At 41.4% G+C, this 72089-nt stretch overlaps 1 protein-coding gene and 2 pseudogenes across 1 annotated transcript in view; 1 reads left to right on the top strand and 2 right to left on the bottom strand.

Moving 5' to 3' along the window:
- Nucleotides 1–8277, top strand: part of LOC131226135 (sm-like protein LSM2) — a 13099-nt gene extending 4822 nt beyond the window's left edge. Inside the window, exon 3 of the mRNA XM_058221845.1 lies at nucleotides 8004–8277. Coding sequence (XP_058077828.1) covers nucleotides 8004–8123 — 120 coding nt within the window. The 3' untranslated portion in view covers nucleotides 8124–8277. The remainder of the gene's footprint in view (nucleotides 1–8003) is intronic.
- Nucleotides 8278–16636: 8359 nt separating this feature from the next.
- LOC131226133 (endo-1,3;1,4-beta-D-glucanase-like) lies at nucleotides 16637–43982 on the bottom strand (annotated as a pseudogene).
- A 12859-nt stretch (nucleotides 43983–56841) lies between these two features.
- Nucleotides 56842–56942, bottom strand: LOC131226504 (small nucleolar RNA R71; annotated as a pseudogene).
- Nucleotides 56943–72089: the final 15147 nt, after the last annotated feature.

The following is a 72089-nucleotide window of genomic DNA, read 5'->3' as shown; positions in this document are numbered from 1 at the left end:
CAAGCTCTATGATTCTTTAAATGTTTTCATCTAACCATTCAATTCCCAACCCTCTAGAATCCTTGCAACATCTTCTCGTAAACCAATTACCCCTCAATTCTTTACAATTTACCCTCTAACCACCGAATCAACAACATAACTAGCCACTTATCACCCATCCGACAACTTGTTACCATTTGGGTCACCCATCCAATACCTTGCTACCCTTTAGTTCCTAGTGGAGTTTCCATTTTTTCAACAAAGTAACAAGATCTACCCAGGTGTTGTAGAGCCACACAATTTTGGCGTCACCACTAGCCAATTCAAATTACATTTCAAGGATGGCTATAGAGCCCCTTGTTTTGGACCCTTAAAATTAAGAGAGTGCTAATTCTCTCGATTTAGGGGATTTGACTCCAATTGATACTTGAAACCAAAGCTTCGGTAGGCACCTTGATTATGGAGTTAGCAAGGTTAGGCACCCTATTCATCTGTAAATATGGTCTCTTCTCTTTGGGAGTGTTTGATTTTTCATTTCCTGGTGTAAATACTTGTAAATGGATAATGATTATTTACATCCATAATTACAACAGCATTCCCCATGCGATGTTGACAGGCTAGCTTTTTGAACTCCAAAATCGAGGCAAAAAAGGTAAAAACTATGGGGCCCACCGTGATGCATGTGGCTTATCCACACTGTCCATCCATTCGACCAACTCATTTTAGGGCATGAACCGAAAAATGAGGTAGATCCAAAGCTCAAGTGGACTAGACCACAGGAAACATTCCACCATTGAAAATTGTTTCTGTCCACAGGGCCCACATTGATTTTTTTTTTTTTTTTTTAAAATCATTTAACCATTCATAAGGCCACATAGACATGGATAAAGGGACAACACCTATATCAGCTTGATCTAAAGCTTCAGGGGCCCTCCACAAATTTTCAACGGTTGGCATTCAATTCCCACTATTTCCTGTGGTGTGGTGCTTCAGATCTGCCCCATTTTTCAGCTCATGCCCTAAAATGTCCCGATGAAACGGATGAACGGCATGGATAAGTCACATACATCTAGGTGGGGCTCATAAATTTAAATAAGCCCTTTCTATATTGATTTTCAAGGAGGAAATACCACTGATTACCCTCTCTTGGCAAGCAGGCATTAGAAATCATAATTGCTTATTTAAGTGTATTTGCAAGGTGATTTGAAAAATCAAACACCCCCTTAGGGCCTGTTTGATTTTACAAATCCAATGTAAATGCTCTGTGAATAAGTAATTATTACTCTTCCACCTTGTTTGAAAATGCACTTGTATTTCTGTTTCGATAACCAGTCCAAAAAGACTAGTTTAAATTTGTGGGCCCCACCGTGATATATATGATGTATCTGCGCCGTCCATCCGTTTTAGTGTAACATTTTGAGGCATGAGCCAAAAAATGAGGCAGATCCAATACTCGAGTGGCTCGCACCAAAGGAAACAGTGGCCCCAAGAAGTTTTTAAAGGTAGATGTTTGATTCCCTAAATCCTGTGGTGTGGTCCACTTGAGCTTTAGATCTGCCTCATCTTTTTGGTCATGCCCTAAATTCAGCTGGGATAACGAATGTACAGTGTGGATAAGCCACATACATCACGGTGGGCCCCACATATATTTGACAGCATCCTCGGTTTTAGCGCTAAAAAAAGCGTCAAGTCAATCATTGGTATCACTGCTGTAATTACTCAAGGAAATAATTATTACCCATTCGCAATGTATTTACTGGGGGTTTGGAAAATCAAACATGCCCTTAGGAGAAGTGAAATTCCAAACTTTGGAATTTCTTCAAAAAAGAAAATATAAAATTTGAGAATTTAGTGGGAAGGAAAAGAAGCTAGAGATGGTGTATAGGGAGTGTGGAGAAGGTGCTGAAACATCTTCCTCGGGTCTCTTGAATGCCTCAATCTTCAAATTGGGTGGACTTGACTTCTATTTTGGGTCTCCTTGAATTTTTGCTCAATTCTTGTTGAAAGAGTAGAGCTATACTTCGTGGCCTTGGGGGAGAAGGGATTCCCTAGCTCAAAGTCTCCTTCTCCATAACTTTTGCAGATTTTTTTTCTACACAGGAAATTTCTCCACGGGAGTCTCTCACACTTATAATTTCAAGAGGGAAGACCCCTCTCTTGGAGAAAGGGGCCTCTTTTATAGAAGAGAGTAATAGTAGAATTGTAGTTTTAATGCAGGGGCATTTTCACACTGGGCTCGAGTTGGCTCAAGTGGGGTCGCCTGTGAGATGCAGGGGCACACTCGGGGTGGGTGTCCCATGTGATTTGGGACCCACGGGGGAGGTCTCGTGTTCGAGACTCCTTACTGGGGGTGATTAATGGGCATTTCACATCGGGCTCGAGCGGGGTAGCCTGTGGGATGCGGGGACACACTTGAGGTGGGTGACTCATGTGATTTGGAGCCCACGAAGGGGGTTCGGCCGAGGTCCTAAACCTATGAGATGTGGGACCTGGGCTATGAGATAAATGGATTAATTCGCCATATTCTAACAGTTCGAGCTTTTAGAGCAAGTGGTTAATTGTCCTGCATCAAGTTGGTATTAGAGTGGGAGGTCTTGTGTTCGAGACTCCTCACTGGGGGTGATTAATGCAGGGGCATTTTCACACTGGGCTTGAGTGGGGCACACTCGGGGTGGGTGGGGTCCACGGGGGAGGTCTCATGTTTGAGACTCCTCACCAGGGGTGATTAATGCGCATTTCACACCGGGCTCAAGTAGGGTAGCTCGTGGGATGCGGGGACACACTCGGGGTGGGGCGGCCCATGTGATTTGGGGCCCATGAAGAGGGTTTGGCCGAGGTCCTAAACCCATGAGATGTGGAGCCTGGGCTATGAGATAAAGGGATTAATTCGCCATACTCTAACAATTCAAGCTTTTAGAGCAAGTGGTTAATTGTCCTGCATCAAGTTTGGTATAAGAGGATGGGTTATCTAACAGGTAGCAAGGTATTAGATGCGTAATAAGATGGGTGGCAATATGGGTGATCTAAAGCATAGAAAAAGAAAGAAGAAGAAGGTGGATTCCCTTCCCATGTTCTTGAAGTTGGCTCTAATCTTTGCTTGAGTTGCTCGCAGATCGCCATCTTTGGAGGATTCTGTTTTTCTGTGCTTGAGTCACTCATCAGATTTGGAGCCCTTACACAGTTGAATGTAGACATCAATGGTTGCTCCAATAAGATGTTTAGGATGTGCGCACATTGAACGTACTTCTGATGACATTTATGATGTCCTCTTGGCCGTCAAGGTTTAATGTATTGTCCGAAACTAGCACGTATCGCCTGATATGTACTAGTATCGCCTATGAACGATACTGCTGTGTTGGTCTTGTATTGGCCCGAAACAGCCTGATACAGGGCAATACATACAATATCGGTGGTGAACGATACATTATGTAATTTCAAATCTTGGTGGCCGTTGTCATTGATGGTTGGGATGATCTCTGTGTTCCTTGTTGAAGATGGGTTCTTTGTTGAGATCTAGAGCATCACCATAGTTATCAGGCAGATCTTCAAGATTGAAGACTTATCTATTCATGGTTTGATGAATGGCTTAGATGGACCTGATGGTGAGGGGCAATGGATGATGATGGTATTGATAGCAAGTGGTGGTGGATGATGACAATGAGATGATGGAAGAATGAAGGCCAGATGGGTAGCTGGATCGGTCACATTAGGCATCACTCTTCTTTGATTCCTCTTGATGAAGACCGTTCATTTCGTTGAAGTGACACATACAGGCTGCTGTGATGATTACAAAAATTGACAACAACCCCAATGTTTTGCTTTGGTCTTTCCTGTGTTTCCTTGATACTTCACACCCATGTCTTGCGTCAATCTTTCCTGTTCTTTTAGGAATTCGAAGATGATATGGAAGTCCTCACTGTCATAGCTGCTGGAGGACACTCATTAACTCCCCCACGCTTTCCAACATCTCTCTAGTCCAATCTTTCTCATTCCCCTTTCTGTATTGCCTTGACCTTTGTTGGCTTTGCTCATGCTACTAGCACATCAAAACTCTTTTCCTTCCTCCACCTGATCAACCCAACACTTCCACTCATCCCTTCCAAAGAGTCATCGCTAGATTTTGGACTCTCATCAAGATGGCCAACAACAGAAGTAGGCTGGAATTTTCTATGGTTTCCTCCCTACAAGGAATTTGGAATGTCTCCATTCAAGCTTCCTTCATCCCAAAATTATGGTCCTGAACGATGCTTCTCTAGTCTACCTATCTTCACTATCCCCCAGCTCTCTCACTAAGGGCTTGTATTTGGAATGCGTTGGAAGCTGAATCACAATTACATTGGAATCACGGTGATTCCGAATTCTCAGTTGTGTTTGGCAGCTTGTAATTGGAATGCACTAGAATCTAAAATTCTTGTTTGGATGCCTGTAATTGGAATGCGTTGGAATTCTTTAATATATTCACAGGAACTTGAATTTGATTAACTAAATCAGCTTTAATATCCCGAATTAGTGTACATATGTGATATGTGATAGAATGATTGTAATAAGTCCATTGCAATATATACTTTGACCAAAAACAACGAAATTCTGATCCTTGGGTGAGCCACAAACGTGCAACTCAGTGATGTTTTCTATCTGTCCATTTGGATGGCCAAGTTTGGACAGTTCAGATTATTCTACTGATGTGATTTTAGTGTTGCAGCCAATAATTGGATTGTTTTGGGGTATTATCAGCATGCCGCATGTACAACGGATTAGTAGCCTAGCGACTCCTTTATTAAACATGTGACTCTCCGGCCTTTAGAAAGGGAGCTAAGAAAGCATTTAACTCCAATTACACCCAAATCATAGCAGAAAGGTGAGATTTCAAAACACACCAAAACTATGTATTTCAATTTACCTCTAAAAACGATGGTACCAAAAGCAAAAAGCAGCCATGAGGAATCCATTTACCCCCAAATAGCTCCAAAACTGAGCTGCCAAACAACCTGTAAGTTTCTAACTTACACCCACTTGTGACATCCATGCTTATCACCATCCATCTTTGTGTGAAACTGGCAAACCAATTCATTCTTCTATCGGGATGCTTGATCTCAGAAGAGTACCCTCCCCATGGTCGCTAAAGCTCTTAAATGCTCTTTTATTTTAGTTGCTGGATGAAACTACCCTTGGGAGTACTTAGAAATCCCCTCTCTAACTCACTCGACTTGGCTTGATGTAGTTTACAGATGGAAATTGCCAATGTATCCTCACATCATTATCATCGTGGAACTAGGATAATTAGGTCAACTGTCTCCCAACCCCCCATGTGCCATGTGCCGCATCATGTAGGCAAGACACAACTTCCCCATCCTGACCACTCCACTCCTTCCTCATTAGTTGCCCCTCCTCCCCCTACCACATTACTGTCCTCTGCCTTGCAAGGTGCTCTATTGTTTCTTCTAGTCTTTATTGTAGCATACCTCATCACCTCTTGCACTTAATATCAGACTCTCCTTCCCCATGACAGAGTGCAGAAGATGAATGCATTGTATTGCTCCACTCCTAGTCCTATCCACAACCACCTTCTTTGTAATGAACTCTGGCTTTCTACACCACAACTGTAATCTTGCGAACACAACAATATCTAGATTCACATACCTTTCATCGACGACCATCTTCATCCCCTAGCAAGACCCCACAACCCATAACACCTCTGAGCATCAGACATGAAGCAGGATCCAATACAACCTCACCCATAGTGGTTTGCAGCCTCATATGGCAAAGTCTTTCTATTGAAATAGATTGATGATAGAATTATCTGAGATGAAGCATCCTCCTAGTAGAACCTTTCTCAATTATTCATTGCGACCCCATCTCAGTCCTAATTCTGGTTAAGGCTCTTGATTCTGAGTTTAATGTTGGCTTCCCACATTTGTACCATCCACTTCAAGATTTCATCAGCTGAAGCTCTTTTTTCAACCATTCAGATCAATTGCTTTCCAACCTATGGCTTACCTCTCAGCTATTGACTTCTCAACTCTCTCTCCATCTTCTGCCTTTCCGCATCTTTGACCCAATGAACCTTTTCCCCCAAACCCTCTTTACCAACCACCTGAGCTAACACAAATCCCTTTGCCCGCACACCCGCTCCAGGTTCCTAGTTGTTTATACTTCATAACTTTTTAAAATAGACGCTTTATCCCCCACTCCTGCACCTAATCTTTTGCCGCTTCGCGTCATGCTTCTTGTGTAACCATAGACCATACTTGATAAGAATGTTGTATGTCTGCTTCACCTAGTAAGTCAACCTGCTACACCTACTGGAAGTCAACCAAATAGTACCTATTTGAACATTAGCCAAGCATGATTTGGTGGACTAGTGCCCAAGACATTGAAAAACAACAAAAAGAGAAAAACAACAAAAAGAAGAAAAATGAAAAAGAAAGTGATGGTATACCCTTATTCTAATTTTTTCCTTAAAGGATCCATTCCACTTCAATTAATCAAATCCCATTCAAATCTTCTGTTTTGATCCCCAAAACAGGCATAGATATAGTATAGAATGAAGTATCTAATCCTCCTTCATGGTTGAAATGGAGAAAGAAGTGGAAATAACAAGAGAAGAAGCCTGCATCAGCTCCTCCCTCCCACTTGTATATCAGAATTGTAACTCCTTCACCACATGTTCCGGCAGAAAATTGTCAGAATTTCCGCTGTCCACTATACTGTTAGACATCTCTCCTTGCACTGAGTATTCAAGCATTGGCTGATTTTTTTTGTTTGACGTTACAGCTATAAAAGCTAGGGGTTATGGCATGTGCAACACACGTGGAGAGAGTAGGGCAAGAAAACAGAGAGATTGAGGGAAAGGGTGCGGTTACACACAGAGAGAAGGATTTCAACGTGGGCTACCCATATACGCTTTTCATGTGCTAGGACCCACTCAAGCTTTCGATCTGCCTCACTTTTGGGCCCACATCCTAACATGAGCCTGCACAACAGATGTATGGTGTGGACGTTGCAGATTCATCACTGTGCAGCCCACAGAGCCTTTATCATATGTGCTTCCTAATGCTATGCCTTCTGTGTGACTACACGCTAGAAGAGAAGTGTGGGCTACTCCCAAGAAGAATTGAAAGGACAACTGCCCTCTGGTTGAAAGGCTACATGAAAGAAAAACTGAAGTTTGTTTTCCCTCCCCACGACTAATTGTAGGGGCAAAAATCTCCAAAAGCTGCTTCATATATATATATATATATATATATATAGCTAAGATCCTTAATGTGAAAAATAGATTATCAATGGTAAGGCCCTGTAGCCTTTCAAAAATGTCGCCCATGACTATATTCATGCCAGAACTGATCTTTTCTAGGATGGGGTGCTAATGTGAACCCTTTGCTAACGTTATGATTATGCGTAGTCTACAAAAAGCTTGAATGACCATTCGTTGCTCCTGCTCTTGTATTCCTTCACATCTATTCATTGGGCCCATCATTTAAGTAGTGGTATTGGCATGCGATTCGCCTGGGAACCTAAACCGATTGCTCCAACTTGTATCTTACTTGGTCACGTATCGATGTGGGGACCCGTTTAGTTTCAGACCAAAACCATAAGACCTGGATGATTCTGAATCGTACCAGACGATTTTTAAAACCATGGTCCATATCGTTTTCTCTTACTATATTATTGTGTAGATCCCTTCATTGGGTCCAGGTTATCCCACATATGATCAGCAGTGACCTTTGGATGGGGGTCTGCTACGGGTTGCACATGGCCCTTGATCATTTGCATCTTTGATTAATGGCCCACTAAAATCTGGTCACCATCCATTTTACAAGCCCTTAATCGGATGGATGTGATCTCATCCAATCAAAGCTAATTTTGAGGCGGCACCCTCCTACCCAAGGGTCCAACATGATCACAGGTGGGCCCAACTGAGCCCCCACTTGAATTTGCACCATATTACAGTAAGAAGAAATCTTACCTTTGTGAATACGAAGATTGATTTGATTTTTTTTTCCTGTTCATTGCTCCAATTGCAGATGTCAGTAAGGAACTGTTTCATCAGGGGGTCAGTAGTAAGGTATGTTCAGCTTCCCCCAGATGGCGTCGACATCGATATTCTTCATGATGCTACACGGAGAGAAGCTCGTGGTGGTTGATGTCCCATCGTCGCCCTTTTTCACCTTCCAAAAGAGAAGAAAAAGAAAGAAAAATCTCTGCCTTTGGATTCTTTTGTTGTATGAATGGTTAGATGACCATCTTTATCTATCATGGTTCTTCATTGTGGCTTTTGTGGCCCATTTCATACTGAAATTTGTGAAAGAATCTAGATTCGCCCATTTCAAACTGAAATTTGTGAAAGAATCTAGATCATTGATTTTCTACTCGAATCATTCGGTCAGTGAAAGCTCCATTCATTACTGATTGGATCGCTTTAGGATTTGTGCTCCACTGTAATGGGCCTCGAACCAAAAGACCGAACATGTCTTGAGGTCCCAACAATTTATCCTGATCCTTCAATCAAGGAATCCATGATGCTGAATGTCGTATGTCGGCAACTTGATTCAACCATCTATTTGATTCACAACAGCATGTACAAATCAGGTGCGTGGTCCAATCCGTCTGTCATGGGTACAAATGAGCCACAGCGGATCACCATCCGATCAAGATCAGACAGTTTTAGCATAATTGTACTAGAGCTGTCATCAGGTCCATTACGCTGGGCCAAGACTTACATCCTGAAGATGATTCGGCTAGCAGGGCTGGGAATGATTTCTCTTGTTTATCAGGCCTGGGTGGGTTGGACCTGCCTTGATCAAAACAATCCATTATCATTGGCAGAAATTAGGCTTGTTTTAGGATTGGGTGGGCCAGGCAATGTCATGGGCCGGCCATCGGTTATCAGGTGAGCTCATGCCTTATTTTTCAGAATTTTGCAGTGTACGGCATGGACGATCTAAAAGGGAACATGTAAATCTGTGTTGTGGTTTGTATCTTTTTTTCTTTTCTTTTTTATCTTTGGATCGTTATTGTTGTGTGTGGTCAAGAAGGAATCCTTCTCCCAACAAACCCCCAACTCAACTCAGGACCAAACAAGTCCATTTAACCATGGTCCCACTAATTTATTTATGGTACCTACCTACGAGTGGTTTAAGTTAACGGTCCTGCGGCAAATCCTACGTGGACACCTCAAGACATTGTTCTGATTAGACAGGACGTTACATCATTTTAAGAGATGCAACAAAAAGTGATGTGGATCTAGAACTTAAGTGGATCACATGAGAAGGAAATTTATGAAATAAATACTTATTATTAAAATTTTTATGGGCTCCACTTTGATATTTATATACCATCCAAACCATTTATAAGGTCATTCCCATTGGGCTGAAGTGAAAAATAAAAATAAAAATTAGTCTCATATAAAATTTTTATAGCCACGAGAATGTTTCAATGGTGCTTGCTCACATAATCCCCACTGTTTCTTCTCATATGGCTCACTTGAGTCTTGGATCCAACTCATTTTGTACTACATGTCCTAAAATAAGCTCGAAAAACGGATGAACAGGATGGATTCCTCACAAACAGCTCGGTGGGCCCCACAGAGCATCCTTGCCCATAAACTTCCTTGGAAAGTCTTTGGGAGGAAATCCGCGTCCCTGAGGTGGGTGGATTCCTGACTATGGGTCCTACTGTGATGTATGTACTTTATGTTCATTGACAACTCAGTTTTGGGCATGATCCTAAAAAAGAAATAAATCTGCATTTCAGGTGGACCACACCATGGGAAAAAATGATGATTGACCATTAAAATCTTCACGTGAGTCAAAAAGTTTTGGATTAGCCTTCAAAAAGTTTTTAATGGTCAATACTAAATCATTACTATTTCTTGTGGTGTGGTCTGCCTGAGACTTGAATCAACTTTATTTTTGAGATTATGCCCAAATGAGCTTTTTGAGACAGATGAACAGCACAGATATAAGGAATATGCATCACAACAGTCCCCACAGTCAAGGATCCACCTAAGCCGCGTCCCATGATCTGCTGTGGCCTGTTTTAAAAATCACAACGGTTGATTCTGGGCTATCCATTAGGCTAGGGCTGGCAGTGGGCCCGGCCCAGGTAATGTTATCCTAACCTGGCATGCTTGGCTTAAGGTGTCTATGAATATCTAGTGTATGGTTTGGTGGAACCCAAACTGTGGGGTCAACTGTGATATATGTGCCTTACATCCACACCGTCCATCCATCTTGAAAGCTCATTTTAGGGCATGATACCAAACATGAAGTAGATCTAAATCTTAGATGGACCATATCACAAGCAACAGTAGTGATTGAATCCCCATCATTAAAAACTTCATGGAGGCCACTATGGGCCACTGAAATGTTTATTTGTCATCCAACCTGTTGATAAGGTCACAAAGACCTAATGAAGAGACCACATAGATATCAGGTTGATTCAAAACTTTTGTAGCCTATGAGTGGTTGATTATCACTATTTCATGTATTATGGTCCACTTAAGATTTGGATCTGCTTCATTTTTGGAATCATAACTTAAAATGAATTTTCAAGACGAATGTACTGGCTTGCTCTCTTCATCCACCCCATAATGCATTGCACTGCTTGGCCTTGCTTGTATCTCAGAATTGCAACTTCTTCACCACTTGTTCCGGCACAAAATTGTCAGAATTTTCGCTGTCCACCATAATGTTAGACATCTCTCCTTGCACTGAGTATTCAAGCATTGGTTGATTTATTTCTTTGATGTTATAGCTATAAAAGTTAGGGGTTATGGCATGTGCAACACACGTGGAGAGAGTATGGCAAGAAAACAGAGAGAAGGATTTCAATGTAGGCTATCCATGTACGCTTTTCATGTGCGAGGACTCACTCGAGCTTTCAATCTCACTTTTGGACCCACATCCTAACATGACCCTGCACAACCAATGCATGGCGTGGACGTTGCAGATTCATTACTGTGCACCCCCACCGAGCCTTTATCATATGTGCTCCCTAATGCCATGCCCTCCACGTGGGCACGTGGCTACATGCTACAAGAGAAGTATGGGCTACTCCCAGGAAGGAATTGAAAAGACAAATGCCCTCTGGTTGAAGGGCTACATGAAAGAAAAACTGAAGCTTGTTTTCCCTCCCCACGACTAATTGTAAGGGGCAAAAGTGTCCAAAAGTTGCTGCATTATTCTATACGGTCCAGCTCATGGGAACTTTCCATGAGGTCGAGCAGTGTGGGCCCCACCATGATGTATGTTGAACATCTATCCCATCAGTTAGATGCACAATTCCATGGTGGTCATAGGGCTTAAAAATCAAGTCAATCCGTGACTTGTATGGGCCACACCACATACAAAAGTTGAGAGGGGTTACCCTCTATTAAAACATTCATAATCATTTTTTGGGCCAACCGAGATGTGGTTCACAAATCCAGCTCATCCATTATGTGTGTCCCACTTGGATGAGGGGTCAGACCAGGTTTCAATCGCATCCAAATTTCAGGTAGGCCCCGCCAAGTGCTTTTATATGTTTTAGGCATGTCTTCACATGATTTTATATGATATCGCCCACCGGTTCCGTATACAGCTGATTTTTGGGATATACCATAATTTAAAGGGGACCCATCAAATGCATGGTCTTGATGTTTGACATACATCATGGTGGGCCCCACATAGCTCGACCTCATGGGGAGTTCCCGTGAGCTCAGTAGCATAGAACTTTTTCCGAGCTGTGTGGGCCCCACCGTGATGTATGTCGAACATCAACACCGTGCATTTGATGGGTACCCTTTAAATTATGGGATATCCCAAAAATCACCCATATACGGAACTCAGGTGGGCCATACCATCTAAAATCATGTGAAGACATCCTAAAACATATAAAAGCACTTAGTGGGGCCCACCTGAAATTTTGATGCGTCTGAAACTTGGTTTGACCCCTCATCCAAGTGGGACACACATAATGGATGGGTTGGATTTGTGAACCACATCTCGGTGGGCCCAACAAATGATTACGAATGTTTTAATGGAGGGTAACCCCTCTCAAATTTTGCATGTGGTGTGGCCCACACAAGTCACGGATTTACTGGATTTTTAAGCCCTAGGTCCACCATGGAATGGTGCATCTGTCTAATGGGGTAGATGTTCGACACAAATCACGATGGGCCCACACAACTCGACTTCATGGGAAGTTCCCATGAGCTCGACCGCATGGAACCTTCACACACACACACACACACATATATATATATGTTGCCCACAGCTATATTCATGCCAAAACTGATATTTTCTAGGATGGGGTGCTACTGTGAACCTGTTGCTGACGTTATGATTATGCGTAGTCTACGAACAGCTTGAATGACCATTCGTTGCTCTTGCTCTTGTATTCCTTCACTTCTGTTCATTGGGCCTATGGATTTAAGTAGAGCTGGGCAACGGACCGAGTCGGATCAGATTTAGTCCAACTTGACTAGGTTCGAAATTTGTAGGTCCCGACCCGAACCCGGATTAGAGACCGGATCCGGGTCATTTAACTCGAACAGACCCGAACTCCTGCCGGCCTGAATCGATCCGAGTCCGACTCGGTCAGAAAAACCGAGTCGGATCGGATTAAGTAAGGTTCGGATAAAAACTAATGGACGGTGTGGATAAACCAAAAGAGGTCCAAGATGGGCCCACATAATTTACTCAGTATGAAAAAATCGGACGGTTAGCTTCCTGGAGAAGCTTGGTAGATAGCTTCTTGAAGAAGCTTTACACCACAGCAATAGCTTCTTGAAGAAGCTTTGTATGGCTAGTGGTCGGTGTTCTGTGGGGCCCACCATGATGTATGTGTGTCATCCATGCCGTCCATCTATTTTTATATATCATTTTATGATATGAGAAAAAGAATTAAGTATATCTCAATCTTAAGTGGACCACATTACAGGAAACAGTGTCGAATGAATTTTGACCATTAAAAACATTTCGGGGGCAATAAAAGTTTTGGATAAAGCTGATATTTATTGTTTTCCTTCATCTGGGTCTTTATGACCAAATCAACCGATTGGATTTCAAATAAACAGTACAGTGGGCCTTCTGAGGATTTTACTGGTGAATATCCATTCATTATTGTTTTTCCGTGGTGTGGCCCACCTAAGATTTATATCCCTATTTTTTTTATATTAAGCCCTATAATGATTTGTAAAAATGGATGAACGGAATGGATGAAACACCTACATCATGGTGGGGCCCACAGAGCACCGACCATCAGCCACGGGAGATGTCATTCTTGCTGTTTGTAGCTAGCAGCCTAGCACCAGCTATATAGGGAACATGTCGTGCGAAGACGAGCACCGACGGTCCTCGAGCTCCGAGTTGTACGAACGGTTCAAAGGAGATCCGCATTACATGGCCACATGGTGACGTATTTACTATATCTACATCGTTCATCTATTTTTAGAGATCATTTTAGAGCATTATTCAAAAAATGAATCATATCCAAAGATCATCTGGACCACACCATAAATAGCAGCGGAGATAATGATTTTCACTGTTAAAAAATTTGTAAGGCCCACCATAACGTTTATTTTACATCCAAACTGTCCATAAGGTTACAAGTACCTGGAAAAAAACATATTTCATAAGGTTAGAGGAAAAACAAATTTCATATTGATCCAAAACTTCTGTTACCCTAAAAAGGGTTTCAATGGTAGACGTTCAATCTCCTTCTTAGTTTTTGCAGTGTGGTCCAGTTGATGGTTAGATCTGTCTTATTTTTTGTGGCAAGCCTTAAAATGAGCTCGCCAACTGGATGGGCGGTTTGGATATAACACATACCTTGTGATCATACCCACAAAATATGCTAACGGTACCTGAGTCCATTCACTTCGTAACTCGATCAAAGCAGGGTCTCTCTTTCCCTCCTTCTCTGTATATCTCTCTCCAGCAGATAAATCCCAGCTCCAAAACCTTCTTCTCACCTTCTTCTTCAATAGTAATAGAGAAGCAGATATGCAGAAAGAATCACAAATATAGAAAGAAGGAGAGAGATAGAGAGATAGGGACGGGCCAAAGTGTAAATTGGGCGGGATTTTTTGGCGCTTGAACGTAAAGGTAAAAGTAAAAAGAAAAAAAATACACACACACACACACACACACTAATATATGCGGTCCGGATCGGGTCGGTCCGAATCGGATCCAATCGGATCGGGTTCCGGATCGGGTCGGTTCGGAACAAGGCCTATCCGGATTCGACCCGAAAATAATTCGGATCTGTTCGAATCGGGTCATATCGGGTCTGATCGGGCCGGATCCACCGGTTCGGGTATAAAATGCCCGGCTCTAGATTTAAGTAATGGTATTGGTGTGCGGTTCGCCTGGGAACGTAAACCGATGCAACTCGCTCAGACTCTTTATCTTATTTGGTCACGTATCAATGTGGTGACCCATTTAATTTCAGACCAAAACCATAAGACTTGGATGATTCTGATTTTTCAAACCATGGTCTATATCGTTTTCTTACTATAATATTGTGTATATCTCTTTGTTGGGCGCCCAGGTTATCCCAGCTGTGAATAGGACATGGAGATCTAGGGTTCGAATGACTTACCTAATTGAGACGCCATACGTGCTAGATTAGAATACCAGAATACCAATGCTGTAGTCTTCCTCTCCTTCACACCAATATACAAAATGATAGATAGGAGATGAGAGTTTGAATCCCATCGTAACTCTCTCCCACTGCTCCGCATTGCTGTGTCCTAGTTCAACTTAAACCGCCTTGTGCAGCCCTGCAAAAGGCTATAGCACTCCACCCCTAACGCAGAGTATCTGCGTAAATCACAAGAAGTGGGGTCCACTAGTTTACATAATCACACAGTCCAACATACAGATCAATCTAGACCGTTGATCAGTAAGGCCCACCACATAGAATTCTTACACGTTGATCATTTGCATCTTGATTAACGGCCTACTAAAATCTGGTCACCATCCATTTTACAAGCCCTTAATCGGATGGATGTCATCTCATCCAATCGAAGCTAATTTTGAGGCAGGACCCTCCTACCAAAGGGTCCGGCATGATCGATGGTGGGCCTCACGGAGCCCCACTTGAATTTGCTCCATATTAGAGTAAGAAGAAATCTTACCTTTGTGTGTATGCAGATGGATTTGATTTTTTATTTTATTTTTTCCTGTTCATTGCTCCAATTGCAGAGATGTCAGCAAGAAACTGTTTCATCAGGGGGGTCAGTAGTGAGGTATGTTCAGCTTCCCCCGGATGGGGACGACATCGATATACTTCATGATGCTACACGGAGAGAAGCTCGTGGTGGTCGATATCTGATCATCGCTCTTTTTCAGCTCCCAAAAGAGAAGAAAAACAAAGAAAAGTCCCTACCTTTGGATTCTTTCATTGTATGAATAGTTAGATGACCATCTTTATCTATAATGGTTCTTCATTGTTTCTTTTTGCAGCCCATTTCAAACTGAAATTTGTGAAAGAATCTTGATCATTGATTTGCTACTCAAATCATTCAGTTGGTGAAAGCTCCATTCATCTTTGCTTTTGGATTGTTTCCTACTAACCGTTGGGGCGGAAGCCCTGTTAGTCACAAAAGACCGAACATATCTTGCGGTCCCAGCGATTTATCCCAATCATTCAATCAAGGGACCCAGGATGCTTAATGTCATCTGTTAGCAACTTGATTAAACCATCCATTTGATTCGCAACAACATGTACAAATCAGATGCTTGGCCCAATCCATCCATCATGAGTCCAAATGAGTCATGACGGATGGCGATATTGATGGGCTAACAAACTATTGCCCTGGAAAGGGCTTGAGAGGTTACATAACAGAAGAGACCTCTGAGAGCATGGTCCATTCACAGAAAAGCCCATGAAATCAATGGTCTGGAAACCATACATCATTGTATTGAAAGGAGATGTTTCATTTTTGCCTTTGAGCATATAATAGATGGCATGAATCCGTAGACATGCCGAAAGGGAACCATGTAAATCTGTGTGATGGTTTGCATCTTTTTTCTTTTATTTATCTTTCGATTGTTATTGCTGTGTGTGGTGAAGAAGGAATCCTTCTCCCAACAAACCCCAAACTCAACTCAGGACGAAACAAGTCCATTTAACCATGGTCCCACCAATAAAATCAAGAAAACAGATCATACACAAAACTGCATTACAAGCCACATCCCATTTCAGGTTTTTCAGTTTGTACAAGTGGGACCCACTTGACACCCCCCATCAGCCGAGTTTTGATTCGAGTAACTGGGAGAAGACTTCGTACTTTAAGTGACTTGAAGCCAACTCATATAATGCAATCAAAGTTTTTTTTTTTTTTTTCCAAAAAGTTTACTACAAAAGCAAGAATCTCCATAAACAGAGCATATACTGTGCTCTGCGCAGATTGCTGTTATTATTATTATTATTATTATTATTATTATTATTACCTACCCCATACAAAACTATTTGAAATATTTATTACTCTTCCAAACATTTCTAATTTATAATAAATCAAATATCCATTCCATTGGAGTCCAAGTCCTCGACTCAATCGAACCCACCTGAACATCAAGTCAAGCCGAGTTTTTGGGTTCTTTGCTATGATATGATGGTGCGCATGCAGGAGTGTCCTAGTGATCGAACGACGTTTGTTAGGCCACGAACATATAAGAAGGCCCATCTACACACCATGGGTCCAACCGGCTTGATGTCCCTATCCGGACGGACCCAACCCAGAGAAACGTAAGACCCAATGGGTACTTGACAGGGTTTGGATCCAAGTCTACAAATATAGTACCTGGACCCAAACACAGCCTTCTTGAGGCAGGATCTGGGTATGGTATGCAAGGGACAGACCTGTGGACAGCTTTATGAGTTATGATTTATAATAGATATTTGTCAAGTAATATCCAAACCCGACAAACACCTTGACTACGGCGTCCAAAGACCCATCAGAATTACTCACCAAGTCCCACTAATAATACAGAGAAGCAGATTATACACACAACTCATACTTGAGCTATCATATCAAATGTTGTTCTTAATCATATGATGTGGAGTATCATCTCCTACTTGACATACTTTGTGAACCAGTCCAACATGTTCTGATGCGCTTCTTCCGCCTTCTTCACAGCTGGTTCATCGTCAACACCATACCTCACCGTCCATCCATGAGCCACCCCCGGGAAGATCTTCACAAAAGCATCCACCTATCGATAGACCAGCAGTTCTCAGCCGTTGATCGAAGTAAACACATTTGAATGCTATTTCTGAAAGTGGGAATGTTCATGAATGCAGTGATTGATATCAAGCTAATATTACATATGTAGATTCATTATTTCAAGATCAGGTCGGAACACTAGTCAGGTGGGCCACATTTAAATTAACAAATGCACAATTGTTAAAAACTGGAGGAAGTTTTCTAATCCATCTACTTATTTCTAATATCATGGCATGCCTACCGAGTGGACCGCCTCTATCCTCGGGCAGCAACATCTACACGGTGAGTTCCACCTGATGAATGGCTTGGATATATCATGTCTGCCGCACTAGCACATGTGGTGGCATGTGCATTAGCTGACTTGCACGCTCATGTGGACTTAGCAAAGCTCATATAAACTAATGGCATTTAAGAAAATTGAGATCCAAAAGAGGCAGATGGATTGATTTTGCACATTTGGAGCTGTTTTGTATGAGAAATCTTTGAAACTACTTCGAGGAAAGAAACCAGCATCCGAGGCTTAGATGTCAAAGCACATGTGGTACCGTTTAGAAGAGGGTACTGATCCTACAAACACGCAAATTTGTGCACATGGTGATGGATCTAAGGTGTTCATTCAGTGGCAATCTCTTGGATAGACCATTAGCTAAAAATCTGTCATTGGAAGTTCGATACTCTTATCCATGACCAGCCTTTTGGAAGATTAAAAAATGTTCAGAGCAAAGACCTGGAAAGAATATGTAGCCAGAATGGTTGAAAACTTTAAACCTGTGTCCCATCCGCTCGGACCAGTCGGGTCAGGTTGAGGGTCAAACCGAGCCCAAACCAACCTCAAGAAGACCCAACCCGAAACCTTACCTGACCCGAATTCCTCTCTACTTGACCTCAAATGATGTAGAGCGGGTCGTGGACAGTTACATGGCCAAGATGGATCAAAAAAGGCCCGGTCGACGACAGAAGTGATTCAGACCATCAGACCTTAAATCGGGCGTATCTCACAATCCGGAATGAGTTATCTGACGTAAAATATATGATTTTGGGGTAAAATGAACTACTTTAGCCAACCAACCCTGCTACGCAAGGTTGCGCAAGCCGGATTTGCGAAATACCCCTGGATCAATGGTCGTTTCCCTATTTTAATTTCATTTTTACTATAAATAGTAAGTTTTAGTTTGAGTATATAACTCTTCATCCGTTGGGCTTTAGGAGTTGTGTCCAACATGAAAATAGCTTAGAAAAATTAGGAGAATAGTTTGGTGAAGCCAAATAGGACACTTACTATTTTTGGCCGAAAACCTTGCGCACTAGTAGACATCATGACCGTCTATAAATAGAAACTTTACTACTTATAGTAAGTCGCGATTTTTAGGAGTTTTAGTTGTAGTTTGATTCTGATTTCTTTCCCATTGCTTGGTACCCTTATTCAAAGGGTTGTGAACTTGTTTTTATGGATTCATTAATCAATTTCGAATTTATTAGGAATTATTTCTATTTTCTGCTTTCTTTTCTCGTGGATTCGAATGTCTCTGTGAGGAGTCTAGAGAAGTTCCGTGGATTCGAAATAGTTTATTGTGAAAATTTTTAAAATTTTCTGAAATTTCTTGTGAATTCGAAGTGATTTTGAGGAATAGTTGTGATTTTATAATTGCAAGATACGTGGTTTTGGTAATTTATGACTCTTGGATTCAGTTATCTATTAGATTTCACAATACGTTCGAATAGTTAATCCATGATTAGAAGTTTTAAACATTGATTGAGTCATGAATTTACAGGACACATCTTGCTTGCACATTAAAGTTTTAGCTTGGTGATCATTAAGCATGGAAGGAACCAACCTAGGGAATTTGTCCATCTTGTTCAATACGAAGAATATAGAAAAAGAAAACGAAGTTTTTGAAAAAAAAAAGAAGAGAAAAAAGAAAGAATGAATGAAAGAAAAAGAATACCCAGCTAAGAAACAGTGATCATCAGGAAAGGGTTGGGTGTACAATTTTCACCACAAGTTTGCTCCCTATAGGTGCAGATTTGATTCCCCTCCCCCTCGATGGAAAAATCAAAAGCTAGAAGAATGAAAAAAAAAAAAAAAAAACTATAAAGCAAGTTCTAGTTTAGGTTTTGGTTGTCTTGAATGCTCATTTGATCATCAATAAATCATGGAAATTGACAATTAGATCTCTTAATGATGGTAAGCCGAGATTACACTATACACCTATAGAACTCAATGTTTAGAATTTTTCTGATTGATGGATTAATACTTTGAACTTGACTATGAAATTTACCGTGCGCTTGAGGCTAGGAGAAAATAATGCCCAACATTCATGAATCTTAGAATTCTAGGATCTGGATTGTTTTTCATAAATCACTCGAGTTTATGGAAATCGTCATGTAAGTCTCAACTTATTTTTCGCATACTTTGCTAGAGACTAGCAAGATACTGGTTGGAGATTGTGTTGAGGGTCAAATATTGCATATTAGACCCTAGTTATTGCCTGGATTTACGAACATGGTATTGTTTAACAGCCCGATTTAATCGTGTTTGTGATGTAGGGTGTATTTACGAGCTTAGATTGAAATAGGATGTTAAAAGCATGAATTTAACGCTCATGAGTCACCAAGGCAAGGGATGGACCCCAGGGGACCAAGATCGACGGATTTACATGCCAGAGATCCGAGAAAATCGAGAAATTGAAGCTCAAGTGGCTTGAAAGTCAGCCAGAATGCAAGATCACAGGGTTTCCACCATCCATTTGGCTTGAAACTTCATACATAGCCCGAGGACCATAAATTAACCGTACAAGTAAAATTTGAACCATTGGACCCCTGTGGAAATGGCCCAAAGGACATATTAGCCCCTTAAATCCTAATGTGGGGCCCACCTGATATTTGGATATGCATTAATCTTGGTCTCAACGCATTAAATGGGATGAGGAAAGGAATAGATAGAGCGGATTCTTCATTTACATTAAGATGTAATTCACTTTACATGGTGTATATGCATAGCACACATGCACTGGACGGGCACCAAAAAATCAAGAAATCGCTGATCGATGCTTTTTTAAAAAGTTTCCAAAACATGTCGGGACGGTCCCCGTCTGATTAGGTTTCACTAGTGTGCCCCACTCGTGCCCATAGAAATGATCTGAACCGTCCATTACTTCCGTGGGGTAGCTACAACCCTCGTCTAGGTGGCCTTTTTGCCCTATACACGTGTACGCACGTGGATTGTGATTAAAAGTAAGATGGACGGTGGAATGAAAAGTCTTGTGGGACACCGTAATCAACCTGGTCTCGGTCTAACCAAACGATTTTTCGTCTTGAATCCAATTGACAGAGTGGATTTTACAGACATCAGAAGGAGTGGGCCCCACCGACAGCCAGTGCAAGAAGCGCTGGCTCTGTTGCGCAGTCCGGAAGAACTGGACGTTCCGGATCGTCCTGGCCCACCATCGATGGTCAGATGGCCAATCTGAACCGTCCATCGTGTAGGACATCCCAAAATGTCCTAAGGGACGTTGTTTCTTTGGAAAGAAAGTAAGGGAAGCGGGAGTGTCGGCGCTGTTTTTGTGACTGCGTAAACAGGACCTGCGCAAACCTACTGTTGCTACGAAATCTCTCCACGCACGCCGACTCCAGCATTCTATCGACCATATCTGCTATAAAAGGAGAAGGAGAGATGACGTGTAGGAGATCATCTTGGGCTGGACGTGAAGCATAGGGGAGAGAGAGTAGAGTTATTTTTCTTTTTCTTTTTGTTTATTTTATTTTTGTTTAAAGGATTTAGCTTAATCATTTTGCTAAGTTAAACTTCTTAACTATGGCTAAGAGGAGAAGCTTGTAGCGTGATTAGGATGGTTGCTTTGTTTTAATTCATGCTTCATTGAACTCTTATGGATTCTAGTTTGATTATTAAGGAATGCTTTTAGTTTTTAATGGTTTATTGTGACTCAAATTACAGTAGGTCTGCAATAGCTTTAAGTATGTTCTTTTCATTATGAGATTGTGAACTTAGGAGGCCCGTTGTTCACCATCATCTCATGGGCATGGTTGGGTGAAGAAACCCTTCCTAACTTTCACAATTCTCTCATGATTAGCTGTGAGATTGGTAAATTGTTGATGTTTGCCATAGTCTCCTAGGAATGGTTAGGTGACAGAATCACTTCCAAATCTTCACCAATCTTATCCGTTGATAATTAGATCCATGAGAAGTTCAGAGATCTAACAAATCTCATCTTACCAACTGCACAAAATAGGACTCTAATTCCAGTTGTGTCCCTGAATCAATACAAGGTAACTTCCCAATTGCTACAAGTGGATCCTTGACACCCTAGTTCCCCACCTTTGAATTTTAGATTTTAGATAAATATTTCACCATTATTCCTTAAATTTATTCGATTTAGATTTCGTCTTAGTCTAGTTCTAGTTCTACTTAGTTTCAGATAACGTACAGGTTTCAGTCCCTTGGGATTCGACCTCGGTCTATGCTTGAGAAGTGAACAAGTTTTTGGCGCCGTTGCCGGGGAAAATTTTTAAATTTTTTTGGAATTTCTTGTGACCCAAATACGCCTGATTATTCCCAACCCTATCTAACCTGGCCGAATTTGCTCAACCGGAACACAACCCGGTTTCAAATTCGGTTAAGATTTTTCAAAACCTACACCAATCCAACCTGGCTCGAACTCGAACCCAAGTTGCAGCTCTAATAAGGTGGCATTTCAAATCATTGGTCTGGATTTTTCAACAGATTGCCAATGTGCGCCGATTGCAGCCTTGAACAAAAACCTGATGAGACTTGGTAAAACTTCTCACAAAGACGTGTGTTTCAATTATATGGAGAACACAGTATCAAATTAATAGTGACCAATTGTGCATGTGTAAGGACTCTTGCCTTTACATCTCTGGATTTGGGACTTCTTCGGAACCACACCTCATCAAGGTTATTTGATTGTGGGACACTCCGGTATGTGGTACAGAAACTGGTAGAGGGTACGCTACTTCCTCCAACACCGTGTATGCTACTCCCAACACATCTACGAAGTATATGCAATATACTTTTATACATTAGTAATCTATATATGAAATGATGTTGTTATTATAGATTTGGCATGCATTCTATTATCTTATTGCGCAAATCAAATTAAAAACCTCTACACCCTAAATATAAATTTAGGTTTCATCTTAATCAAACACTTAGAGATCCATAATTTCAGGTCTACAACAATAGCAATCCGGATCGCAAATAACCCACAATCAGGATTACAAAATTCAGAAGGGAAAAAATAGGGTGTTTGGCTATTTAGGTAACACTGCTTCTGATCAAGCTCCTTATGTGGGTAAAATGGTAACAGACTGAATGGGAGAGATTTGCAGTATTGTGGGCCCAGACTTTCTTTCTAGGAAAAGTGGTTTTTGGGAAATTCATACAGAAAGGGAATGCTGAATAGTATCTTCATTAAATCCCTCAAAAACCTTCGAAGCACCAGTGTCAGATGAGAGTCATGTGACACAACATGGGATCCATGTCATACATAAGCTTAGCAGTTCCAGGGCTTTGGTTTAGTGTCCATTTTAGCGGATATTCAGACCGTTGTTATAAATATTATGACACTTGGATCCTTCAAATCCCTCAAAGCAATGTTTAGACATGAAAAGGCATGTAGCTTGGCAATAACCAATATTTTATGCCAAAAAATAGTTTAATGATTATATATTTAAAACTTAATAGAATATGCTATAAATATTTTAATAATACATAGATGTGTCATCATACTCTCACATGTGGAGCAAGTTTGACAACTAGACCCATGCAGAGCACCCGTACCAGGGTAAAATAGGCGAAATATACTGATGGCGGATGATATAGCATGCCAACTTCCATTCGCCTGTATTTGATATTAGAAATGGTTCCAATCTATATAGAGGGGTTCGGTCATATCCACAGAGTTTCACCAAAACACATGATCAAGCATAAGAGAAAAAAAATGCTTAGCCTGCAATTGTAATTCTAAAAGCTTGGAGATCCCTTACCTCAGCTTTCGCAGATAAAGCCTCCTCAAACTGTTTCACCAGCTCTGGTGGTGCAGTATGGTCAACCTCGGCTCCAAGTATGGCAATGTGAGTTTTAATCTCTGAAAAAATATAAATCATTATTTATAAAATATAAAAGGTAACAGATTAAAATAAAAAGAAAACCTCTAGTGAATCAGGATTCAACAGAAGCATAGGAGCTTAATGAAATTTACAAATGCTTTGAAGAGATATTATAAGTGAGTTTGTACAAGTGGGGCCCATCGTCTGGTGATCCAGACAATTATCTGACAGGCCACATAGACCACGCACCATAAATCTCCCAGGCCCATCAGATCAGTGAACTAATCATGAATCCCACAGGCACAGCCTCAAGACGCAAAATGTACAACAACCATGATCATATGATTCCTCTGTTTCGAAAGTGTTTGAGCAACTAGACACTTGCCTTTAATATCATCAACAGTGACAAAGGCAGGATGACAAAGCACTGCTGCATTGATGAGACTGTGCTTCCCTAATTCCACAACTACTTTTGCTGAAAAAAAGATGTAGGAAGTTGAACGTTAGCCATGACTAACAGTACTAAGAAAATAAAATACCAATAGAATTTTTAATGGGACATCTTTTTCTTTTTTGAAAAGTAATGGAGTTTATTAAGAGAGACAAGAGGCCAAGAAAAACAAAGGCAAGCCGAAGCAAACCAAGAAACAAGCAGCAAAATCAGGGCACCCACTCGGCCACTCCCTAATGAACATTTTAGCCCAATCAATAGTTCCCAAGAGAGCCGCTTCTACTCTGGAAACAATGATTTTTCCTTTCACCCCACAGGGTGCAAAGAATGGCAAGCACAGTCACTCTCCACCTCGACCTTCCCTTCTTCCCAAATCCTCCAACATGCCATGAATGGAAGAGCCCCTCTATAGAGTTCGGCATCACCCAGGGAACATTAAAATAGACCAGAATTCCAAACCAAACGCCCCTAGAAAAGGACAATGGATGAATACATGATCCACCAATTCCACATCTTTTTTGCACAGGAGGTAGATATTTGAAAGCACCATAGCCCTTTTGCGAAGGTTGTCAACAGTAAGGACCCTGTTTCTGTCAACAAGCCAAGCGAAAGCCGCAACCTTGGGAGAGACTCCCTGATCCAGACATCTTCCCAATTGTTCCCCGTCCCCAACGGAGAATCCCACGCTCTTGAACACTTTGCTAGCCAAATAAGCGACAGCCTTCAAGAGGTGCAACGCACAACATAGGGAAGAATCCTCTGTCCACCATCCCTTGGAAGAGGTGCTATATTTTACGACAATGATGATTCTCCAAAGGCTGTCCTCTTCCACCCCAAATCTCCACACCCACTTCCCCAATAAGACTGAATTAACATTGTCCAGCCTTCTGCTAACCGCACCTCCATTACTATAGCTCGTTAATGTGCTAAAATATTCCATAGAAGGAAGCTTGCATCAATGAAAGAGGACAAGAAAATCTCACCACCCCAGCAAAAGCCTGCAGCCCCAATTGCAGATATTCCTTTACTTTTTAAAGCTGCAACAACTGCTTTTGCATCTTCAGTTCCTTTATCCTGTAAGAATGTTATAAGGTGTTGGATGCTGAATTCTTATCATAATATTGCAATTAATTCATAGCAGAAGGATGCATCCTTGAAGGAATGAATACAGATAGCTGTGCCATGATAAGTGTACTTGAGTTACTGACACTGAAAAGCAAAATGTCTCTAGGTTAAAAAATAAATGACTCTTATCTTTTCCCTACAAGGCCTAAAATGGGGTTTTGAATAGCAGACTAATATTCAGATGATGGTTCAAAAAATGCCTATTGCGTGACACAATGTTACATCCGCACATATCTAGTTTTTGACTTTCTTTTTTTGTTTTTGTTTTTCCCATAGTGCTATCACTTGGACACGCCTCAACCTAGAACGAACTCCAAAATATGTATGGAAGAAGGCTACAGTGACATCTTCAAATAGCAACAAATATCAACATGAGAAAAACCAAGGGACCATTTGGATAACTTCATGTCCAACACAGGCACTTCTAGAAAGAAAACCTTTGCATATCTGATGCATTAAAGGGATATATGAAAGTGAATGCTGCTATGACACATGGACATCATGGAGTTCAGGATATGCCACTGAGAAATCTCTGCCATACATATGACAATATTGAACAGTGATCAGGACTGTAGGTTTGGTAGACCATGGCTTGATGGCCCATCTGATCAGAGGCCTAGGAAAGGGGCCAAATCGCTCAAAATGGAGAAATGGTCCACTTGCAATGGAAAAACTCACAACAACTGAATGGTTATTATTGTCCCATTACTGCAATAATTGCCTCCAGCTGATCCAACAGGTAGCCCACTGGATGAACAGTCCTGATCACCACACATGTTCATCACACCCTTTGCACATTTCTAAACAAAATTTTGAGAAGCTGGTGGTAGATGTGTAGGTATTCCCCCGATAACACTGGATAGTGGGAGATGTTTGGCAGATCCAGGTGCACCAGTCCACGTGTGACCTTTTCCCCTAGACATAACTTTTGCCGGTTCTATTAGAGAAACCAAGTGGAACACAACCCTCATCTTTGCACAATATACATGGGTTTTCAATTCTAAAAAGTGGGCTCACGGTTCAGCAATCAGAAAATTGGTTTGTTGCATGCCACCTTCAGCGGAACATGCCTAAAAAGTAACCAGGTTGCAAGATCCTAGCCACCATGTCTGGACTCCTAGCCACCAAGTCTGGACTTTTTTCAGTTGAATGCTGTGCACCAAAAGGTGAAAGCATTCCATTTTGGTTGAACGAGCCCATCCATACAGAAGCAAAGTTCAATGAGTTTGCTTGTATCATTGCAAGAATCTCTCCCATCCATATAATGCGCAAACAACCATGCAATAATTAATACATGCACACCTGAAGATATACGTGCAAGTATGTTTTGTTAACCTACATAAGCATACATACCATATACAAACAACCATGCAATCATCAGGGGTGGCTCAACATTTTTGGGGGCCTTAGGCAGGTCATAAAAATGAGGCCTTCTAGTTAAAATAATAATAAATTCAAAATTAAACCATAAATTTGCTTCTTGCCTTTTTAGATGCAAAATTGAAGTTAGAATTTAATTTAGAAAAATGATGTTAGAATTTAATTTTTTGAGAACTTAATTAGCAATAAAGTAGGTAGTTGTGGTCCTAGGTTTTAGGAGAAGAATTTATTGAAAATGATGCTATTATTTTGAAAAGAGACGATAGAGTTAGACTGTTATTATTGATAGTGTTAGTTTCTAGGATTTGTTTTTTATTTTCAATTTCAAATTCGTAAATTAATTTTTAGATGTTCCTATTTTGTAGGCCTTTCAATAAGTTTTATTTCAAAAAATTCAGGTTTTTTTTCTTCTTCTTAATTTTAATTTTGCTATAATATAGGACCTCATAATTAGGGGGCCTTAGGCGATTGCATCACCTGCCTACCCCTTTGAGTAGCCCCTGGCAATCATGCATGTAGGCATGAACCGTACACTCATGTATGCTTCCCTAACCTACTACATGAAGAGACAAGCGGCCAGAAATAATCATATGGTCTTGATGTACTATACACAACATGTCTGCTTTGTTAACCTAAATAAATACTTACCGATTGAAAACAAACCACAAAAGCATAATGCTCCTTGTAATCAATCATTGATAAGTGACCTTTTGATTCAAAAATCAATAATAAACTCTAAACAAAGATATGAGAGAGAGAGAGAGAGAGAGAGAGAGAGAGAGAGAGAGAGAGAGAACAGAAACCAACCGTTCCATGATCTTTTAACCACTCCGAAACGGGTCTATTAGGATTATCGGTTTCGTATGGTTCCCCGTAGAAGAAGTCAGGGACCACCACATAGAACCCAGCCGCTGCAATTTTGTCTGCGAGCTTCCTTTATAGTAAAATGTAGGTAATATTAGCTTTCACAAACAAACCAAAAAAAAAAGAAAGAAGAAGTTTCCTATGTACCAAGTAATCATATAAGTATTCACAGAATGAAAGAGGAAGAGCACTTGTAGTAGAGGGAAGAGGTATTATATAATGCAAACAAGGAATGCATTTGAAGAACAACCCCATTTTTCCCAACCTCCCTCCCTGCCTGAGGAATCCAAGGTGAGGACGTGGAAAAATGTAATCATGATTTTCAAATCACGATAAATTCAGGGAAATTGTATTCTTGCAGTCCAAACAACGGAAAACAGTAATTTTGATGAAAAGGTAATCATGGTTTCTCTTCCAAGGGAAATCCACGATAAATTCTAGCGATGATTCTTGTGGGAAGTTAGAAAAGGTAATCATGATTTCACAAACCACAATAAATGCAGTCGAAATGGAGATGAGGTTTTTGTTGCGCAGCACGCCAACAACGCAATGAACCGAGATCCAATCTCTGGTCTCACCCACAAACGGTAAACAAGAAGAAATATAAACTAGAAACAGATCAAAACAATCTAAACAAACCACAAGACCAAATATACATGAAAAAACCCCAAACTAGGGTAAAAAACCACAGATGCAAACTTCCACTATGAAAAAAAAATGAAAATTTCAAGATAAAATTCTAACCTCTCCCTTGGAAGTACATAGAAAACCCTTTGCCAACACCTTAGAATTATTTTTCAATAATTTTTAATACACTAAAAAAGCCCTAGGGACACCTATATATAGTTTAGGTAACTTCCCTGTCGCGCCCTTGCAAAAGTCGACTCAAAAATCCGCAGTCCACATCAAATTCGGAAACGAATTTGCATAACCATGATCGGTAAGCAGACTGCACGACCGGTCGAGCGAACTCCACGACCGGTCGAGCATGGGTTACGACCGGTTGAGCACCTCAGAACCAAAAATCTGATGCTCGCTGAACTTTGAGTCGAACCAGTTTACGACTGCTCATGACCAGTTGAGTAGACCTCACGACTGGTCGTGCGGCCCCCAGATGTGGCTCTATATCTCAACAATCTCCTTCTTGGAGACACATCGCTATAAACCTTCGTCTTCTACATCCGGAGTGCACCACCTCTCCGTCTTCAAGCCTGAAGACTAATTAAAGCTGAACAGAGCTTCAACTTCTCCCGTGTGACTACCTTGGTTAGCATATCCGCAGGATTCTCACTTATATGAATCTTCTCCAGAGCGATCAATCCATCTTCCAGTAACGAACGTATGAAGTGATATTTGATGGCAATATGCTTGGTCTTTGAATGAAAGGCTGAATTCTTAGCCAAGTGTATTGCACTCTGACTGTCACTATACAACTTGCAATCTGCTTGCTTCTTACCCAACTCTTCCATGAAACCTTACATCCATACCATCTCCTTGCATGCTTCTGTAACCACAACATATTCTGCTTCTTTCGTACTAATAGACACTATCTTCTGTAACTGAGAGACCCAACTGACTGCAACACTACCTAAAGTAAAGACATAACCTGTAGTGCTTCTTCTGCTGTCGATGATCTCTTGCCAAATCTGAATCCACGTAGCCCTGTAACTTGATTTTCGATCCACCATAGCACAACCCTATATCCTTAGTACCTACTAGGTATCTAAGGATCTACTTCACAGCTTCCCAATGTTCCTTCCCGGGGTTGTTCATGAACCTACTAACAACTCCTATTGCTTGAGCAATATTTGGCCTCGTGCTCACCATAGCATACATGAGACTCTCAATAACTGATGCGTATGGGACTTTAGCCATGTAATCCCGTTCCTCCTGCATCTTTGCACCTTGCTCCTTAGATAGCTTAAAGTGGTTGGCTAATGAAGAATTAACCAGCTTCACACCTCCTATATTGAATCGATCAAGTACCTTGGCTATGTACTCTGCCTGTGACAAAATCAGTTTCTTGTTTTCCTTGTCACGCTTTATCCTAATGCTTAGGATTTGTTTTGCAGCTCCCAAATCCTTCATGACAAATTCTCTAGACAGTTGTCTTTTGAGATCTAAGATGTCCTTCATGCTTGAACTGGCCACGAGCATATCATCAACGTATAGAAAAAGGATGATGTACGACGTATCAAACTTCTTCAAGTAACAATAGTGGTCTGCATGATATCTCCTAAAACCGTTTCCCGACATGAAACTGTCAAACTTCTTGTACCACTGCCTCGGGGCCTGCTTCAGGCCATATAAACTTTTCTTCAGTCTACACACCTTGTTCTCCTTTCTTGGAGCCACGTATCCTATCGGTTGATGTATGTATATCTCTTCTTCAAGGTCCCCATGAAGAAAGGTTGTCTTAACATCTAGCTGCTCTAGATGTAAGTCCTCTCTGGCCACTATACTCAAAACCATGGGAATCGTAGACATTCTCACCACAGGTGAAAATATTTCGGTGAAATCGATACCTGCCTTCTGTTGAAAATCTTTCACAACCAGTCTTGCCTTATACCGTTTCGAACCATCGTGCTCCTCCTTCAGTCTGTACATCCACTTGTTATGAAGAGCTTTCTTACCCTTAGGTAGAGTGATTAGCTCCCATATATGATTAGACTCAAGAGAGTCCATCTCATCATCCATGGCTTGCTCCTACTTAATCCGTGTATCTAACTATAACGCCTCTTCAAAACACTCTGGTTCAGCATTATCTGTCAGTAGTAGATAATGTAAGGAGGGTGAGTATCGGACCGTTGGTCTCCTCTCCCGAGTAGAACTTCTCACAACCGGTGTCTGTGGCTCTGCCTCATAATGCTCCTGTACATGATCATCCTGTGGCGCTGTAACACCCGTGTCCAGTAACTCTTCCAACTCTACGAATTCTTTTTCCTCGGCCTTATTTCCTTGCATACTATCCTTATGCATCACTTTTTCATTGATAACTACGTCCTTACTTCTGATGATTTTCTTGTTTTCTATATCTCAAAACCTGTAGCCAAAATCTTGCTACCCGTAGCCTATAAACGTGCACCTCCTGGACTTCACATCCAGCTTGTTTCTGTACTCTGCATCAATGTGAACATATGAAGTGTAATCGAACACTCTGAGATGTGTAAGGTTCACTTCTTTCCCAGTCCACGCTTCTTCTGATAGCCCACCATCCAATGGTGTTGAGGGACTTCTATTGATAAGATATGTGGCAGTATTCATAGCATCTGCCCAAAACGTCTTGGGTAACCTTGCATATAACCTCATGCTCTTGGCGCGCTCAAGGATGGTCCTGTTAATGCGCTCTACCACACCTTTCTGCTGCAGTGTCCTTGGAATCATTTTCTGATGTTTGATTCCATTTGCTACATAATACTCCTCAAACCTCTTATCACAGTACTCTCCCCCCATTATCAGATCTAAGATATTTTACTGTTTTACCTGTCTCGTTTTCTACCATAACTTTTCACTTCTTAAATACATCAAATACATTTATATTTATGCTTTAAGAAATAGACCCACGGTTTTCTACTAGTATCATCAATAAAAGAAACAAAATAATGTGAGCCACCAAGTGATAATACCTGTGCCAGTCCCCACACATCATTTTGTACAAGCTCCAATAGATGTATCTTTGGAGCCCGTCCTGTCTTCTTCAAACTTACCCTCTTCTGCTTGTCATATATGCAGTTCTCGCTGAATTCCAAGTCAATAGACTTCAGCCCTGGTAGCTTTCCTTTTGAAAATAACACTTTCATCCATTTCTCACTCATATGTCCTAACCTTTAATGCCATAACTGCCCATTCACTCCAGTTGATGCGACTGTGAATGAACTATACAATCCTGAAGTCACATACAAAGTACCTTTCTTTTTGCCTCGAGATATCACCAAGGCACCTTTTGTGATCTTCCAAAAATCACTGGTGAATGTCGTCACATAACCGGTATCTGCCAACTGCCCCACTGAGATAAGATTCCTTCTCAAACTCGGTACATGTCTGACATCCTTCAATTTCAACATCGTTCCGTCTTTCTGATTTATATGAACATCTCCCTTTCCAACAATACTGCACGGCTCATCATCACCTAGGTAGACTCTCTCGAAGTCACCTGATACATAGTTACGCAAAACTTCCTTACACGAAGTGACATGAAACGAAGCACCCGATTCTATAACACAAGACTCATTCTTCACATTAAGAGAAAAGATTAACGCCTTTGTGTCACTCTCCTCAGATAGATTTACTGAATCCTTCCCAGTTTGAGAGTTTCCTTCTTATTTCTTAAGCGCTCTGCAATCACGTTTCATGTGCCCCTTCTTGCCGCAATGCCAACACCCATTTTTGTCTTTCGGTCCCTTGGACTTCTTCCTTGACTTAGAACGCCCATGTTTGTTGCCTCCTTTGTTCAGCGATCTTCCCCTTCCTTCAACGTTTAGAGCATTTCCTGAATCCCCTAAAACTCCTGATGCCTTTCTTCTAGATTCTTCGCTAAGAATTAGACTGGCTACATCATCAAATTTTAACTTTGTCGACCCTGAAGAATTGCTCATAACAATCACTAAACCATCCCAACTGTCTGGTAAACTAGAAAAGATCAATAACGCCCTGACCTCATCCTCAAAAATAATGTCAACGGATTTCAACTGGCTCGTGACTGTGTTGAACTCGTTTAGATGTTCAGCCACGCTCTCACCATCTGACATCTTCATGTTAAATAGCTGTTTCATAAGATGAACCTTGTTAGACGCAGAGAGTTTTTCATATATGGTGGCTAGGGCTTTCATTAATTCTTTTGTTATTTTCATTTTGGATATATTGAAGGCGACACTCTTAGACAAAGAGAGTTGGATCGTTCCGAAAGCCTTCCTATCCAGTAAAAACCATTCATCATCTGTCATCTTTTCTGGTTTCTTCTCTTTTCCTCCTAGAGGAATATACAGGTCCTTCTGATATAGATAATCCTCCATCTGCATCTTCCATAAGGCAAAGTTTGAACCATCAAACTTCTCAATTCTAGTTTTCCCTTCTTCTGTCATCTCTCCAAATAGAATTAAACCAATATCTTTGATACCAGTTGTTGCGCAGCATGCCAACAATGCAGTGAACCAAGATCCAATCTCCGGTGTCACCTACAAACAATAAACAAGAAAAAATATAAACTAGAAATAGATTAAAGCAATCCAAACAAATCACAAGACAAGATATACGTGGAAAAGTCCCAAACTAGGGTAAAAAACCACGGATGCAAACTTCCACTATGAAGAAAAATGAAAATTACAAGGCAAAATACTAGCCTCTCCCTTGAAAGTACATAGAAAATCCTTTGCTAATATCTTAGAATTATTTCCCAATAATTTCCAATACACTAGAAAAGCCCTAGGGACACCTATATATAGTTTAGGCAACTTCCCTTTCGCACCCTTGCGAAAGCCGACTAAAAAATCCACAGTCCGCATCAAATTCAGAAATAAATCTGTATAACCACGACCAATCGAGCAGACTGCACGACCGGTTGAGCGGAACCCATGACCGGTCGAGCATGGGCTACGACCGGTCGAGCACCTCGGAACCAAAAATCTGATTCTCGCTGGACTTTGAGTCGAGCCAGTCTACGACTGCTCACGACCGGTCGAGCAGGGGCCACGACCGGTCGTGCGGCCCCCAGATGCATGTGGCTCCATATCTCAACAGTTTTCTCTCTAACAAAAAACAAATGGGGAAACACGGTCCTTCCCCACAATATTTAGAGATAAGGTTTTCGAAAAAACACCATTTCCTCTCTCATGCTCTTCACAATCCAAACAAGCCTTAAGGAGTTCACCCCACTAGACACCTGCATCAAGGAAATTTTCTCACAACCAGCCATATCTTTAATCTCATTTACAACAGATACTCCTTTCCACAAAACCAGGATATTACGAAGTAGCGACCCAAGAGATGGTTGCCTTCAAGTCTATTTCCACCACGACGAGCCCATTTAGAGATTTGAACAAAAGTTGTAGTTCTTTGTTATAACCTGATATAGTCCTTTGTTATAGCCCCCAATTCTATGGAACTGGATTCACCAATTCCACTGGACTGCAAAAACAAGCCGCACCAACCCAACAAGCTTTTTCTCTAATGACACCCTCAACTACCAAGTCACCCAGATCCCCCCTTGAACTTCCATATTCAATTTTCACAAGCCTAGGTACCAATCAGTCAGTCTTCTCCCAATGCTAGACATAATAAAAAATGACCAATTTCCAACTACCACCCAATTTTGAGACAATGGTACCTTAAAAGCTTCAGTACTAATCCTAACTTATGATGAAGGGTTCAGTTCTTTCCTTCAGTACAAATATCAATGTCAAGATATTACCAAAGAAAAAAAAAAGTTCATCTATTTTGTTCTTTCCATAATCCCCACATAAGAGCTAAAAGGAGCAACCTCCATACAACTCACCAACTTAATTTGGGAGGACCCTACAATCCCACCATTTAAAAGATCCACAGCCAACTTTGGAATGACGATGAATGTTGAGTAACTTAAAGAAGAAACCCCCAGACCTCCCTCACCATTTGTAGATCAAAAGCTTAAGCGAGGTCTCCTTTCTATAAATAAAATGGTACAAGCAAATATGTTAATAATGAATGGGAGCTATATTGAATATGCTTACTGAAATCACACAAGCGTTTGTAAATGAACGCACATGCAGCACAACTTTAACAAACAAACAAAATGACATAATATGATTTTAGATCATTTGGACCACAAACTTATTAAGTGAAAAAATTTAAATCTTGATCTTATCTTTTCACCAAAACACTAACGACTGGACCCTATAACCTCTAATATGTATAACCATAGGAGAAATATAAGGAAATCATTTTATCATCTCATGATATCAATAATAAAATTAAACAATTAGGTCAAGAACATAGATGGCCATACCTCAAGTTTGGTGGTTCATATCCTGTAAAATGTTCAAGTCAAACATGTAAGCCATGATAATAAGCAGGTGCACACATGAAAATGATGACAATGGCAAACATGACAACAATATGATTATAACCTCAACAGCCATGGCAGCAATAAAAAAATTAAAAATAAAATTCAAGAAACAAAAATCCACGTGACATAGGAAGGATAGATTTGATATTGTGGGAAGCAGAAAAGAAGAATTGATAGGGATTAAATCACACGCTTTTCACACGATTCCATTAGGAAACATTGATGATTTTCACGACTCAAGAAAAAAAAAAACAATGATGTTTTTGGGTTCTCTCTCTGCAAGACTCTCTTCTATAAAATAACCTACTTTTCCTTCATTGATATTCCAAGCCATATGTCATCTACAAAACCATGCATGTCTAGAAAGATATACAAACCTGAATTTAGTTTCAAACTCTGATAAATCTCAGCTGCAGTACTGCAGGGCATAATGTAGCATTTACTATAATGCAGTATGGTATCAAGTACTGTAGTGAGTTTTCTAGCTCATAATTATTTGTCGAAACTCTTTTAAAAACTTCTAAAACCACAAAAACCAGACTCGATGCATGCATATAACGGGCAGCCTGTTGAAGTGATAAAGTCCTTTGATATACATTGATACACCATACTCTGACAGCATAAGTTTTTGGATTAAATGGTTGTTTGATATAGTATCAGAGCGGAAGGTCCTATGTTTGAATCTCGAGAGCAGCAAATATGCCTCGCTAATATATTATTCTCCCACGGGGGGTCAGGAAAATCAGGTCTGGCCCAGGGCTGGGAAATTAAGCCCGGCCTATTTATGGTGTGAGTGTCCCTCTACCTTCGTCAATATGTTCCCGTGCGGAGTTCCCACCTCGCACGTGCGGGGGAGTGTTAAAGTGATAAAGTCCCTTGATATACATTGATACACCACACTCTTTGACAACTTAAGCTTTTGGAGTAAATGGTTGTTTGACACAGCCCCCATTGTATCCCCAAACAGGACCCACCATTGTAAAGGCGCACTTTCGGCTTTGCTAGAAACAGTACCCACCATCATGTTATGCCAAAACAGTTACATAACGGCTGTGGGCCGTTACATAATGGTAATGGTAACGGTTGCAACCGTCACGCATTGAGGGGTAGAAATGGCCGTAACAGCTGTTGAGAAAAAAATGTCACGTAATAACCTGCAATGGTCCCATAATGGGTCCGAAACAGTTTTTTTTTTTTTTTTTTCAAAAAGAAAAAAACAGAAAAGAAAGAAAGAAAGACCGTAATGGTTGTAACGGCCTGAAATGTAACAGTAACGTCGGTGGCCGTTACGGCCACCATTACCATTATGGAAAACCTTGCCCACCATTGTAAAGGTGGGCTTTCAACTTTGCAAGAAACTTGTGATGTAGGCCCACCCATCGAGTTGCCGTGATCTTTGAGGCATCCCATATTATCATGCGTTGTTGCTTTCGTTGTCAAATTCGATGTTGTGTCCTCCATCTCTCTGTTGAATCTTGAATTGCCTATTTTGATCTTGTAGAATGATTAATGTGTCATATATGCCTTAAAATACACCTCATCCAGTTATGCCAATAAGTGCACTTTCAATTTCCGCATGCATCCCCAAATAGGACCCACCATTGTCAAGGTGCAGTTTCAGCGTTGCTAGAAACTTATGATGTAGGCTCACCTGTCCAGTTGCAATGATCTTTGAGGCACCCCATATTATTGTGCATCGTTGCTTTCCTTCTCCTTTTGTGGACCATATTCAATGTCGTGTCTTCCATCTCACTCTTGAATCTTGAACTGCCTATTTTGAACTTTGTGCAATGATTAATGTGCCATACATGCTTCAAAATAAACCTCATCGACTTTTGCCAATCGGTCTGTTGATCCATCTGCGATCCAGCCATCGACCAGCGTCTTTATCATCTTTGTTTGTGATGTAATTGTTGGATAATTCTTCTAATATGAGACTTGGATTTGTGCTTTTTGAAATTCTTAGGCACTTCACTGGACCCAGGCATCTCAACTCTTACACCATATTTGCAGTCATGATCCTCCAATCGTTAATCTCTTCTATCATTAGGATGACCAACTAGAACAGTGTTGCAATCACCAATACACAATTACACGATGCTAACACCTTGGCGTGGACGAGAAGCCTCTCCTTGATCTTGTGTCAACAGTGTCAACTTATCCAATCGACTTTAAATCTCTTATACTTCCCTCAAATTGGTTGTCTCCTTATTACTTCCTCCAGCATATTTCCTCAGTAGCCATTTATCCATGGACGGAACTTGCTCCGATACCAACTTGATGCCTGGTGGATGGATTTGAGAATGTAGGACGAAGAAAAGAAGAAATTAGATCACATGCATTTCACAAAATTCAATAGAAAAGATTGATTTCTTAGGGTGGTCTCTGTTTGCAAGACAACCTGTTCTCTAAAAAACCTATTTTTTCTTGATATCAATATTCCAAGCCATATGTCATTACAAAACCAATAAATGATTATCCCTATTTTTTTTTTTTAAATAAAAATAAAATTAAATAGCATACTGTAACAGTACTCCTATAGAGCGTGTTGTGCCGTTATTGTAGGAAGTTTCTGTAGTCTGTATCTAGTACTGGGCACACTCCTATTTATAGAATGTCCGTTAAAAACTATATAACCAACAAAAACATGCAAATTGGCACCCTTTTCAACCAAAAATTACACTGAGAATATAATATTTCTCCCATGGAATTTATACTTAACCATCCTTTTGATAGCAACATTGGATTGATGGGACTTCTTTACTAGTGTGAATTTACATATATGCTCCACTCACAATGCCCCCTCCAAAAGTTTTGGAAGGTGTAGACTGCCAAACACAGTACCACATTTGAGGAGGATGAATCACCACCATTTTCAAAATGGTGGTGGTGAACTATCATAGGAGGCTACCGAAAAAAGTTGGAAGCCAGCGGAAAAGGCAATAGGCAAACAAGCAAGTGAAATTACAATGATGCCAACACAACATTGAGGATGATTGTGAGGATGATGACGAGGATGGAAGTACTCAAAGTTGCAAGTTGCAACAGCCACAATGATGACATTACTGATTCGCTATAAATGCTTTTTTTAAAAAGGATACTTCGCTATAAAATTATAAATACATATGCCCACCCAAACAAGAAGTATTTATAGGAAGAAAAAAAAAATCTCTGATTCACTATAAATGCTTGTTTTAAAAGGATAATTCGCTATAAATACATATGCCCACCCCAAACAAGAAGAATTTATAGAAAGGAAAAAAAATCCAAAAGGAAAATATCAAAATGCCACTAAAATTATCACAACGCACAATCAAATATGTCATATTAAGCATTCAAATTTCAAAGAAAGCACAGCAACAACGAAAATGACACTGGCAATAACAACAAACACCTTCTCACTGCTTAAAGTAGAAAAAGGGTGTTTGTACCAAAAAGGGTAGTTGTAAGCACCAAAATAACAAATATTCAATACTACCCACCATCAGACAACATGCAGACAAAAGTCTAAATATTGCATAAATGAAAATAAAAGGACCATGCATCTACAAATAAAAGGACAATTACGGTAAAGCACTAACTCTTGTAGGGTGATGCATCAAACAGAGCCTTCCATCTAGTGATGACTACAATGGATGACCTACTTATCAAAAAACAGGCATGCCGGCCTAATCATATCCATCACCTTTCTTTACTATCGAACAATGCATGCTGACCATTAACTCTTTTCGTTTCCTAGAATCATTTCAAAGGCCACTGATCAGGCATCATCTGATGGATGCGAATTTTGAATCAGTTGTTGTAAGACCCATAACCTCGCGAGACCATTCGTACACTTCTACTTAAATAACGGTACGTTTCCGGTAGACCAGATCAACAAATTTTAATCGTTACCTTATTTTTGTACCGCGATACCCCGAGACTTGTACCCTAGCGAAAGCGCGGGCGTTACGATTCTAACGCCGCGTGGCACGTCCCATTTCAACCCTTAGATTAGAAGTTACAATTTTGGTAAGATCCAAGATGGGCCGTGCAATGTACGCGGGCCCCACTTGCACAAATCCCCATATTGTCAAATCAATCAATCCATCAATCAATCAAGTCATCCATCACTCATGTCACTCTCTCCCCATTAGTCAAACAAACCCATGTTATTATCATGCAGCCCATACCCCTACCTATACTAGCCATGATTCCTTTCTTCTTTTTCTCCCCACTTTACCCTTATTCCCTCCCTATTCTAAAATCTCTACCACAAAAACACTCTAACTCCCTCTCATTTTTACCATGTCCTAGAAAGAATAGAGAGGGATTAAGAGAGAGAAATATTAGAAAGATTAGGGAGAAATTAAGAGAGAAAGAGAGAAAAGAAACAAAGATTAGGAGAAAAGAAAGAGAACTTGTGAGAGTAATAGGGAAAAGTGAGATTTAAGAATATTAGGGGTGAATAGGAGCTTGGTGGGCCATCCGATCGCCGATCCAACAATCCATCCTTCTAAGTGAGTGCACGGGAGGGTTAAAACTCTCCCATTCTTTGTGATTTCTCTATTTTGGTGGGCCCATAAAGGTGGGACCCACCTTGATCATATATTGAATATGTGGTGGACCTAATAGTGGCCGGGGGCCACCCCGATGGCCTGATTTATTTTCCTTTCTTTTCTTATTCTCATGGTGTTGTGGGACCCATAAGTGGCCACACTATTGGAGAGCATGTCCAGCACGCTATCATAGCGTGAACCACCTTGTGTGGCCCACCGTGATATTTATTTTCTTTTTAAACCAATTGATTGTGTAAGTACACTTGGATGGTGAAAATATACCAAAAATGAATGTGATCCAAAGCTTCTTGGCCCTACCATGAGTTAGACATTCAAATGGATGGAGTGGAGTAAGAGGGGTAGTGGCACCATAGTGGCTGGACACAAAGTGTCCTGAGACATGTTGGCACAAGTACTTTCCAAAGCCACCATGTGGACTTCCTTCGTGGGCCCATCATGATGTATATATAAATCATCCACACCATCCATCTGATTCCCCTTTTCATTTTAGGCGTTGAGTTAAAAAATAAAGCTAATATGAATACCAGGTGGGCCATACCACAAATGCTAAGGGGTTGTGTTACCCACCTCATTTCTTACTTTTTTTTGCATGGAAGGTTTGGAGTGAGTTTTCACTCGTGGGACCCATATTGATGTATTTTTTATATCCAAACTATCCATCTATCTGTTGGCTCATCTTATCCGTGGAGCCCAAAAATCTAACCGATCCAACCATCAGGTGGACCACACCACAACCGATGGTGGGAGTGGGAGCACCCCCTCACCTCAACCATGCGGACTAAGGTGGGGGCGTCCCAACCATGGACTCCACCTTGATGTATTTGTTTAATCCACGCCGTCAACCACCTTCCCCATGTAGTTTTAGGCTATGAGACTAAAAATGAGATAAATTTGAGTTTCTAGTGGACTGTAACAAGGGAAACAAAGTCCCACGGTTGGAACTTTCTAAGGCCGACTGTTGTGTGGGTAGGTAATGGACCTACCCATCATTGGACTCCTTTGGTCCATAGAGAGCTGGCCAATATAATGGACGGAATGGATTATCCACTAGTGGACCTCACGTAGTAGAATAAAATAAAAATAAAGGAATAAAGAGAAAAACAAGAAAAAGCATGTCACTTAGACGTTTTTGCCAAGTGACGGTGAGGGTGGAAGCCTCATTGGGCTGCCCCCACACGTGGACCCCACTATGATGAATTTTTTTAATCCACACCATTCACCATTTTCTCCATATAATTTTAGACCATGTGCTAAATTTTAGGGCAAATCTTAGTCTAGAGTAGGCCGTACTAAGGGTATTAATTCCATTTGTTAAAACACTCTAGGGCCCGCTTTGGAGTCCCTGGTCATCCAAACCAATCCTAGTCAGAGTCTATTTAACCTCATTCGAGATGGCCAAGATGGTGAACAAATTAGATTATCCACTTAGGGCCCACATTAATAGTGTATGTAAAACATACAATGAATATAATAATAACATGAAAAATGCATGAATGTCGTTGGGCGGTGACCCATTCCGGGCCAAATTTGGGTCTCACAAGTAAGACCCTGTTATGATGTTTATATTGAATCCATACCATCCACCGTCTTTTCAAGATTATTTTACACCTTGGGCCAAAAGATGAGACAGATTCGGGTCTCAAGTGGGACGCAATGAGGGAAACTAACCATTGCTGTTGAAATCTTCCAAGGCCCACTGTGGAGTCCATGTTCATCCAAATTAACCCAAATTAGAGCCCATTAGACCTTCTCGAGATGGACTACACGGTGAATAAAGTAAAAAATTCACGTGGGGCACACATTAATGGTGCATAAAAAAAAAGAAAAAAAAAGGAGAGAAATAAAGAAAAATGAAAGTGTCACGTGAGGGAGGAAGCCTCCTTGGCCTCCCTTCACACGTGGGACCCTACATGATGTATTTATCATATCCACTTTGTTCATCCTTCTTATCATACCGTGTTAGGCCATGGACCCAAAACTCAGGTTAATCCAGATCTAAGGTGGGTCGTACCAGAGGATAATGTGGGGTAGAAATCGCTTAGACTTGGAATTTCTTGGTCTTGGGATCCCTTGGACTTGGGAATCTCTGAAATCGAGATTCATTAGGTCTTTGGTTATATTTGGCATCTTTAATTCAAATCTTTAAATTAGTTGACGTGTGAATGTTGAAACTATGTTTTTATTAAATCCATTTATGCATATACCTTGCCTGAACTGATGAAATCACAAAACTCAGATGGGCCATGAGTATATGATCACATCCTAGTGACTAACCAATGATCTATATCCGTCGATTTACGTTAGCAATGATCAAACGATGTAGATCATTCTACCAAAGTAACTATAGTGATGCCATTGATAATCTGATCATTTTGGGACATCATTAGTGGGCCATATGCCCAAATGGATTGGTAGCCTAGTGACGCACGTGTACATGTGGGTGTCCATCCGGGTCACTCCCAATGGACCCCGCCCTTTTATATATATCCTATCCATGTGTTGCAGGCTACATGAGGAGCTGATGTTAGTCTAACGTGGGCCATACCACATAAACTTCTATATTTCTAGTAAGGCATGTCATTCAGTTCTCACTCTCTGTATATGATGTGCCGATTATTGTCTGGTATGTCTGATAATATGCTAGTGTACTTAGCCTGATAGGACACACTAATAGCATGTTCAGTATAATGATATCATGCCTAGACATGCCCATACGCATCATTTGTATGCATGTTGTGGGTGGTGATCGATCATATCATATGCCATTGGGCTGAGATACTTAGGGGAGCCTATATGAGATAGGGTTGCCCCATATAATCGCGCTGTACGCGCAGGTTGATGCATGATTTGAATGGTATGACTTATACATTTCGCATCTTGTATGTCACGATCACTTTACGCCCTAGCGATATCAGGGTTATGCCCTCCACAGTCATATTATGGATTGCCAGATTAAATACTGGAAATATCTGTTCTAGCATTAGGGCACTATGGATGTCCTTAGGTGAAGTCCCTAAACCCTTGTGGTACCAGTAGGATGCTTCAACGTCGAGACCGAATGGATAACATGAGCGTCCAAGTGTCGAATACTAGTAGGCCACGTCTCTCATTGTGTCATGGTTGATTGAAAATGGGTGTGACCTTATCCGCCCAAGGGTAGGGGATCGTAAGCTAGGTTGAGTTTGACTAGCTCATAAATGGGTCTGTTATCGACGAGCTGGGTCGGCATTGGTATACCACTGGTAAGGCAGATAGTGAGATCTCTTCCACTTACTTGGTCATGTGGGAGATGGGGCGGTAACCAGTGTTGGAGTGTACTAGACTCCGGTGTTGTTTCCAGTGACGAACCATACAGATACGTGGATTAGTTGAGGATTGGCATGCTTGCATTGCATCTCTAACATATGACATTCGGCCATGTAGGCCTTGCATTGCATAGCTTGGTATGGTTAACATCATTTATGGACTTGCCAGTTTAGCATTCTATCATTTCTGCTTACTTTGGCATTTATATGCTTGGCACATGCATTGTGCACATACTTTCTAAGCTTCGTAGTAAGCTTATGCATGTTCGTTATGTGCAGGTTATGGTAGACCGCAGCAGCATTGAGGTAGGAGCATGTGCCCGATCTTTTGAAATTTTTTTATATGATATATTTCTCTTTCAGCATTGTATTCAAATATTATATTAATGGATATGTGATCATGTTTTGGTGACTTGGGTACACTTATGATTATGCTCCTTTACAAAAAATAAAAATAAAAAATCAACCTGAAAATCCTCCTTATAGGATCCCAGGATCGGAACCTAACGCATGTGAGCTGGGAGCCGAGAATGGGGTACTACGGAGGCTGTCGGCACCGGATTCGGCAGCTGAAAATTTTGTGAGCCTGATTCCCGAGTTTGGGGTATGACAGTTGCCATCCATGATACATGAAATTAGATGGCTGAACTCGATCAATAGATTTAATACTTCATCCGGCAGCATATGCTTTGCAGAAATGGTTCTATGATATTCCAATTCATACACTCCACCGTATCATCTTCCAATAGCAAAACAACAAAAGCCCACCAATATTGCCACAAACCAAGATCAACTAACCTCATGCCAAGCATCAAAAGCAGTTTGAATGGGGAAAAAATAAATAAATAAATAAAATCAAAATCCACATGTGAAGTCCACTAAAAAAGAATTACACTCAAACAAAGAACAACATGCTGCATGAAAGAAAATTTTAAACAAAGAATTCTAAAGAGAAATACAAAAAAACCCACCAATATTTCCACAATTCAACATCAGATACTCTCATGCCATGCATCAAAAGTGACAAACAACCAAAACCCACATGCAAAAGGCCACTTAGGGATCGTTTGGCAGCTTCGATTCGGGATTTGTGAAGATTTTAGTTTTTTGGGATATTAGGTAGCAAGGATTTCTAAGGATTTGGACTTTGATCCCTCCAAAGAGCCTTTTACCATTCCCACCTCAAAGCTGATATGCAAAATCCTCTCAATTCCACAGGGATTTTTAATCCACACTTCCAAACGACCCTTAAAAGAATAATTACACTCAAATTCATGAAAGAACATTAAAAATAAAAATAAATACTAGAAACCCAAATACTACATATCAATAAAAATAAAAATAAAAAAAATCAAAGGAAATAAATACTAGAAACCCACCAAATACCCCCAAAATCCAATATCAAACACACTCATATCAAGCATCCAATTTTTTTAAAATTTTTTTTTATTAACAAAAAAAAAAACAAAAAAAAAAACACACAACAACAACAACAAACATCAAACATCAAACTACATGAAAGAACCAAAAATACCATCCACATATCAATAGAAAAACAAAGAAAAAAAAAACAACAATATTTCAGCAAACCAACATCGAATTCGCACATAGCAATCATCAAACACATCAAATTCTGAAAACCCAGATGGAAAAAAAAAAACAAAGAGAGAAATAAATTTGGTAGAAAATCTGCATAGTGCATGAAAGGAGGTGAAATCGACATGTACCGAAAACATCGGAAGCGAGGATAACAGCAAGCTTGGAATCGGAAGGGCCGGTGATGTAGGCCTTGAGGCCACCGAAGTCTTCTACGCACCCCTGACCGCATGCGGAGCTCAACGTGGGAGGATTTTCACAGCACTGAGAACTTGCCATTTTCACTGCTACGAGAGAGTGGTAGAGCGGGAGACTTTTATAGAGGCAACGTCGATGCGGTAGACCGCGCACCACTGAAGTAAATTCGTCCTCGGCTCGTTGATTTATGCCGTGAGCATGATTCTCGGAAGCAGATTTCGTCCTACCCGCCTGGACAATAATCCGTCCGGGTAGGGCTCTGTGTGGCCCACCTTGATGTAATCTTTTTATCCAATCCGTTCATCCATTTTATAATATATTTTTAAGAAAATAAACTAAAAATGAGCTATATTCACATCTCTATCGGACCACACAAAAGGAAGCAGCGGCTATAATGACACCCACCGTTGAAACCTTTATAGGGTCCAACGTCATTTGTTTTTACCATCCATCCTATTCATAAGGTCATGTAGACCTGGATGAAGTGAAAACACAAATATTGGCTTGATCCGAAACTTTTGCAACTCCCATGAAGATTTTAACGGTGACCGTTAGATCTCCAATTTGTGGTCCACTTAAGCCTTTTTTCTCCATCAATTTTGAAATTATAGTCTAAAATGATATCTAAATATAGATGGACAGCGTGGATAAAACCCTTACGTCACGATGGACCCAACAGATCCCTGTCCGGACGGATTATGGTCCAGGCGGGGGTAGGAGCCCACTTTCGTGATGCCTATGATAAAACTGACCACGTCATATTTTTAAAATAAAGGCTGGTGGGTCCCACAGTTGGAAAAACCTTTAACGGTCTACCCTTTCTTACCTTGTGGCACACTTGAGCGGTTGATCAGCTCATCTTTCCATTCCACCGTTCAATTTACCTGGCCAAACTCGTGAATGGCGTGGATTTCTCTCAAACATGACAGTGAGCTCCCACCATTTTGGAAGCCATCTCCATCGTATTCTCACACAGGAGACATCTAGTCACCTCGTTATTATTCAACCATTGGATCTAGATTGGACCCACTTTTGTAATGCTTATGACAAATCTGATCCGTCCACCAATTTCCTCATTCCATTTTAGGTCTAGGCCCAAAATCAAGGGTGATCCAACGTCCAATTTTTCTTGTTTTCTGACTAACTTTAGATCTAGTTCATCGTCTAGGAAAACACAAATACTATTTTGGTGGTCTACTTAAGTGTTTGATCTGCCTCATTTTTGTGACCATATTTTAAAATAATCTAAAAGAAGGGAGGAACGGCGTAGATTAACAGATACATAACGGTGGACCCACCCACAAAACTGACCATTCGTGGCCAGAGACGTGCGCGGTAGGACGCAGTCCGCGTCTCAGGCGTCCCGCCCACCACGGCGCATCCGGGAATATTCTAAAGCCGCAAGTGAAATGACATCATTGATGACGTCAGCCGGATGATGATGGACGCGGATTATCTCATGAGAGTCTACCGCCACCGGAGCAAGAGCTGTCGGTAGCTAATCCTCCGCGTCCGAGGATGATGTGCTCCTACCACGCTCAGACGGAATGGCTCTGTGGGGACCACCGTGATGTAACTGTTTTATCCACTCCGTTTATAGTTTTTTCTCGTATCATTTTAATGTATGAAACAAAATATGAGACAGGTAAAGGGCTTAAGTGGACCACAAAGTGGGGATTGAACTTACACCATTAAAAACTTCTAGGGATCTGGAGAAGTTTCTAATCAAGCTGATATTTGTATTTTCACTTCATCCACGTATACTTGACCTTATGAATAGGTTGGATGGTAAAAAAACATCAAGGTAACCCATGGTTTCAACGGTGGGTGTCATTATCACCGCAGGTTCCTTTGATGTGGTCCACTGGAGCTGTGGACGTACTTCATTTTTAAAACATATCTTAAAATGATATGAGAAAAGCGATGAATGGCGTTGGATAAAACACTTACATTACGGTGAGACCCACAGATCCCTGCCCGGACGGAATACTGTCCTGGCGCGGGTAGGACGTCCGACTCTTCGCTACGTCTTTTGTTTTTTTGTATTTTTTTGGGTTAGCTTCTTACTACACGCCCATGTTAGTGCCCACACTCCATGTTGGCCGCTAGGGATCGATGCCGAGACCTCGAGTGTTGAAACGAGGTATCTCCACTCAGTCTGGCAGTTGAGCTATCGATCTGGGTGTAGTAGTCTTGGATCTAGAGATAAATGAAATTAGATGTACTTAAAATCTATTTTTTTTGGCGTGTGATAAATGGGTGTATGTCAAATTTAAATAATTGATTTTTAGGTATGATAGTATTGGATTTAGAGGTAAATGGAATTGGAATTATTTAAAATTTATTTTTTGGGTGTGTTTTGAAATACCAATAAAATATTAGAATAATATAAAGAAATATTTTTTTAACTTCTTTTTAAAGACAAGGAAGTTGCATATATTAAATATATGGTATGTTGATGATACTCAAAGCAATTCGGCCAATGGATACAACATTAAAATTACATCAATAAAATTATTTGAACCATTCAAATGTTAGACATCTAAATTGACGGGTAGAAAACGTCGATGAGTTGCGTGTTTGTGATCCTTGCATTTGTGGCCCCACCCAAGACTTGAAATTTTTTCTTTTTTGGTCAAAGTATATATTTTAATGGGCTTATCAAAGTCATTCCAATATATATATATATACACTAATTTGGGATTCCAATGCATTCCACATCCAAGCTCCCAAACAAGCCCCTGGCCTATTTTTCCATATCATCTTAAAACGTTAGATAAAATCAGCCCCATATGAAACTCATCACATGGGCCACACCAAATGAAAAGTAGATATGAAATGCCAACCACTGAATCCTTCTTTGGCCACACTAAAGCTTAGATATGACAGGTATTTGGTTGTCTTTTTACTTAGTGGTGCTCACCTTACAATCAGGTTGGATGGCATATAAACATCATGGCCAAAAAAGGATTTTAAGGGTGGACAGACTCACGCTGTTATTCCATGTCATGTGGCTCACCTGAATTTTGGATTGAGCATGGTTTATGCTGGTAATGTGAAGATGAGAGGGGCTTATGTGATGGATAATTGGGATGTAACATTAACAAGATAGTGGGTCCCACAAAGGTCCATTGATGCATGTAGCATGTGAACTCACAAGAAAGATTATGGCTTTTTGTGGACGGGAGAGTTAGATTGGAACTCCTTGACAACTAAGAAATGTAAGTCTACATGTGTTCAAGAAGTTGATGCCAATGCTCCTAGATGTTGTAAGTACTACGTTTTCTTACTCCTATGATTGTTAAATTTTGTAGTGCCAAAATATCTTGGAATCTGTATCTTATTTAGTTCATCTTTTTAATCAAGATCATGCAATTCAAGTACAAGTTCAAGATGTTCCAATTCAAGATTTAAGCATCACAAGTATAAGAGATATACAAGTTCAAGAACTACATCAACTGATAGTTCAAGCTTTCAAAGCTTCAATGTGCTTTACTTTGGAATGCTCAAGGTGAAATACAACTCACAAGTACATCAAGTTCAAGCTTCAAAAGTACTTCAAGTTCAAGACTTAAAGTACGTCAAGATATCAAGTTTCGTGTTCTTCAAGATCAACAATCAACTGAAGCAAAAGATGTTTCAATGTTCTTATAAGGTATGAATGACCCTAGATTAACCATAGGTTAGGTCATATTAATTGCATACATTTATTGGGTCACTATACAAGTATATAGGCTGTTTCTTGACTAGTCTTAGCCTATGTTCGACTAGTCTTAGTATTGGCTCGACCAGTCCAAGAAATCCCTCGACCAATCTAAGGTTTGTTACTAATTTTTAGAATTTTCTGTTATAGCCTCGACCAGTCCTGGAAACTGCTCAACCAGTCAAGTGAATAGTGCTTGACCAATCGAGCAGGCTCAACTCAAAGTCCAGCAACCAAATTGGGTCTTACACGACCAGTCGTGAGCATGGATCGATCAGTCGTGGAGGCCACTCGACCGGTCGAGCAGGTCCTTCGACCAGTCATGGAATGACCTTATCTTATCGTACCTGAATTTTCAAAAGTTTGTTGGTCCTTCGACCAGTCGAGCTGACCTCTGGGCCAGTCGAGTGAATAGTTTCTACACTTATAAATAGAGCACGATTTTTAAAGTTTTTCATTCAATTTCAAGTAAAATCAAGACACCACTCTGAGAGATAAGTTCGTGATATTCTTAAGTTATTTGTGCTCATTTAATATTCTCTTTAATTTAGCTTTTTACACTTGATTTTGTATTCTACATTCCAATCTTAAGTAAAGAAGGGATTTCACTTTTCCCCTTTCTTGGAATCAAAATCAAATCAAGCTAGCCCAAGGTAATTTAAAAATCATTTAGAATCTAAAACATTTTCATAAGTGAGTGTGGACATTGAACATCTACGTTGAACTTCTACTCCGAATTGGTTCTACAGGGCTGCATCAAAGGAGAATATCCAGATAAGTATTTTACATTTCTGTAAATCTATTCTTTTGGTTTATTTGAGATTGTACTAGGAAAAATCTCTTTCTTTTTGGTTTCTCTAAGGTGATCCAGAAAACTCAGAGTGTGGAGTTTTTGAATTGTGTAAGCCCACTTGAACGACACAATTGTGAAGGTTTTAGGTGAACCTTGAAAAATTTATTTCATAGTGAACGTCAGTATCCACTGTGTGAGGATATTGGGAGTAGAGTAGTTGTGTGGTTGTTTTTCTAAACAGTTGGTGTACACACAAGCAAACCACTATAATTTCTGGTCTTATGGTAGTCGATTGATTATAGCATTTTATGAATGTTGTAATTTCCTTTGAAGCATTTGTGGAGAATGTTGTAATCTTGTATGCAAGTATGGGAATGCTGTAATAACTTAGTTATTTTCTTTGCTATTTTATTTTTTATTCCTCTGTATCAGTTTAGGATTTTGATACACAAACCGTTCTAGGAATCAGGTTGTCCTACCATAAACCATTGATTTTTGTTGTAAGGTTATCCTTAGAACAACATTTGTATCAACCTCTCAATACTTGTACATTTGAAGTTGATATTCATTTCTACTTTGTGGGATTGTTTAAGTGCTATCTTTATTTACAATTTTTTATTTTCGCATTTAATTTTTAATTCGGCATAGTCCTATTACCCCCCCCCCCCCCCCCCCAGGACTCTTAACTCAGCCTTTTTAGATGCTCTAGCTCACACATGAGAATGAGATCAAGCTTTCCTTCAAGTAGTACATGTAGATTACTGTAACGCCTTAGAAATTGGGGGTCGTGCATACACTTGACTCCCAAGTTTCCGGGTATCACTTATAACCACTTTCACTGTTTTGTGTTTGATTAGGCTTAATGTGCAGTATGGAATCAATTGAAACATGAATCACAATCACCACGGGTCTGCTTAAATGGAGATGACTAAATGTACGTGAGTCCAAAAAATATAACCATGGGTAGCATAAGGCGTTGCCCAACAAAATTACAAAAAAATAATAATATGTCCAAAAGAATGATGTGCTAAGTCCCCTACTCAACTATCCAAGTGCGTCCGCGATATCTACGGCGAACCGCTCATCAACTGGAAATAGGACAGCTCATCCTCCTCTTCCATGCTCGCGCCGCAAGGCTCCTTGTACTCAGCGTCACCTGCAACTATGGAAGCGTCTGGTTGATGTTTTAAAATACTGTCCCAGAGTGAGAGTGAGTGATCAACTTAGTGGGTGCAATTAGTCTTAAGTTACACAAACATCAATTATATTATAGATTTAATGAAAGGCATACATTCACAGATCTCTAACTAGTCTTATTAATGCATATGCATGTATTATGATATGATGCATGACCTCATAATAACACTCCCTCGAGCGACTCTGTCTAGCGATCGCATATGACAAACACTCACTCATTGCCACCTCAACTGCCGAATCGCAAACCTAACTAGTGCGATGTAATCATGATCATGTTAGCCGTGTTTTTAATTAGTTCCATTAAACCAGCAGATTGGGAAAACTAGTACACCCCACCATATAAATGCCCTCAACTGGTTGTGAGACCCAAACTCCCCAATGTATGAGGCCAGGACCCAGTGATCCTTAATCCCATCGGGTTTTCCATCCCTGATTTCAATCACAAGGGGAATGCTGAGAAGTGGGATCGATTGCGGTCACTATGGGGAGGCTCGTTACCCAAGCGTAGGCTGACAGCTCGGACACAGTGTCCCATTCCACCATGCCCGGCTCTCGAGACAGTGGATCGGTTTCAACGGTTATCAATGGGCTTCAGCAGGTGAAGGGTGTTTCAGGTTCCTTTCAGGCGTGAGCAGACGTGGTTAACAAACACGGTTGGTCAGTAAGTGGATCGAGTATGCGACGGAAGACATCGAGTACAAGTGACCCATGTAGTCCAACTACTATCGCTTATTCGCACTCACCCAAATCTATGGGTTTAACCTCAGGATAGTCCTACCAACGGGACCACCTTCACTCTCCTCAGTTTCCTGACCAACCTAGGGATTTAATGGTATTCAGTGATACTTCAACAGTTCATGTTTTATAATCTAAACTCAACTACTGTCATGCACTCATATATGAACATAGGAATCTAGATTTTTCTATAAATGCAAGCACTAACAATATTATGAAATGGATGTGCATGTGTATTGTAAAGGGTTAATGTAGATATCAAGAATTATTCATAGCACAAAATTATAACAAGGGTTAATGCATCCTACATAATACAAAGAAACATGAAACAAGAATGCACATATGAGATGAACACGCACTCACCAATTTCATGCCCAATCATGTTGAGGAACAACAAGCAATACAAAATCATTCATATCATTTGGAGGATCTATCATGTAAGGTTTTTGGCTAGGTTCCTTCTAGGTTGTTTAAATACTTCACCCAAACATTCATAATCATGAAATTCATAGTAAAATTAGTGCTAAGCCACTTAAGAATAATAGTCCGCACCTATGGATCATTGAGATCTTGGGAAGCAACCTAGGAGTGTCGAAATTGGGTTCAATTGGCTGAAATCCCTAAGGCAAAGCATTTGTATGTTAGAATCCCATGCAAATCCCCTCACATCATAAGGGTTTCCAAAAGGATGAGAGATTTATGAACCCAATTGGCAGAGAGGGGTTCTTCCCATTTGTGGTTGAGGGATTTCCTTGAGGGAGAGGTAAGGAGTTGAAAGATTAACTCTCTTGGGCCCCACTTCGAGCTACGATCCACCTTCACTCCTTTCTTCACTCTCCCTTCCTCTCTCTCTCTCGCTCTCTCTCTCTCTCTCTCTCTCTCTCTCTCTCTCTCTTCTCTCTTCTCTCTTCACTCTCTCCTTTCTCTTTAGTTGTTGGAGCAATGGTGGGAGTATGAGAGAAAGAGCCTTAGGGCTTTATTTCCTAGGTTTGGGCCCATTGGCCTTAAGTTTCAACAATTTTCCTGCCCTGTGGGGGCCCCTTTTAGCTTGGGGGTGGCCTTGTCACCCCCTTGGCTACCAAATTTGGTGGGTAAGTGTCTCATGACCCGATGAGGGACTGTGCAAATTTTGGACACAAACGGATGCGGGATTTTATCGTACGGGTTTCGATCTTTAAACGGCCCTGTGGGGTCCATTCTGACCGTTGGGGCTGTTCTGACGGCCTCCTAGCTATGAAATTTATAGGATAGGTGCTCCATGGCTCGATGAAGGGTCGTACAAAATTTGAAGGTAAACAAACGTGAGGTTTTATTGTACAGGGCCGATTTGCGATCAACGGTCACCGTTTCACGATCGGGTTCCAGATTTTGTGGACAGGCGTAGAAAAATATTTAAGGCTTTCACGGTAAATGTAGAAGAGATCTGACGGCTTCAAGGCCTTATATCTCAGTTTTATTTAAAAGTGTCAGATTTCAATTCTAGCCTTTGGGTTAAGGCCGGAGTGAGTTGCGTTTGGCAAGTGCCACTGAGACGGTGTGAAAAATTAATTTCTAGGCATCTACTGAGTCCCTGGTCTACGATAGACCACAAGCCCAGAGAGATCTCCGGTTTTTCCAATTTTTAGATTTTTCTTCCCTTCCTTGGCCGCTGCACGGCCCGCACGTGCTGTTACCAAGTGCAACCAGGCTAACTGGCTTGACGGCCCGTACTCAGTCCGATCATAACCAGAATGGTCCATCCTAATGGGCTAACCAAGGTTAATTTATTGGTAGTACCCCACACTCGAGCAGTTTAAGCGAATGGTCCTACGGCAAATCCTACGTGGACGCCTCAGGACACTGTTCTGGTTGGACAAGACGTTACAATCTACCCCCCTTATAAATAAATTTCGTCCTCAAAATTAGTACTTATTCGTATTGCTGAAGCAGGTTGGGGTAATGCTTGTGGACTTCTACTTCCGTCTCCCAAGTGACCTCTTCTTCCTCATGATGGGTCCATAATACTTGACCAATGGGATGACCTTGTTGCGTAGGACTTGCACCTTCTTATCCAGTATTCAAGTAGGTCGGAGAATGTATGTGGCATTTTCCTAGAGCTCCACATGCTCCCACTTGATGATGTGCGAAGGATTGGGGACATACTTCTTCAACATTGAGATATAGAAGGCGTTGTGCACCCCGACGAGTGGCGTAGGTAGGGCCAAGCAATAAACAACTGCACCTACGCGGTCTAAAATCTGAAAGGGCCCAATGAACCGTGTCGTGAGATTTTCCTTCTTGCTGAAGTGTATAACTCCCTTCATGGGAGAGATCTTGAGAAATATGTGGTCCCCAGCTTCAATTTCGAGTCCCTCCGTCTAGTGTCGGCATAGCTCTTCTGTCTGCTTTGGGCCGTCAAGAGGAGGTGCTGGATAATTTCAATCTTCTTAGTCGTAATTCGCACCAAATCCGGCCTCAGCAAGCTTTTCTTGCCAATTTCTTCCCAGTAATGTGGGGCTCAACATGGATGCCCATACAAAGCTTCATAGGGCGTCATGCCGATACTAGCTTGCAAGCTATTATTATAGGCGAACTCGGCATAGGGAAGGCAGTTATCCCAATTCTCCTGAAAGTCCAGTACATAAGCTCGCAACATGTCCTCCAATATCTGATTTACCCGCTTAGTTTACCCATCGGTCTGCAGGTGGAAGGCAGTGTTAAATTTCAGTTTCGCTCCTATAGCCTCTTGGATGCACATTCAGGAAATCGACGTGAATCGAGTGTCTCGGTCCGAAACAATTTCCAGCGGGATGCCATGAAGTCGTATTATCTCCTTGATATACGACTTTGCTAAATCATTAGCAGAGCTAGATGTCTTTATCGGTAGAAAATGGGCTGACTTGGTTAACCGGTCCACAATCACCCATATTAAGTCATGCCCCTTCCTAGTCTTGGGTAGACCTGAAATGAAATCCATAGATATAAAGTCTCACTTCCATTCTGCTAAGGGCATTGGTTACAAAAGGCCTGGTGGTTGGCGGTGCTCGGCCTTGACCTGTTGACAAGTGAGGTGTTGAGGGTCAAATATTGCATATCAGACCCATTTATTGCATGGATTTACAAGCATGACACCGTTTAATAGCCTAATTTAATTGAATTTGTGATGCAGGGCGTCTTCATGAGCTTGGACTGGGAAAGGACACTAAAAAGCATGGATTTACTGATCTGATGACACTAAAGCATGGGACAGACTCTAGAAGACCAAGAGCGACGAAATTATACACCAGGGGTCCGCGGAAATCGAGGAATCGAAGCTCAAATGGCTTGAAAAGTGTCCAGAATGCAAGATTATAGGGTTTCCACCATCTGTTCAGTCCAAAACTTCATACACGGCCTGAGGACCTTAAACTAACCGTACAAGTCAAATCTCACCCATTGGATCATTGTGGAAGTGGCCCGACGGATAGATAAAACCATAAAACTCTGATTTGGGGCCCGCACAATATCTGGATATGCCTCAATTTTGGTATCAACTGTTTAAATGAGATGATAAAGGGGATGGACGGATTGGATTTTGCATAACCATCATTGAGGGGCCACACGAGTGCTGCACGAACACTGCAGCAAGTGCACTTGCAGTGCACTGCACCAGACAAACCGCACTAGTCGGTTTCCTAAACAGAGACGGAAGCTCTGTTTTCCTTTCGCGCACGGTCCGTCCGCTGCTCCATCAGCGGCCCACTTTCATCACCCAGACGAAAGATCCAATCCGTCCATCATGCAGAAGATATCGAAAAGGTCAAATCCACGTTGACCGTGGGCAACCATACATACGTATGTGTCCACTACAGAGGTCATAAGGAGATTGTTTTAAAACGTTCAAAGCAGATGCAGCTGATTTAATTCTTTGGGTCGCAACAATATCAGATCAAAAACTTGATTTCCCAGGCCAAGATTCCACTAGGCAGCTAATGGACGGAGTGGATTTCTCTGTCGACCGTAATATGGGGCCCACCGAGCATCACAGCGCAGCTGCTTGCGTCGGTTACGCGTCCGTGAAATCCGGCCGTTGTGGGCCATTGGGCGTCCATGGTGGTGGTCGGATGCATGATCTGGACCATCCAAAAGTATAAAAAGGAGGTCCTGACCCCAACCAAGAAGCCAGTTTCGAAAGAGTTGGGCAGTTAGCAGATCAAATTCAGACCAAACGTAGATGCTCTTGCGTTTTTCTTTTTCGCTGCGCTAGATAGAGATACGCAAGTCCTTGCTGCGAAAGGTCTGACACACGTTTCGACAGCCCCAGCACCGACTCTCCTATTCTTATATAAGCAAGAAAATAGAGAGAAGGAAGGGGGCGATCTGGGCTGAAGGAGAGAGGATTCAAGGGACTCGACTTTTGGTTTTGGTTTTGCCAGAAAAAAAAAAGGGAAAAAGAGGAGAAACAGGGAAAGAACAGGAGGTCTGCTGCTGGATTTTTGGACGTGGCTGGAAGGCAAGGAAGGAAAGGAAGGAAAGGAAGAAAGGAAGAAAAGTGAAAGAAAAAAAAAGGGAGCAGAAGACGTGGAGGAACAGCGGCTGAACGGTTCTTTTTTTTTTCTTCCTTTTTGTTTTTCTTCTTTCTCTTAATTGGAGATTAGCCTACCCATGTTTGGCTAAACCCCTTAGCTAGGGCTAAGGGGAGAAGCTTGTAGCGAGATGGGAGACATTATTTCCTATTTTTCATGAACTGAACTTGGATTTAAGTTGATTATTATAAGGAATATTTTTATTAGTCTTTAATGGTCTGTTTTGACAGAAATTACAATGGATTTGCAATGGCTTTGAATATTTCTTTCCTCTTTTTATATTTATGAAGTCAGGAAGCCCTGTTGTTCACCATCGTCTCCTGGGCATGGTATGATGACAGTACCTCTCTGATCTTCATAAATTGTTGATTGGTTGGTAATTAGTTTAATCCTGTTGTTTGCTTTGTCTCCTGGGCATGGTTAGATGATGGAATCCATTCTAATTCATATACCTCTCATCTCTTGAAAACCAAATCAAGTAAGTTCAATTTGAATCCCATATGCGAGCATAAGATCTCCCGGATCTCTACAAGTGGATCCTCTGAATCCCTAGTTTCCCTTCCCTGAACTACTTAAGTTTTAGATAATTATTTCACAAATTATTTCCTAAATTCTATTTGGTTTAGATCACATCTTAGTCTAGTTCTAGTTCTACTTGGTTTCAGATAACGTACAGGTATCAGTCCCTGTGGATTCGACCTCGGTCTTACCGAGTTTATTACTACATCACAACCCTGCACTTGGGGAGTGAACAAGTTTTTGGCGCCGTTGCCGGGGACTGACGGTTACGTTTTTCTGAAATTAATTGGTTTTAGAATTAGGTTAGGATTAGGATTTTACTTACTTTAGGATAGAAGTTTTTATTTTATTTTATTCTATTTTTAGAACTTAACCTGTTTTCCTGTTTTGTAGGATCCTGACATAAGTTCTAAATTGGTAATTCCTTCCTAATCTCTCTCGCTTTCTACCTTTTAGAATTAGGGTTTAAATTTTGAAATTTTTAATTCCAGTCTTCTTTTTTCTATTTTTAGGAAGCAGTTTATTTTTAGAAACTAGGGTAGTTATTTCCCTTTCTAGAAAAATCCTCTAATTTTCGAAACTTTTCTCTTTTGTTTTTCACTTTCTATTTGTAACTCTTTTTAAAATCTAATTTGTTTCCTCATTTATTTTTAGGATTTTTGTTTAGAAACTAACCTTCTTATTTTGTAGGCCTTTAAGATAGAAATCTCTAATTTGGTAAGCTCTTTCCCTACTTCCTATCTTTCAGTTTTCTACTTTCTAGGTAGATCCTTCCTAATTTAGTTTAGAAATCTCCACTTTCTTTTAAGAATTCATTCTTTTAGAAATTAATTTACTGCTATTTTTCTTTTTAGAATCTAACTTATTTTTATTTTATTTTGCAGGTTTTTAACTTAGGACTTCAATTTGGTAATTTCTTTCCAACTCTCTCTTTCCCTCTAGATTTTCTTTTCCTTTCTTAGGATTAGGTTTTTAATTGAGGGCTGCGAGTGTTTTCATGCCCAAGTGGGCCCGTGACAACACTCGACGTCTCTTAACTGAAGGAGGACTGGTTGAGGGGTTGACTATCCATCGCAGGATTAGACACCGCTCGAAATCCCCTGAGTTAACTGAGGTTATGGCTGAAGACCAACCTCCTCTACTTCCACCCAGGGTAGAGGATACCCAAGATGAAAATGAGGTGCAACAGGCACCCCCGCCTCGTACTTTACGAGATTATCTACAACCGACGGGAGTGAGTATGCCCTCATGCATGATTTTTCCTGAAAACACAGGACAAATAGACATCAAGCCAGGAGTTATCCAACTCCTTCCCAAATTCCATGGACTTGAATCAGAAAGTCCATATTTACATTTGAAAGAGTTCGATGAAATTATAGCTACATTATGTTTTCCTAATGTATCTGAGGATACAATTAGGCTGAAACTCTTTCCTTTTTCCTTAAAAGAGAAAGCTAAGACGTGATTACATTCACTGCGTCCTAGATCCATTGGCACATGGAACGACATGCAGAGGGAATTCATAAAAAAATTCTTCCCACATCATAAAACGATTACCCTCAGAAAAGCAATCATGAACTTTGCCCAAAAGGAAGATGAAACATTCTTCCAATGTTGGGAAAGGTTCAAAGATTTGGTCAGCCCACAACACGGATTTGAAACGTGGTGCATTACAAATTTTTTTTACGATGGACTGACATCTTCCATGCGCCAAATGGTCGAGACAATGTGTAATGGAGAGTTCATTAATAAAGATGTCAACGAGGTATGGGACTACCTCAACAGTTTGGCTGAAAAAACACAATCTTGGGACTATTACCCAAAATCAAACACCACGTCTAGGCCGACTCAATTAAAGGAGAAAGGTGGATTATATCTCTTGAAAGAAGAGGATGATCTCAAGTGTAAAGTGACTACGCTCATAAGGAAAGTTGAGGCCATGGAAGGAAAGAAGGATAAGGTCAATGAAATTGTTTGCGGCATCTGTGATTGCAACATTTATACAACTGAAAATTGTCCTACAATACTCGCCTTTCGAGGAGTGTTGAATGAACAAGCCAATGCCGTAAATAACTATCAAAGACCTTTTCTGGACCTAACTCCAACACATACAATCCTGGCTGGAAAAATCATCCAAACTTTAGTTGGAGGAATGGACAAACGGCGACTCCTCCAGGTTTCTTCAATCAAAATCCAAATCAAGTGAAACCTCAAGAGGAACCGGTTCAAAATCCCATACACGAGCCGGCTCAAGCAATGCGGGGAACTACTCATTTTATGCAAAAGATAGATTCTCGTATGACGGTTATAGAAAAGGGGATGCTTCCTGCACAACCTCTCCCCAATCCTAAACCGCAATACGAGAATAATGATCCCAGCTCTTCAAATCAGATGGGACATGCTAAATCCATCACCACTCTTAGGAGTGGGAAGATCATTGATAAAACTCTTCCGGTTAGGCCCGAAAAGCCTCAAGAACCAAAAGAGGACAACAATGATGGATCCAGTGATGCCCCACAAAAAGTGGAACCGGAACTTCTAGAGAAGCCAGTTGCTCCATTCCCCCAACGGTTGGTTTCACCAAAACCTCTCTCTAACTCTCAGGATATCTTAGAGGTGTTGAAACAGGTGAAAGTCAACATTCCTCTGCTTGATGTCGTTAAACAGATACCTTCATATGCCAAATTCCTAAAAGACTTATGCACGACCAAGCGACGGAAAATTATTCAAAAGAAAATCTTCTTAACTGAGAAAGTGAGTGCCATCCTGAAGCAAGACGTGCCGCAGAAATTTAAGGATCCCGGTAGCCCAACCATATCATGTGTAATCGGGAACCATCGAATTGATCACGCACTTCTTGACTTAGGAGCGAGCGTCAATTTGATTCCCTACTCGGTATACAAACAGTTAGGTTTGGGTGAATTAAAACCCACCCTAACCACACTACAACTTGCTGATCGCTCTGTTCGTGTACCAAGAGGGATAATTGAGGATGTGTTGGTCCAAGTTGATAGATTTTACTACCCTGTAGACTTTATCATCCTGGACACCGAACCCATCAATAACATGAGCACTCAGATTTCCGTCATTCTTGGTCGCCCATTCCTTGCCACGTCAAATGCAATTATCAATTGCAGGAATGGTATCATGACTATGTCTTTTGGAAATTTGACATTGGAGTCAAACATTTTTTTTAATAACGGCAGCAATTCAGAGGATGATGACGATTTCCACGATATTAACATGATTGATTCTTTCGTGGAAGATATGACACCTCTGACCTTATCCTTCGACCCTCTAGAGACGTGCTTAGCCCACTCCCATGATTTTGATGATGACATGATTAGGGAGGCGTGTGCCTTGCTTGATACTGCAACGGTACTTGAAGTTAACCGATGGAGGCCACAATTTGAAGAATTACCACAAACCGATGTAGTGCCTCTCCCGTCTAACAAGGCACGGAAGCTTGACCTAAAACCTTTGCCCTCCGATTTGAAATATGCATATTTGGGTCAAGATGAGACATACCCGGTGGTGATCTCGGCCCCCGGAGAAAGAACAGGAGAGTATGCTTATATCTACTCTCATTGAGCATAAAGGAGCCCGGATGGACGATAGCGGACCTCAAGGAATCGATCCCTCGATTTGTACTCACCACATATATCTTGAGGATAATGCAAAAACCGCTCCAAACCACAACGTAGACTAAATCCAAACATGAAGGAAGTGGTTAAGGCCGAGGTTCTTAAACTATTGGATGTGGGTATTATATACCCTATATCCGATAGTCAATGGGTGAGTCCAACGCAAGTGGTCCCTAAGAAGTCCGGACTCACCATCGTAGCCAATGCTAATAATGAACTCGTGCCAACTAGAGTCACTGCTGGTTGGAGAATGTGCATTGACTACAGGAAGTTGAATACCGTCACGAGGAAAGACCACTTTCCTTTACCATTCATTGATCGGATCCTATAAAGGTTAGCTGGTCATTCCTAATACTGTTTTCCTTGATGGGTATTCAGGCTACAACGAGATAGAGATAGCCCCGAAGACCAGGAAAAGACCACATTTACATGTCCCTACGGCACCTTTGCCTATCGAAGGATGCTATTCGGACTATGTAATGCACCTGCCACCTTTCAGCGATGTATGCTTAGTATCTTTTCTGATATGGTAGGGCAACATCTAGAGGTCTTCATGGACGATTTCTCTGTTTACGGTCCATCTTTCAGCAAGTGCTTGGAAAGTCTTAAATGTGTGTTGAAAAGATGTGAAGAAAAGAACTTGGTACTTAATTGGGAGAAGTGCCATTTCATGGTTCAGAAGGGAATTGTCCTTGGGCATATCATCTCGTCCAAAGGAATCGAGGTAGATAAGGCAAAAATCGATCTTATCTCTAACCTACCTCCACCCAAGAACATCAGAGACGTGCGATCCTTCTTAGGACACGCAGGATTTTACAGGCGATTCATAAAGGACTTTAGTCTTCTTTCTCGTCCTTTATGTAATCTTCTTCAAAAGGATGCTCCGTGCGAGTAGACTGAGCAATGCCAGGAAGCTTTCACCAAGCTTAAGGGCACGTTAACCACTGCACCTATCATGCAGCCACCCGACTGGAGCCTTCCTTTTGAGCTTATGTGCGACGCTTCTGATTATGCTCTTGGGGCGGTCCTAGGCCAGAGAAAAGATAAGAAGCCCTACGTCATTCATTACACAAGTAGGACTCTAAATCCTGCCCAAGTGAACTACTCGACTACGGAAAAGGAACTCTTAGCCGTAGTGTTCGCCTTGGACAAATTTAGGTCCTACCTGATCGGATCCAAGATCATTATATATACAGATCATGCGGCACTTAAGTATCTTCTTTCTAAGAATGATTCTAAGCCCCGCTTGATACGATGGATCCTTCTACTCCAAGAATTCGATTTGGAAATTAAAGATAAAAAAGGAGTAGAGAACGTAGTGGCCGATCACCTTTCTCGCCTTAATACCTCGAGTCCCTTGAGACGACTCATATCAATGACATGTTCCCGATGAACAATTTTGAGTCTCCCATTCACCTTGGTTTCTGATATTGCTAATTATCTTGCTACGGGTTTACACAGTGGACGGCGCAAGATAAGAAGAAATTCTTCACCGAGGTGCGCAACTTTTCCGGATGATCCTTACTTATTTAAATATTGCCGGACCAAATTCTAAGGAGATGTGTACCAGACGATGAGCATCAGAGCGTCATCTCCTTCTGTCACTCAGAGGCCTGTGGTGGTCACTTTTCTGCTAAAAAGACCACGGCCAAGATTCTGCAGTGTGGCTTTTACTGGCCCACTATGTTTAGGGACACTCATGAGTTTTGCAAAGCTTGTGAGCGTTGTCAGAAATTGGGAGCATTGTCCCGTCGAAATATGATGCCTTTGAATCCCATTCTTATCATTGAAGCATTTGATTGCTGGGGCATCGATTTCATGGGACCATTCCCCCAATCGTTTGGAAATCTGTATATTTTGCTCGCCGTGGATTATGTCACTAAATGGGTCGAAGCGATTCCGTGTCGAAAGAATGACCATCGCACGGTCATTAAATTCCTAAAAGAAAACATCCTTTCTCGATTCGGAACGCCTCGAGCCATCATTAGTGATGGGGGCTCACACTTTTGTAATAGACCATTCGAGAGCTTAATGAAGAAATACGGTATCTCTCATAAGGTGAGCACCCCATACCATCCACAAACAAGTGGACAAGCTGAGATTTCGAATAGGGAGATCAAACACATTTTGGAGAAAACGGTTAACCCAGATCGTAAGGATTGGTCAATCCGATTGACCGATGCCTTATGGGCATACCGTACTGCCTTTAAAACCCCTATTGGAATGTCTCCCTTTAGACTTGTCTATGGGAAAGCTTGTCACTTGCCTGTGGAGTTGGAACATAAAGCGTACTGGGCGATCAAAAATCTTAATTTCAATCTGGACAACGCTGGCTCGCTACGCAAACTTCAATTGAATGAACTTGAAGAAATCCGGAAAGATGCATACGATAATTCGAGAATTTACAAGGACAAGATGAAAGCATTTCATGATCAACACATTTTGCGGAAATCATTCACGCCTGGTCAGAAGGTCCTTTTGTACAATTCTCGATTACATCTCTTTCCGGGTAAGCTTCGATCTCGTTGGACCGGCCCTTACACGGTTGTCACTGTTTTTCCTCATGGGGCCGTTGAAATAAGAGATCCCGACAATGGCAAGGAGTTTAAAGTCAATGGCCATCGATTGAAACCATTTGTCGAGAAATTTGATTCAGAGGACATGTCCATGCCTCTGACTGATCCTGTTTATCAGGATTGATCTCCTATTTGGCGGACCCAGGTTATCAAGATTGATTAATTCATGGTCCATTCTTGTCTAGTTGAAGACGTTAAACTTAGCGCTCCTAGGACGCAACCCAAATTTTCATTCCATTTCACTTTTCTCATTCATTAGTTCAATGTTTGTGGGTAACATTGCTGCAAACCCTCACGAGACTACAACTCGTCCACTAGGGGTAACCTAGGGGTTTAAAGGCTTGTTGCATGCGCTAAATGCAATCGAGAGCACCTGCGAAAGTGGTATAGGTAGGATTTTATTTTTGTTAGTTTTGTGCTGACTGGATTCCATGCCACGATCTCTTGGAATGTCTTTCACGATTCATCATCCAGGTACTATCTTCCCTTCACTTTTTCTTTACTTTTGTTGTCCTATGCGCATTCCATACTCATATCTTTTACATTGAGGACAATGTAGCTTTTAAGTTGGGGGTGGGAGATTAGGTTACCTAATCAGTACTTTCTTGAGCAAAAATTGTGAAAATTTTTAAATTTTCTCTGGACTTTCTGGTGAATTCAAAGTGATTGGACGACCATCTTTGATTTAGAATTGCAAGAGATGGAATGTTGATGATTTACTGCTCTTGGATTCAGTTGCTCGTTAGATTTCGCGGTTAAGTTTAATCCATGATTAGAAGTTGTAAACATTGATTGAGTCATGATTTCACATGTCACATCTTGCTTACACATTAAGATTTCAGTTTGAAACTGAAGGGTTAATTTAGTGATCAGTAAGCATAGAAGGAACCAACTGGAACAATTGCCCGTCAAGATCAATTAAAAGGAAGAGATACCGTTGAAAAAGGTTATGCAAAGAATCTTCACTATAGGTTTGCTCCCTATAAGTGTGGACTTCATTCCCCTTCTTGGTTATTAGTCTAAAAAAAAAAAAAAAAAAAAAAAAAAAAAACTGAAGGAATGAAAAGATGATCTTTGAGGCAAGCTTTGGTTATTATGAATTCTCTTGTTGATTACCAACGATATCCTGAAATAAAGAATTGAATATTAATGATGAAAGTTGGGATTACACTTTACATCTGTGGAACTCAATGTTTAGGATTATTTCTAATTAAGGGACTAATACTTTGAATTTGGTTATGAAGCTTACCGCATGTTTGAATCTAGGAGAGAGTAAGGCCCAACATTCATGAATTGTTGAATTCTAAATATCTGGATTGTTTTCCAAAATCACTCGAGTTCATAGAAATTCTCCTGTAATTCTCAACTTATTCTTCGCATACTTTGCTCGGGACTAGCAAAATGCTGGTTGGGGGTTGTGTTGAGGGTCAAATATTGCATATCAGACCCATTTATTGCATGGATTTACAAGCATGACACCGTTTAATAGCCTAATTTAATTGAATTTGTGATGCAGGGCGTCTTCATGAGCTTGGACTGGGAAAGGACACTAAAAAGCATGGATTTACTGATCTGATGACACTAAAGCATGGGACAGACTCTAGAAGACCAAGAGCGACGAAATTATACACCAGGGGTCCGCGGAAATCGAGGAATCGAAGCTCAAATGGCTTGAAAAGTGTCCAGAATGCAAGATTATAGGGTTTCCACCATCTGTTCAGTCCAAAACTTCATACACGGCCTGAGGACCTTAAACTAACCGTACAAGTCAAATCTCACCCATTGGATCATTGTGGAAGTGGCCCGACGGATAGATAAAACCATAAAACTCTGATTTGGGGCCCGCACAATATCTGGATATGCCTCAATTTTGGTATCAACTGTTTAAATGAGATGATAAAGGGGATGGACGGATTGGATTTTGCATAACCATCATTGAGGGGCCACACGAGTGCTGCACGAACACTGCAGCAAGTGCACTTGCAGTGCACTGCACCAGACAAACCGCACTAGTCGGTTTCCTAAACAGAGACGGAAGCTCTGTTTTCCTTTCGCGCACGGTCCGTCCGCTGCTCCATCAGCGGCCCACTTTCATCACCCAGACGAAAGATCCAATCCGTCCATCATGCAGAAGATATCGAAAAGGTCAAATCCACGTTGACCGTGGGCAACCATACATACGTATGTGTCCACTACAGAGGTCATAAGGAGATTGTTTTAAAACGCTCAAAGCAGATGCAGCTGATTTAATTCTTTGGGTCGCAACAATATCAGATCAAAAACTTGATTTCCCAGGCCAAGATTCCACTAGGCAGCTAATGGACGGAGTGGATTTCTCTGTCGACCGTAATATGGGGCCCACCGAGCATCACAGCGCAGCTGCTTGCGTCGGTTACGCGTCCGTGAAATCCGGCCGTTGTGGGCCATTGGGCGTCCATGGTGGTGGTCGGATGCATGATCTGGACCATCCAAAAGTATAAAAAGGAGGTCCTGACCCCAACCAAGAAGCCAGTTTCGAAAGAGTTGGGCAGTTAGCAGATCAAATTCAGACCAAACGTAGATGCTCTTGCGTTTTTCTTTTTCGCTGCGCTAGATAGAGATACGCAAGTCCTTGCTGCGAAAGGTCTGACACACGTTTCGACAGCCCCAGCACCGACTCTCCTATTCTTATATAAGCAAGAAAATAGAGAGAAGGAAGGGGGCGATCTGGGCTGAAGGAGAGAGGATTCAAGGGACTCGACTTTTGGTTTTGGTTTTGCCAGAAAAAAAAAGGGAAAAAGAGGAGAAACAGGGAAAGAACAGGAGGTCTGCTGCTGGATTTTTGGACGTGGCTGGAAGGCAAGGAAGGAAAGGAAGGAAAGGAAGAAAGGAAGAAAAGTGAAAGAAAAAAAAAAGGAGCAGAAGACGTGGAGGAACAGCGGCTGAACGGTTCTTTTTTTTTTCTTCCTTTTTGTTTTTCTTCTTTCTCTTAATTGGAGATTAGCCTACCCATGTTTGGCTAAACCCCTTAGCTAGGGCTAAGGGGAGAAGCTTGTAGCGAGATGGGAGACATTATTTCCTATTTTTCATGAACTGAACTTGGATTTAAGTTGATTATTATAAGGAATATTTTTATTAGTCTTTAATGGTCTGTTTTGACAGAAATTACAATGGATTTGCAATGGCTTTGAATATTTCTTTCCTCTTTTTATATTTATGAAGTCAGGAAGCCCTGTTGTTCACCATCGTCTCCTGGGCATGGTATGATGACAGTACCTCTCTGATCTTCATAAATTGTTGATTGGTTGGTAATTAGTTTAATCCTGTTGTTTGCTTTGTCTCCTGGGCATGGTTAGATGATGGAATCCATTCTAATTCATATACCTCTCATCTCTTGAAAACCAAATCAAGTAAGTTCAATTTGAATCCCATATGCGAGCATAAGATCTCCCGGATCTCTACAAGTGGATCCTCTGAATCCCTAGTTTCCCTTCCCTGAACTACTTAAGTTTTAGATAATTATTTCACAAATTATTTCCTAAATTCTATTTGGTTTAGATCACATCTTAGTCTAGTTCTAGTTCTACTTGGTTTCAGATAACGTACAGGTATCAGTCCCTGTGGATTCGACCTCGGTCTTACCGAGTTTATTACTACATCACAACCCTGCACTTGGGGAGTGAACATGAGGCATCGAGTCACGTACTCTGTTATTTCCTTTTTCATGTTGTCCTACCAATAATTTTGCCTCAGATCCCAATACATCTTGGTACTACCAAGATGCATCGCCAATTTGGAGTTATGAGTGACATTTAAAACTTCTTCTCGTAGTCCCAGAAGACTTGGGACACATAGGCGGCCTCGGTACCGCAATCCCCCATCATTACAGACTCTCCACTCGGATTCCACATCATTCCCCGCTCTTTCCTTCATCTTTTTCAATACCTCATCGCCTTCCTATGCATCGATGATTTTACTGATAATCAGTGGTTGGACATGAACGTGGGCTACGACCTCGTACGGTTCCTCAATGGTTAGCTTCATGTCGAAGTCCCGCACAAACTCCATCATGTTCCATTCTCTCACCATCAACGGGGCCGTAAATTCAAGCGTTCTCTTGCAACTCAAGGCGTCTGCCACCAGATTCGCCTTGCCAGGATGATATGAGACTTCAAACTTGAAGTCTTTCAACGTTTCCATCCAGCAACGCTGTCTCATGTTCAGATCCTTCTGAGTGAAGATGTATTTGAGACTCTTATAATCACAGAAGAGCTCAAACTCTTCACCATAGAGATAGTGTCTTTATAATTTCAAGGCAAAAACTACCGCCGTGAGTTCGAGATCATGGGTAGGGTAGTTCTCCTCATGCTTCCTTAGTTGTCGGGACACGTAAGCAATTGCCCTATCCATCTACATGAGTACGCAACCTAAGCCTACACGAGAGGCCTCAGTATAAATGGTGTACTTGACCCCTTACTCAGGTAACACGAGTACAAGTGCTGACGTCAGTTTGTCTTTCAACTCTTGGAAGGCTGCCTCCGCCTTCAAATTTCAGGCAAACTTGAGGTCCTTTCGTGTAAGTTGGGAAAACGGCAGGGCTATTTTTGAAAATTCCTTAATGAACCTTCGGTAGTAGCTTGCCAGACTGAGAAAACTCTGAACTTCTGTAACCGACTTTGGTTGCTTCCAATCTTGTAAGGCTACTACCTTGGCGAGGTCCACGGAAATACCTTCTTTGGACACCACATGACCCAAAAATTTGACCTCCTTCCAGAAGTCGCATTTCCTAAATTGCACAAACAACCAATTTTTATTAAGGGTTTCGAGGACCGCACGCAAGTGTTCTTCATGCTCTTCTTGACTTGTGGAATATACTAATATGTCGTCAATGAATACGATGACGAATCTGTATAAGAATGGCCTAAAGAATTTGTTCATGAGATTCATGAATACCGCTAGAGCATTCGTGAGTCCAAACGGCATAATTAGGAACTCATAATGGCCAAAGCAGGTTCTAAAGGCCATTTTCTGTATATCCTCATCACTGACTCGCCGCTGATGGTACCCTGTTTGTAGATCAATTTTTGAGAAATATTGAGCACCCCTCAGCTAGTCGAACAAGTCGTCAATTCTAGGCAACAGGTATTTATTCTAAACCGTCACTTGGTTCAATCTCCTATAATCTACACACAATCGCAATGAGCCGTCCTTCTTCACAAATAGGACCTGAGCTCCCCACGGTGAGACGCTGGGTTAGATGAAGCCTAATTTTAACAAATTATCGATTTGAGTCCTTAGCTCTTTCATCTCACATGGGGGCATGCGGTAAGTTGGCAAGAAAATGGTTGTGACACCTGAAGTAAGATCAATCGTGAAGTCTATCTCACGTCGAGGAGGAAGTCCGAGTATGGCTTTGAATACATCGACGAAATCTTGGACCACGGGAGTGCATGTTAACGAGGGTCCATCATAGCCCTCCTCTAATGAAGCATAACACAAAATTCTATGTTCATGGATGACTTGACTGGGAATGTGAAGGAAGTGCCGTCATCCTCATATATTTTCACAGATATATTGTCACAGTCGATTTTCGCCTTCATCATAGTCAACCAGTCCATGCCCAGAATGACGTCGTAATGAAAAATTTTGGTCACTATTAGGTCCACAAGTACCACCTTGCCCCCCAAGTCTATGGGACAATCACAACACATCTTTGTCGCTTCTGAGAAGGTCCTGGCAGCGGCAATGATTTTCACCCCTACGATAGGAGTGTGAAGTAGCCCTAGATGTTTGATGGTTACATGCGATATGAGAGAAGTAATGAATCCAATATCCACCAAAAGAAATATGGGAGTACCTTGTATGTGGGCTGTCACTTCGAAGGCCGTAGGTGTGGGGGTGACTGCATCTTGGCCCTCTACCATCAATGCATGTACTCGTGCTTGCTGTGGAAAGTTCGGTCGTTGCATAGGCCGTTGTGGCGGCCTAACTTGAGGTGCAGGAGCGCAATGGAATTGCTGGTCCGGTCCTATAGCCCTCAGTGGAGGAATCTGCATGGCTTGCTGTGGGGGCCTGTTGATATGTTGAGGGGGCATGAAGCCATAGTCCCTCATTCTTGAAAAGCAGAAGGGCTTCGAGTGGCCCACCCTCTTGTAGTACTCGCATATACGGTTAAGCCATGCGAAAGGGGTCGAAGTGACTGCAAGTCTAGGAGGAGAATTTGGGCGCGGCCTCTTCCCGGCGAAGGATGAGGACGGTCCTTTAGTCCTGCTTCGCAGGCCTAGCTGTGAACGGGTCCGTGAGACTCGATTCGTGTCTCTTCCATCGCCTTCCTCTTCCTCTTCGTCGGCATCCCTGAACTGCTCAATGCAGGCTTGTCGCTGCTTAGGGCCTATTCTCATATTATTGAGCATATCATCGCCCAATAGTTGCGTCAGTATAAGATTTCCATCCGACCCGTCCACACCGTATTGCTGAGCTAACTGACAGACTAAACGACTAAATGGAAGGCATACATTCTTCCGTGTTGCCCTTGTGGCCCTCACGATCTGATGGAGTCCTACGCTGGGGAGGCACACATTTGCTCCCTGTCCCACTTGATATAAAAACTTCACCATATAACAGGAACACCCGGTGCGGCTCTTCAGCCTCGGGTACACATTATGGGTGCAAATGCGGTGAAGTACTCAGTAATCGGGGTTCAAGGTGGGCGTGTTTATGCCGACTTCTTGCCTCCATTGGGCAACCTGTCCACATAAAAAGTGAGTCCGCTCGTCGCGGGCTCGACTCATATCCAAAATTTCCTCATCAATCTGTACCTCCCCTAATGACACTCCGAGTACGTCAGAAATATCCTCCACCCCGAAGTGGAACCTCTTGCTACCCACTATAAGATCAAAGCCCAATGGCTTGAATTTAAGGTTTCTTATTCGGGTGTAGAAAGCCCTAGCTTGTCCCTCATCGGCCTGGGAACCTCCATAGAATATGAGACCCCATTCCTTTTCCATAAGTCGATTGAGCAGAGTGGAACTTTCGAATAGATGCTCCTCCATGGAGGCTTCAAAGGCGACGTTGCGCTTGCGAAAATTTCCTACATCCTCAACAAGCGGTGGGGAAGCTTGAGTTGTGAGCCCTCTTTGGGAGTCATTTCTTCGCTTGGATCGAACTTTCAAGCTTGACTTCCCTTTTGGATTGGCCGCCTTCTTACTACGCCTTTCTCGAATCGATCTTGATTCGGTGGGAACCGGTCTCTTCTTCCCCATGAGTGAAAGAATCACCGGAATAGAAAAGAGGGAGACCACGGTTGCCAAGAACGCCACTTCTCTCAACTAAGATGGATTGGTTGTGAGAAATGTAGGTGGATTGTTGAAGGGAAGATTCTAGAGATGGTTTTGAAGAGGACATGAGAATGAGTTTAGGAATGATTTGGGGTATGTATTTTAGAAATGGGTTGAGAGGGGTTTGTTAAGAATGGTCTTCGGGATATGGTTTGGGAGTGAATGTTGGTGGATGGATTTGGGAATGGACTTGAGAATGGGATTTGATGTTGGGTTTTGTGAATGGGGTTTAAGAGTGATGGAGTGGGGAGAATTTGTGAATGGGTTTGGAGAAATGGTTTGGAGAGGGAGATGTATTGAGGTTTGGAAGAATGGAGGATAGTGGAGGGAGAGAAAAAGGGTGTTAGGGCTTTTTAAATGCTATAGAAGTGGGCCAAAATCCAATTTTTCTACATTTTCACTATTTTCGATAAATTTTCGTACACCCCTAAGCCTTTATCCCCAATTGGGTCGGAACTATCAAGTTCGGCCCAATATTAGTTCTTTAGTCTAGAACGATGGTTTCAACCGTCCAATCTTTAGTTCCGGCTTGTTTCTATCAACGGCTGAGGTACTATATGACTCTCAGACCCATTTCCTACCGTCATTACTCTCCCTCGCTTCTTAATCCTAACTCCTTGGAAGTCTTGCTTTCCATCCAAGATTGCCGGTTTAGGGCTTGGGATGGTTCCTACCATTCTAAGTCCTTGTTGCGTTTCCTCTCGAGTCAGCGGATACGTTAGCGAGTTCATGACCCACGGCCCAATTAATTCCAAACCATTACTCTGATACCAACTTGTAACGCCCTAGAAATTGGGTGTCGTGCATATACTCAACTCCCAAGTTTTCGGGTATCACTTATAACCACTTTTACTATTTTGCGTTTGATTAGGCGTAATGCGCAGTATGGAACAATTGAAACATGAATCACAATCACCACGGGTCTGCTAAAATGGAGATGACTAAATGTATATGAGTCCAAAAAATATAACCATGGGTAGCATAAGGCGTTGTCCAACAAAATTACAGAAAAAAAAATGATATGTCCAAAAGAATGATGTGCTGAGTCCCCTACTCAGCTATCCAAGTGCGTCCGCGATATCTACGGCGAACCGTCCATCAACTGAAAATAGGATAGCTCATCCTTCTCTTCGACGCTCGCACCACAAGGCTCCTCGTACTCAGTGTCACCTGCAACTACAGAAGCATCTAGTTAGTGTTTTAAAACACCGTCCCAAAGTGGGAGTGAGTGATCAACTCAGTGGGTGCAATTAGTCTTAAGTTATACAAACATCAATTATATTGTGGATTTAATGAAAGGCATACATTTACATATATCTAACTAGTCTTATTAATGCATATGCATGTATCATGATATGATGCATGACCTCACAACAACACTTCCTCGAGCGACTCCGTCTAACGATCGCGTATGACAAACACTCACTCATTGCGACCTCAACTGCCGAGTCGCCAACCTAACTAGTGCGATGCAATAGTGATCATGTTAGCTAGGTTTTTAATTAGTTCCGTTCAACCAGCAGATTGGGAAAACTAGTACACGCTATAATATAAATGCCCCCAACTGGTTGCGAGGCCCAAGCCCCCCAACATGTGAGACCAGGACCCCACGATCCTTGATCCCATCAGGTTTTTCATCCCCGATTTCAAGCACATGGAAGGTACTGAGAAGTGGGATTGCTCGCGGTCACTACTGGGAGGCTCGTCACCCCAGCGTAGGTCGACAGCTTGAATACAATGTCCCATTCCACCATTTCCAGCTCTCGAGATGGTAGATTAGTTTCAACGATTATCAATGGGCTTCAGTGGGCGAAGGGTGTTCTAGGTTCCTTTCAGGCATGAGCAAACATGGTTAACAGCACACGGTTGGTCAGTAAGTGGACTAAACTGTGCGAGTCCAGGCGAGTATGCAGTGGACGACATCGAGTACAAGCGACCCATGTAGTCCAACTACTGTCGCCCATTCGCACTAGCCCAAATCCACTGGTTTAGCCTCAGGATAGTCCTACCAACGGGACCACCTTTACTCTCCTCAGTTTCCCGACCAACCTAGGGATTTAATAGCATTCAGTGATACTTCAACAGTTCATGTTTTATCATCTAAACTCAAATAATGTCATGCACTCATACATCAACATAGGAATCTAGATTTTTCTATAAATGCAAGTACTAACAATATTACAAAATGGATGTGCATGTGTGTTGTGAGGGGTTAGCGTAGAGATTAAGAATTCTATATCTCATAGCACAAAATTATAACAAGGGTTAATGCATCCTACATACTACAAAGAAGCATGGAATAAGCATGTATATATGAGATGAACATGCACTCACCAATTTCATGCCCAATCATGTTTAGGAACAACAAGCAATACAAAATCATCCATGTCATTTGGAGGATCTATCATGTAAGGTTTTTGGTTAGGTTCCTTCTAGGTTGTTCAAATACTTCACCCAAACATTCACAATTATGAAATTCATAGTAAAATTAGTACTAGGCCACCTAAGAATAATAGTCAACACCTATGGATCGTTGAGATCTTGGGAAGCGACCTAGGAGTGTCGAAATTGGGGTCGATTGGCCGAAATCCTTGAGGCAAAGCATTTGCATGTTAGAATCCCATGCAAATCCCCTCACAACATAAGGGTTTCCAAAAGGATGAGAGATTTACCTACCCAATCAGTGGAGAGGGGTTCTTCCCGTTTGTGGTTGAGGGATTTCCATAAGGGAGAGGTAAGGAGTTGCAAGATTGTAACGCCTTGAAATTCGGGGGGTCGAGCATATCTCAGCTCCTGAGTTTCAAAACATCACTTATGCAACATATGGAATGATGAATGTATGTTGTATGTATGAGTGCATAAAACATGAAATAGATTAAGCCAAACTGCAAACATAATTCAGGGATAAGTGAAAGACGCAAGCGGAAGACTTAAAGAAACATATGTGTACATGTGCAAATCCCTGAAATACGTATACTCTGCCAGGTCATAATTACAAGTGTTGTTTTCAAAATATAAGTATCAAAATGACATCATCTATTACAATTACAAAGAAAACCCAGAATCCCCGCATATCAGGACATGGTTCACATGAACCCGCCTGAGAACTGCATAAAAGAAAACGTATCCTCATCATCCTCGTACTCCGACTCTGCCTCAGGGGTCGCGTCAAGATCTGCATCTAAGACAGAGTCTGGTTGGTGTTGAAACACCGTCCCAGAATGAACTACTCTTGTTAATGCAAGGATGTATGTAGGAATGATGCAT

This window comes from Magnolia sinica, chromosome 14 (assembly GCF_029962835.1).
Source record: "Magnolia sinica isolate HGM2019 chromosome 14, MsV1, whole genome shotgun sequence".
Lineage (NCBI taxonomy): Eukaryota > Viridiplantae > Streptophyta > Magnoliopsida > Magnoliales > Magnoliaceae > Magnolia > Magnolia sinica.
Note: the sequence above shows the minus strand (reverse complement) of the source record. Positions and strands in the feature narration are given on the sequence as shown.